At 38.5% G+C, this 60,948-nt stretch overlaps 2 protein-coding genes across 5 annotated transcripts in view; both read left to right on the top strand.

The window, feature by feature from the left end:
- The first annotated feature begins 978 nt into the window (after window positions 1-978).
- LOC137127507 (sodium-coupled neutral amino acid transporter 3-like) lies at window positions 979-36,891 on the top strand. 4 transcript variants are annotated; one of them, XM_067504567.1, is made up of 18 exons: window positions 979-1,389; window positions 13,621-13,774; window positions 15,559-15,823; window positions 17,095-17,127; window positions 17,298-17,391; window positions 17,508-17,623; window positions 23,300-23,373; window positions 23,557-23,649; window positions 23,887-23,968; window positions 26,415-26,500; window positions 29,170-29,228; window positions 29,591-29,734; window positions 30,559-30,638; window positions 31,024-31,124; window positions 32,754-32,878; window positions 32,976-33,120; window positions 33,831-33,934; window positions 34,585-36,891. In XM_067504567.1, exons 3-18 carry the CDS (start codon window positions 15,690-15,692, stop codon window positions 34,687-34,689), a joined length of 1,575 nt encoding a protein of 524 aa, XP_067360668.1. In that variant the 5' UTR covers window positions 979-1,389; window positions 13,621-13,774; window positions 15,559-15,689; the 3' UTR covers window positions 34,690-36,891. The 4 variants fall into 4 exon arrangements, with proteins under 4 accessions (XP_067360668.1, XP_067360669.1, XP_067360670.1 ...); XM_067504568.1 differs by lacking the exon at window positions 13,621-13,774 and having other exon boundaries at window positions 979-1,495; XM_067504566.1 differs by lacking the exon at window positions 13,621-13,774 and having other exon boundaries at window positions 980-1,389.
- Window positions 36,892-41,417: 4,526 nt separating this feature from the next.
- The window catches only part of LOC137127400 (guanine nucleotide-binding protein G(i) subunit alpha-2-like), a 52,494-nt gene continuing 32,963 nt past the window's right edge, over window positions 41,418-60,948 (top strand). Inside the window, exon 1 of the mRNA XM_067504321.1 lies at window positions 41,418-42,167. Within this exon, the coding sequence (XP_067360422.1) occupies window positions 42,050-42,167 (118 nt within the window). The 5' untranslated portion in view covers window positions 41,418-42,049. The remainder of the gene's footprint in view (window positions 42,168-60,948) is intronic.

Below are 60,948 nucleotides of genomic sequence, written 5' to 3'. Positions count from 1 at the left end.
TATTATATATATATATTTCTTCCTTCTCCATATTATATATATATTTTTTTCTTTTTTTTGTAGATGTACACGTGTGTGTGAGATAGAGAGAGAGAGGGAGAGAGAGATACGTATACATACTGGAGAAAACAACCAGAGGAAAGGGCTCTTATATTAAACCAAAGATTAAAGTATATAAGGCCCTCATGCACTTGGGTTTCTTTCTTTGGACAATAGCATGCATCTGTTGTGTTCCTTCACTGACCTCTGGAATGCACAAGTCACTCTCTCAGCATCTCTGGACCTTTCTTCTATGGGTAGCTTCCCCCCACTGGGACAACCTCAGAGCAGATGCTGGGCTTTATAGGTCCCTGAGGTTAAATGTCATCTGCTCAGATTTGCTTTGACAGCGTTTAAGTAAATCACAGTCACTAGAATCTCTCGGGCCATAATAACAAATATGTCTAAAACATTAATATGGTACTGCAAACAGGTATGGGCTGTAGCTGCATGTATGTTGGTGATGACCTATTAAAAGCTAGAATTGATTCAATTTTCTATGGAAACGTGGCTCAGATTATCTTACTTGAATACACAGAGAAGTCCTTAGGTTGAGGAAACTTGGTCTAATTTTACGGCAGGTGTAGTGACCATGATCTAGATGAGAGAGAAAAGAGACGATCCCTGGAGCAAAACGCGTGACATCAAAACCCGATACCGCCGATGACCTAGAAATGGAGCGTACGTAGCCTGCGTGCGTAAGCAACACTGCTTCAGCGGCACATGGTAGCTGTTTACGTTGTTGATTGCGTGTTAAAAAACGACACTGCAATTGGACCATTTCTCTTAAAGCTCTGCGTGACTTTTATTTTTGGTAGCTAAAAGAAACACCATCGAGAATTAAATATGAATTAAATGGGCAGTGAATGGTAGTCATTCAGTGTCTCGTTGTCTCATGATGCGCGCGCTCAGGCACGACCACAAATTCATAAAACGGAAGCTTCCCTCCGCCCCCATGTGAGATGACAGTTACATTTTCATCACCAAACAAGAGGCAGACACGACCTCTTAACCGGCTGATGGTATCAGTCTAGAGCTGGTCATCGGCAAACGATTAAAGAGGCGGATGTCAAATCCGGGTCTACTGTCCCTGGTTTCACAGCAAACACACAAAAGTAATTTGATTGGAGGTAGGCGGAACCCGTGATCTCCACATCCCACTTTTGAGGAGATTACGAGAGCAATTCACTGGGAAACACATGACATTAACGCCGTTTGGAGGGAAAGCTGCCGGACGTAGCGGGACAGAGACAGGACGACACGACACGGGTCGACACAGGGGCGAGCAGCGAGCGGAGACCAAGATCAGTGTGGAGATATTTGGAGTTGGAGAAGGACACTACTCCTCTGGTAAGACACTGAAGAGCAGCCCTGAGGTGTATCGTTTGCCACAGATATGGAGATGTAGAATTCATCACAGTAAAAAAATAAACGAAAATCGACGCTCGTTGTGCAGGTATGTACAGCATCTGCCTACTTAGCAAGAACGCGGGTAAGAAGTCAGGGTGTCATCACACTATTCATTCAAGCGACCTGAGGTCTGTGCAGAGATGCAGGGAGAGATGACATTACAAACGTGGTGTTGTGTATGTGGGTGACATTCAGTTCATTCACGTTCCTTCTGTAAGTACTTTACTTCTTTGGGCTTGGTCTAATAAGCTGGTACACAACGGGGTAAATCTTTACTCTGTATTACAGAGGAAAACTACTATGACCAGGTGGAGTGAGATTAAATTTAGGCTTTGGAGGGACCGGCTCACTCAACCACTTTCAAGTGGCCGTTATACTGTATTACCGCATTGACATTTCATCCAGCCATGCGTGTTTCGGGCTTTCACTGACGGTGTTTATACTTCTGAATTTTGCAGGTTTTCTTCACCGCCTCATTTTTACATTGCCTGTCATATTTTTTTTGTGCTTGCGAAGCCTCCACAGCTGGTTCAGACCACATCACAATTTGGCTACAGGTGCCATCTAGTCTTCATGTTTAACGATCTTATGAGTTTGAGGGACATGTTCAGAAAGGAGGCAAACCAGCTCTCAAATAACAATATATATCATCTATGCATCTACAGTATTATCCATCTGTAACCGCTTATCCTGTTTAGGGTCGTGGGGGGCTGGTGCCTGTCCCAGCTGTCATAGGACGAGAGGCGGGATACATTCTTGGACAGGTCGCAGGTCTATCTCAGGGCCAACTCAGAGTGGCACACAGACATACAACCATTCACACTCACATTCACAACTACTGGCAATTTAGATTGACCAATTAACTTAACATGCATGTCTTTGAAATGTGGGAGGAAACTGGAGCACCTGGAGGATATGTGATATTATTTGCACTATTATTGGCTTGTAAGCAACATGCTCAACTTTAATCCAATTGGTTTGATTTGTAGAAATATACAATAAGTAAGTGCTAAATTTCAAACATGCACATAACCACAAATAATTACATGTTATTTGTTTATCAGTCAGTGTGGGCTAGCGGTAAAAATCCTTTAGAATGAATCAAACCGTCAAGAGCAGCGTGGTTTCTGGAGTCCCCTGCAGCAGGAAGAGTCTCCAGCCATTCTCTCCTCCAGCAGGTGAAGCTGAAACTGCTTAATGTGACAGACTGAGAGCTCATGTCGGTCCTGGCTGGACTTCACACTGTCTTGTCATGGGCCCATGTGCTGTGGCCCAGACTCATCTGTCATTGCGTGTGCTGGGTTTTTCATCTGGTGTATGATTAAATGCTACATTTGTGTGTCATGCACAGTGCAAGACAGATGCTGTTTGTGTGTACAAAGCCTGCACTCATCTTACTATTACCATAGAAAAGGATAATATATTGTCAAATAAATACCTTATTTCTGCCTCCTGTGATGTATATACGTCAAAAATAAAAGTGGAAAGGAGCAGGGAGTGGCATGCAGCAAAGGTCATTGCGTTCATTCACCACCACACATATTCATATCCTGCATCAACATGGCTTCACCTTTGTAGCAATGCAAAGAAAACATAAAGGGATTGTTTAGATTATTTAGTACAATGTAGTTCACTGTGAGAATTCAATGCCGTGATTTCTTTCTGTTAAACAATGAAAGGACATGAGCCTTGGCCTTTCTTTGTGGTTTTATTTGAATTTCATTTTGTTCCTTAAAAAGCTGAACAGAACAATGCACAATGACTTCACCAATTTTTAACTTGCTTTCTGTGGCTTTAGTTTAGAGTGTAAATACACATTAAAGCATTTAAAATTCCCTCTTACTTCCCTGTATTAAATTATTTGTCTGCTTCTCGCGAAAAAGTTCTTCCAGATGACATCATATGATGTGTTTTTCATCATTAGGAGTTAAAATGACATCATATGGAGGAGCTCTGGAAAAGCAGGTTGAGAGCAAGTTAAAAAGCAGTGAAGGCGTCTTTTAAATGAAAGACCTATCTAAAGACATATCGAGATGAATGAATGAAAGATGAAAATGAACATCCCTTTAGCACTGTGCTGTCCAGTGCTAATGAGGAGCAGCAGTAGATTGAGGAGGGTCTCAAATCCATGTCTTATGGGAAGAGCTGCCTGTGTAATTTTAAATTTTAGAGTCTGAAATGTATGTATGTATTATTTGTGTACAACAGTATGGTATTGGTTGCAGTTGTACAGGGGATCCCAGTCATTTTGACTCTTACTTATACAAAGCAATGACTGTTACCTGTGACTTGTGAATAGTGTAGTAGAAAAAGTAATAGTCAAGGTATTATATATTTTTATATATTATTAGTAAAAGGACATCCAGCCCATGTTGCCAACCATTACCTGTGAACAATTTTCCCTTTCCCTCGACATAAGGAACTCCTAGTATAGGTTTAGTTGCTATGGCTATCTTGGTGCTCAGAGGATTTGAATGAATTGCCAAAGAGACTAGAAAGTCTCTTACCACCAGCCAACCTCAGAAATATGAAAGTCTGAATACATTTCTCCTGAGCTTCAATAGAAAGGTTTTTATTTTTTATTTTCTTTATGGATAATGCAAATCTTAGTAGTTATAAGGGATTTGATACTTAAGCATTACATTGATCGGCTTATACTGGATGCTTGCTGTACTTAGGAGTTCTTTGGGAGTGGATTGGGATTTGGACTTCCTTGGTGCTGTGGCATGTGACAAAGTCAGCAGTGCAACATCCAACATAGTGGTCACACACTGTGCGAGTTGTACTCTCAGCTAAATGAATGCTTTCGTCCCCATGATGCATTCTTCCTTCCTTTTTTTCTGTCTCCCCATGTGATGAGGAGGTAACAGGAGAAAGGCCAGTGACACACGCCAGGACAGGATGGTACTTTGTTCTGTGGCACATGGTTGAGAGAAGACAGAGTTCTGTTGATGGAGGACTGGCTGGATGGACAGGAAGTTATTTGACCACATAATGTCCTTGCTATTTTACAGCTGGCAAATGGTTTCCTCACGAGACAGTGTCCTTGGTTGTGTCCCCGCTGTCCTTTATGTTCAGTCCCTTGACAGTGTACTTTTGAAGCAGTGCAAAGTACCATAGATGACTTACTGGGGGACACAGAAAGTCATATTTTGTCTGTTTTACAGCAGAGTAAACCTGTTACATCTACAGGTAAAGCTGCGCCAATTAGCCATTTAGCCATTGATCGAGCAGTCAAAAGAAAAGTAAAGAAAAGTAGAGGGTCATTAAAATTGCGAACTATTTCACAGCATAATTTATTGGACAGTCAGGTTTAACAAAGTTTATAGGAAAATAGTTATCATACATCTATTTTAATGGGTTGTATTTCAATATTAGATAATATGACAGTGTGATGAAACATGGGTGTGTGGCTTTTGCTTCATCATATACCCCAGACAGAGTGTGGAGATATCGACTTATTCTATTTATGAGCTAATAAATGACATGACACTATTTAAGTTTTACAAATCAATTGACGCACTTCTTTGAAAAATTTCGTCAATTAATTTATGGCCACAAGAGGGCAGAAAAACAGATGAGAAAAATGTACAGATATACAGCAGCTATATTATATATATCAGTTTTTTTATGTCAGTCAGTCTCCAGCTTTCAAAAGGAACTCTTCTGACTGACGTATAGCCGAATGTGTTGCAAATGGGATAAGTGGATATCTTAGTGACTTCTCCTCTTTTGTGACATTTCTCCATCTGCTGGATAGTAAAATTTTAAAATATACCTAAGAGATGATGTGTTTAGTGGACTATATGCGGGACCATGTGTCTACGATTTTAGTGTGACAGCAATAACAATTCTCTCTTTTAAATGTCTGCTAAGATATTTGTGTTAACCAATGACCATTTGGTCCCAGTCTCCAATGTTCAGCTTGAAAGATACCCCACATTAAGCTGTACATTTTGTTGGGTGGTTATATTTGGTTTATATTCATATAAATATAATAATTAAACATATTGGTTAGAAGAGTGTGAAAATGTATTCTGCTGTCACTGGCAGTGAGAATACTGGCATTTGTTTCAGTTACATATTTGCCGAACACCAATTGAAGTGTCTGAGCCGGAACCTCTTATATATATTTCTTTGATTTAGACAAATGGTGACATATGTACCCTAAAACCATAAGAGAAGAAAAACTGTTTCATCCATGGCACATTGTCATTGCATCCCAGTCTCAGCACTTTAAATAATTTTCAGCTTTGCCTAATATACAGCAAAACACAGTTTTACTGTGTTGATAAAAGCAACTTAAGCCAGGGAGCCACGGCACTGACACATTGAAATCAACTTTATAATTAGATTTATATGCAGAATCTGTTGTTGAAACAGATGTGAGCTATACACCATACACATATACATACCAATCCATTCACCTGTCAAATATTTGATATATTAAATATTCATCACCTTAATTGCATCCTGTTACCCTGCTACCTTCCTGTAAACAGTATTTGTATCGAAACAAATCCAAATCCCACCATTAAACTGTTTTTTAATTGAGAAGTAATTTAGATGTACTTCGTCTTTAATGTCTAATTATAGGTTCAGTCTGCACTTAGGCAGGTCTGCTGGAGGAGCAGTTGCCTGCATCTAAGGCAAATGCAGATGTGCTTAATTATGGTTTGAGCAAATAACAGGAGGAACTGCTTGATTACAGATACATCTGGATTTACTAACCTTGAAATCAGCAACACTACTTTTTAATATTTAATATTATACACTTCAACCTAGTTACTTTGTAATTCCAAAACCATGTTTACATTATCATGGAAAAAGAGGGTTCTGACCTGCATGTTCTGTGTTGGCTCATGGTCCAAACGTAAGTGGTTGCTGTATTAAAAAATGCCACCATAGCTACAATGCTAATGTTGCTGACAGTGCCATGACTTTCAGAGACTGAAACTGTTTTTTTAAAAACCTTGATATCTGTATCTGCGTGAACATTTTTGACTAACTAAATAGAATGTCTGGTGTCAATTTAAGCCACACAACCCTTGTGCCCCTTCCCTGGCTGCATTGTTATAAAGCTTTTGGTCTGTTGGCCCCTCCTGGCTTTTGGCTGTTCTGGGTTAGAGTTGAGACCGTGTGATATAAAGTTTTGTGTGATTCTATTAATACATCACTTTTAGTTGGTCACCAGGCTGGTGCTCCCACTCCACCGTGTCACTAGACACTAAAGACAAAACACCAAGGCAGGTCATGAAAAAGTAGATTGAGTTTGGGATGTTTTTTGGGCTTTTGTTTAAAATAAAGTCTTGGGTTTGTTCGTTTACAAAAGTAATTCATATTTATCCATCCGTTATCTATAACCACTTATCCTGTGTAGTTTCACCAGGGGTCTGGAGCATATCCCAGCTGTCATTGAGCGAGAGGCCTGGTCCACCCTGGAAAGGTCTCCAGTCTAATGTAGGGCCAAGAAACACACACAGACAGACAACCATTCATACTCACATTCACACCTACTGGAAATTTACAGTCACCAGTTAACCTAACATTCATGTCTTTGGGCTGTGGGAGGAAACCGGAGTACACGGAAGAAAGCCACACAAGCACAGGGAGACCATGCAAACTCCACACAGAAAGGCCACAGCCAGCCAGAGATTAGAACTTTGCATCCTCTAGCTGTTAGGCGGCAGCACGAAACCCTCCACCGTCTTTCTGCCTAATTTATATTTCTATATTGTGGCCTTTAGGTACATCTGAAGCCTGTCATGTGTGTCTGGCCCAAATACCCAGGGTTAATAAAGGAAACAGAATGCAGTCAATGTGCTGCAGTACCCTGCTGAGTGATTGGATAAAACTCCTTTAAAATTTTAAGCCTGATTTTTCACATTCGTGTTTGTGAAGTGAAATTTATTCAGCTCAGGTGCAAATGCCAGTGAGATTGTAAACAGCACCCACAATGCCAAACATTGGACATTGGAATCAGATCTGGGACAAATCATGTGATGTTGTGTATGTGAAGCTTGGTAAAATATTTTTTTACAGTGTGCCATATAGTCCCCATTATTTATAGTACTTGCACATCTTAACATACCTCAAGAAATCTGGGTCACTGAATCATCCAAACAGTTAGGAGGCAAAATGCAATATGTTGAATTTTTTTCTGCTTTGTAAAAAGTAACTCATAATGGAGACTCTGAAATGCTTGATTTCCTGTGAGACATTTACCTGATGGTGGTTATTTAAATGTGTTATTCAAGTGACGTATCCCACAGCAGCCTATAACAACCGTAGAAACAAGGAGCATCTCGGAAGGTGACATTAAAAGCTAATCTCCTATTCTCCCTGTTGACTCAAAAGCATACAGCAAAGTGGAGAGAGTTGACAGGATAATGTTGTATTTACTACAAACCTTGTCTAAAGACAGACTTGAGCACAGTTACAAATCTTGTGAAAAATAGTAATTTTTCCTTTCTGAAAGTTCATTTTGTAGCACAAAGAAAATTCTCTCTACTTACAATATATTATATACAGTAGAAAACAGTTCCCTCATTTACTAATTTCTCCCTTTTTTCTGAAAGCCTTACGCATACCTTCAAACTGTGTCAGTGTTCAAAGCTGTACAAAAACTTTCATTAAATTAATAATTGTTAAAACAAGCGGTGTAAAGGACTATAAGCTGAAATATAATTAAAGACATTTTCATTTTAGCTCCTTGTTTAATTTATTGTCCATCCGAAAGGTGTTGATATCTGAAAGACTGGTCCATGCTGACTCGTCACAAGGACTCGAGATGTGTGGATGCAGTTAGTCTCTACAAAAAAGGCAGTAATATCACTACTGGTAAGCCTTAAAAAACTAAGCTATGCTGGTAAGCCTGTTTTTAGGAATCTTGTTTAGTTAGGATGGTGCGTGAACTGTGCCAGCATGAAACTTCTGAAACTACATGCTGATGGTCAGGAAATACGTTCCAAAAGAGGCCCAAAAGCAAAATTGAACCAGATCCCAAACTGAGGAGATTTTAGCTGCTGAATATGTAATCACATGCAGTATATTCAAAGCTTCGGGTAACTTGAGCTTCATCTTTCACGCTGACAAGATAACAGAACCTTTTAAAATCTTTAGGGACTCTTGTTCCTGTTTAATGTGTAGCTAGTTATAATGCAGAATACTCAGAAGCTAATCCTGGAATATATTCAGTATTATTTCCTGTTCCTTCATTTATTTGCTGATATTTCAATTACTATTGTAAATTGCATATTTTATATAGTATAGTAAATGTAAAGATGTGCAATCTACTGTAAATGCCTCAGTTTGATAGCAAATGCACTGGAATTGTACACTGGTGTCAGTCATACAGTTTGGTGAATATGACAGCAATTTTCTCTGCCTGTAGCTTTTTTATTCAACACATTATTCCATAACTACACTCCATGTCTTTTTGTGTGTATGTGTGAGACTTTGTGCATGTGATTGTTTTTTGGTTAAGCGCATATTCACCCTTGTGTGAAGAACCAGATGGTTGCTGGACACTTATCTGAAGCAGCTGCTGTGTTCACTGGCACATGCAGCAGTACTTAAACACAGGTTTTTGTGTGACGTGCCGTGGGGTTATAGCAAGGCTGTTTACGCCTCCGCTGTTATTTTTGTATTTGAGGGTGTGTATGCAGGGCTGTGTGGAGTGACCTCTATGATACTGATTTTCTATTTGACCGAGATGGGCCCTAATCTGATCTTTTCTATCATCCTGACTGTAAGAGGTCTCTCTCTATTTTGGGATAAAATGTTTGCTGATAGATTTATTATCTGAATCACTGGCCATGTGTAATCTTTTAATCTGCCGGAAATCTCTTCCTGTTCATGGAAGGGAGGTTTGGATCATTTACATTTGATATTGTAATTTTTCTAGTACTGAGACTATTAAAAACAAGCACGACATATTTAGAAGCTATGGTAGCAATGGTGCTATGGTGAGACAGCTTTGATGTCTTTCCAGTGACCTACATGTGATTGCACAGTATAAATCAATTTAACTATAACATTAGTCAGTCTTCATTTAAAAAAATTTAGCCCAGCTTTTATTGATCCCTGTAAATGGGAGTAAGAAATTAATTGACAATGAAAATCGTCCACATGAACTCCGGCAGATTAGGACTCTGGAGGCTCAATTAGGAAAGCTTATACGACCAGAGTCTTATGAGAATGTCATCAAGTAGTGGAAGAGGAGGCAGAATTACAGTGTGAGATCTCTCCCTGCACAAGCCACACATTTAATTATTCACTAAATGAACTTCAAACCCGAAGGCACATATGCATTGCAAGAAGTGAGGATGAATCCACATGCACAGGGATTCGGTTACGGTATCTGTTTAGGAATAACAATCCATGAAACATTCTGGCTCTGTTTGCCTTATTTTGTCTGGAATGACGTCTCTCAGCAGAGTTGCTTACGTCAGGGCTGGTGAACTGAGGCACACGCACTCGCTGTGTGTTGGCAAACTGAGGTGATGTTTTGGATGAGTGCTTGTATAAACATAGCCTTTGCTATGGCTGTGAAAAGACCCATTTACCACCAAGAGCACCACATTGTGACATTAACTTTTGCATAGAATTTAGAAGTTTGGATATCAGTGGAGAAACAATACATTCCAGAAGATATTCTTTCTGTTTTAGATCTAGTGGTTCAGTTCTGTATTATGTTTTCCAAAACATTAATGTAATCAGAGCTGCACTGATATGCAATTGATTGATCAAACTAAAATCAAAGCCCTTATAAGCACGATTCAATACTTTAATGCAATTTGTCTCCCCCTACCATTCACCTTTGCACACTGTTAATACCAGTGGGGTCTCCTCCTCAGAGACAGTGGTCCTACATATGTGCATTAGTTTACAAGTTGAAACTGTACGGTCAAAATTGACAAAAATATCAGGACATAATTGGTAAAATAATTAGTCAACTAAAAATTAAAAAAAATATTTGGATTAGGAAACAGTTCTTTTATTAAAGATCATAGTTCAACACTGAAAGGGCCAATATCACATTTGGTAAATCTATTAAAACTTCTTCTTCTTTTCCTTTCGGCTGTTCCCTTTCAGGGGTCACCACAGAGAATCATGTGCCTCCATCTAACCCTGTCCTCTGTATCCTCCTCTCTCACACCAACTAACTTCATGTCCTCCCTCACTACATTCATAAATCTCCTCTTTGGTCTTCCTCTAGACCTCCTGCCTGGCAGCTCCAACCTCAGCAACCTTCTATGGATATATTCAGTGTCTCCTCTAAACATGTCCTAACCACTTCAATCTGGCCTCTCTGTCTTTATCTCCAAAACATCTAACATGAGCTGTCTCTCTGTCTCTCTCCTCATTCCTGATCCTGTCCATCCTCGTCACTCCCAAAGAGAACCTCAAAATCTTAAGCTCTGCTACCTCCAGCTCTACCTCCTGCCTTTTCTTTAGTCTTACTATCAAAACTGGTAATGTCATGAACATTGTTTTTAAGAGTTGTGCACCTGATGAGGTAGATAATTACTGACCGTATTCAACTTCACCAGTAATCTCAAAGGTTCCTGAAAAGTTAATGGCTGAACATATGAAGAAATATCTGTAAAACAATCACTAACTGTAAAAAGCAGTTTAAATCAAGCTAATGTGGAGGGAGCAGTATTTTTTTATAATAATAATATTTACAATAATATAATGACAATATCAATCATGTACTTAAGTACTCATAAATAGGTTGAAACAACTTAACTTTTCTCAACACGTTCTAAGCTGGTTTGGATGTAGACAGCAGTGTGTTGAAATCAATTGCATAAAATCACAATTGAAACAACATACACCAGGTATATCACAAGGATTAATGTTTAGTCTTTTGGTTTTCTAATTATATAAATCATATACCTGAATGCTGGAATAAGGCTGGCTGCCAAATGTATGCACATTAGACAATTGTTTACGTAACAGCAGAAAGTCCTCATCATGCTTCTCAGGGTTTCCCAGTTGCTGCATGATAACTGTTTAAATGATCCAAAACAGACTCTGTTTGTTTTTCATTAAAGAAAAACACACTGGATAATTTTGACCAATATTGACCAAAAGGAAACTGATGAATTGAATAAATTTAAATATCTAGGTGTCATCTTGGACTACAAACTGAAGTTTGTCAATGTCAAAGACTATTGAGACAAATGTATGTTTTTTTAAAAAAAAAAAAATATATATAATAGGAACAGTTTGCATTATGGGTTAATTGGTGTCTCTAAATTGCCTGTAGGTGTGAATATGAGTGTGAATGGTTGTCTGTGTGTCTCTTTGTGTTGGTCCTGAGATAGACTGGTGACCGGTCCAGGGTGTGCCCAGCCTCTCGCTCAATGACAGCTCGGATATGCTCCAGACCCCTGGTGACCCTAAACAGGATAAGCGGTTACAAATAATGAATGGATATTAAGACCATGTATATCTATGTAGGCAGCTCAAATGATTTTAATAGCAAATGTCTTATTATTGGATCATCTGGGGCTACGCTTCACGACTGATGGTGTTGACATGGTTATGTGCAATGTAAGCATGTTGAATCTTGTTTGTACCTTTTCTGTTTTATGGAGATTTCTTGTTTTCAACTAAAAGACTAACCAGGGGCAGGGGCTGCTGCATTTGCTTTTGCTATATGCCCCTAGTGTGTGTTTACTATTTACTTGTATAAATGAGGGCAAACTTCACTGTTGATGCCGACAGTTGCACATGTGCCATATGACATAGTGTCTACAGAATACAGAGCATTGTGTTTATGCTATCTGCACTTGGCCTGAATGTTTCCTTATGGATTCACAACTCTGTTTCATACCACATGGGTGCTATGGTAACTGGGGTTTAGTCCTGCAGGGCTAAGCTCAATTATTTTTCTGGTGATTCTTCTTTATCTTAATTTCTCTTGCTTAGACCTATTGGTTGTGGTTTTCACTGAACAAATGTTATTATAATCAACCTGATAGTTGAACTGTGATTTAAGGCAAAATACATAGTTAGAATTTATTTCCTTGCATCTATGCAGAAGTTGTAAGGTCTAGTAATAAATTATCTGACTCCGGAAACCCGTTTAAAATCATTTATTTTGCCAAGTCAACCTCAGTGACATAAAAACAAAAATTTGCCAAGAGTGTGCTGGATAATAAAGGCAGCAACACAAAGTCTCAAATAAACAATATAAAACATAGTACTATGGACAGAACTATCATAAACTCTCTTTATTTAGCATTAAATAATAAAATCCTGCGTCGAATTGTAAAAAAATTAAAAAGGCAACCACAAAACCACTCTGTTGTTTTAAGCTCTGTTGTGCAAGGCCACTGTAGAGGCACCCCTGCAGCCTGACAGTCCATTGTGTACTGTCTTTAAATGGCCTCAACCTCAACCTCCTCGTGATTTGTGAACTATGTGATTGGCAGCGTGGTCCTGTGCAGTGATTTGTCCCACGAGAAGGGCCCTGCCTCTGCCATCCCCACTGTCAGCAACTCTGCTACAACTGTGCATGAATACAGGATACTGGCATTTGCTGAATTCAAGGTGGCGTCTTTTCACTTACAGTCCAGTGAAATACCTTTTCAGCCTCTCGAGTGGCCTGGCGAACTACAGCCAAGGGGGCCCCGTCAGTATAATGATGCCTGGCACAATAGTACCACTGTTCTCCAACTCGTTCCCAGGAAACCGCACAACATGTGCCATTGTGCAGTGTGCTTTGCTGCCCAACCACGTTGCCTGGCTTTAGCCAGAGACACCGTGAGTCCTGGCTGTACAGGGAAGTTCACAGCAATGTGGTCAGTAAGACAGGTTCTATGTGCTGCTAGATTAGATCAGGATTTATTCACCTCGCACTTTCTTTGAGGTGTTGAAATAATATTACAAAAAGCTACATTTATAAGAGCAGGCTGTAGAGTGGGAGAAGTCTGAAGAAACAAGGTCAGTTCAGTGGTTGCTAGGAATGGTGATACAGAAAACCCTGATCATTGTTGAACCCTCTTCAATAAAAGAGGAAACCAAAAGAAAAGTGACAAGCCGAAAAATGGATGCACAAAGGCAGCTAGAGCTGGTTCGTAGCTGGTCCTAGCTGGTTCTGCTCTTTTTATCTCAGTAATGGGGGTTCAACCATTTGTGTGTGCTCCTCTTCTACAGCTTCCAACGTGTTGTCCATTGTATCCTCCGCTGCTGTTTATGAAGCAGAGCAAAGGAGACCATTCAGGGCCAGCTGGATGGGGGGCTTTGGTCAATAACAACCAGGAGATACACGTCACAGGGGTCTTTCCAGGCCCCACAGCCAGCTGGTCAAGTAAGAATCTACAGCAGTATACCAAGGAAACTGAAGGCTGATGCAAAGCCCAGTGTGTCACGGTTAACTGAAAGCTCAGTTTCCCTCGTACATAGACCTGTCACTGGATGTGTCAATTATTCATAGGAATGGCTAAAACATCCATTCATGTTCAACTCAATGTTGTTAGTGTTAGTGTTGGGCAGTGGTTAAAAGCCTTTGCCCTGGGGAGGGATTAAACATCACTAATGCTTTTAAAGGTGGAACTGATTTACTAATTTTTTACTCAATCATTCATACTAAGTATAAACTTGCATCTGGTAAATAAATGACCCTTGCTTAACACTTTATGTGATTAAATTGCTACATTTTCATTCATATAAATGGCTTTGCACAGCAGACCTCACTAGTCATTAATGATTAATGATTTTAAACCCATCGGTTGGTTGAGAAGTGTTTGATTAACGTAGTTTCACATTTTAGGCATCTTTTTTTTTCTCTGTGCATTTGCTGGAAATGATGAGATTCTTGGATGTTATTATCAATATTTACAAATCCACCTCATCTGTCTTCTGGTTATTAGCTCCTGCATTCACGAATAATAATCCTGCTTCAGCCTCTTTATAAAATGTGTCAGAGAAACAAACGTCATTTTACGTCATGTGTCACAAACATACTAAACATAAACATACTAAACATACTAAAGTACGTGCGACGTGCTCCACGTGCTTCTATGGCACGTATATTCCTCCCAAGGGTGTGTTCGATTTGTCCAGAGACACACCGATAAGCTGGATGGTTTATTATGTGTGAACTAAACTCAGACCATTACACTTACAAACTGAGATGTGATTAAGAAGATTTACGAGCTATACTCTTTGACAAGATGATCCGCTGTGGTGACCCTGAACTCACAGGATAAGCCAAAAAGGACCAAAAAAAACAACAAAAAACATGCTGGAGAGTGAGAAAAGCATAATGTCAGTTCAAAAGATTTAAAGGACATGGAAGTGGCCACTGCGCATCAGTCCTGTCTTACTCGGTTTGAGAGATTTAAGTCGTAGAAACTTCATTCTACATTTGTTTGTTGGGCGTGAGACAGAGTCTGAAAGCCGTAAAGTTTAAAATGAAAGTGCCAGCGTTGAAATGCTGAAAGAAGGATGTTGATTCTAGCATTGTATGTTTTATTGTAATGTATAAAAATCATTTATGTCATTGATTTATTGTACAATACTGTATTCTTAGACTGGACTGTAAATGTTGTATTTTGTCATTGTATACCCAGTAAGTACAAACAAAGATTTGTCCTTTTGGCTATCTCTGGCATTTAAAGAAGAAATGTTAGTATTATACACTGTCTGTCAAATGAATTAATCAACAAGCCAACAGGAAATCCCGGGTCTTGTCATTAAATCAGCAGGTGTACAGGGAATTTAATCTTTCGTCTAGTTGTATCTGTATCATCCTTTTTTAACTTTTACAGAAAGTGATTTGGAGTTGTCACTTCCCATTGTTTAAAAAGGATAATTAAAATTCTTTCTTTCTTGCATTGTTATGACAGCTGAACAGTGTTAAATCCCACGTCACACCCTTATCTCTCCCCTTGTTTCCTGTGTGATTCTGTATTACATGCTTTACAATAAAAAAACACACAGTTCTTTGTCTTAAAAAATATTTTATCACTACATGAGTATTGAGATGGACTGTGAGTTCTAACACATCAATTATTTTACCTGGTAATTGGATGATGGGCTGCTTCTTTCATTGCGAAATAATATGCTAATTGCCCTTTTTTTCTTCCACAGGTCCCAACCGGAAAATAGAAACTTCATTTTCATAGAACTTTTAAAATATCCTCACAACCTCACAGTATCCACATCTTACACACATTTCAACAGACAGATTATTATATATAGAGTGAGGCACCTGAGCAGATATGAGTGAAGATAAACCAGCCGAGAGTGTGGAAACAGCTTCTGCTGAGGTCAATGCTATTCCTAATGGGAAAGGTCATGATCCCGGGGAGGAGACTGCAGCATTAGCTAAGACACCTCCAGAGGCTGCAGAAAAGTGAGTATACAAATACTCCTACTTAATCCCATGTACAGTGATCTGTTAACAATTCATAAAATAGAGTAATTGCAGTGTTTTTGTTGCCTTTGTGACCCATTCAAATAATAATCAGTGACGAACAGCCTGTGAGTTTACATTTACATTCACATTTAATCATATGGTAGTTAAACCATCTCTTTCATTTAAACATCCTGTTCCCTGTTACCTTTGTTTAAACAAGGTGATTTGACTCCCTGCTTTCCTTTCTTGATTAACTAGCCATTTACCGAAGGTCTCACATGTCTGCTTTCATGTGCTACATCACATTAGTGGCTGTGTGCTGTGTGCTAACAAGACATCAAATCAAATAAGTGTAAGGTGTAGCTTGATAGTGCCTGTTCAGTGCCTTCTCCAGTAATCAAGCACAAGTGTGTCTATCAGCACAAGAGGCACCTGTCCCTCATTGACATGTTGTACTACTGTATATTTGGAATAGAGGAATTCTTATATTCTTAATATCAACTGAATGAAAGGCATCAATGCTCACAGTACAACAGGGAGACAGAGCAGCTACGTCATTGCGTGTGCTGTGGTGGTGAGACTGATTATGTCACCCTGCTGCCTGGAGTGCCAGTTCAGCAGCATCACCAGAGTGACTGTCCCTCAACTTTGAGGTTGCAGACACAATGCCTTTGACACAAAACACTGTTATTAAATAATGTTCATTATCTTCCACGTGGAGTGCATTTAAGGAAAAAAATGTTTGATCTATCCATTCACCTCATATTTTACTGTAACTTGTTCTGGTTAATAATAAAGGGCAGTATTGTTTGTACCCTTGTACTTCATTCAAACAGCTCTTTCCAGGATGTACACTGATCAGCCACAACATTAACTGTGGGACAAGGGTCAGCTAGCCACTCTGAGCACTCTGAGGCTACACAGCCCTATACACAACAAAATATGATACACTGTGTGCAGAGGTGCTAGAAGTAGACAAACTCAATACTCAACTCAGTAGTATATACCAGTGTATATAGTGACAAATGGTTAAGCCACAATGGTACATCAGCCTTTATTAGTTAATTATCTTTTTATAAAACCCATATAGTATTTTTATATAAAATACATCGAGTGGTGTTAATGTTGTTGCTGATCGTTGTAGATGATCGTTTCTACACAGTCTGTTTACTGCATTATTTGCCTAATTATATTATGACCAAGGGTGTTGTTTTTCTAATTTGTGCTCTCATTGGGTGATGGATGGCCACTCTCTACACTGCTTGTAGGGAAACTGTAACTAGTAGTGCCCAGAATGCTAGGTATGTATGTGATAAAAAATATATTTGTATTCATTGTGTTTTGTGTGGAAATTGTAACAGAAAATGTACATTGTTATAAACCACAGCCTGTTCTCAAACAAAATAACTGCAGTGTTTTTGTTGTTTGCTTTCTTCCTTTATATTTGTATGACAGTGTTACTTTTCATTAGTTCTCAGAGAACAGAAAACACAGAGGCCAACCTCCCCGAGAGCCAGGAGTTCTTATCAGGCACTGAGGATAAGAAGATGACACACTTTACAGATGTAAGAGAAATCACAGACAACAGACTTTTCTCAGTTGTATCACAATATTATGCATTACCTGCGATCACCATCAAAGGATTTAATGGCTTTATTCCTCTCCTTTGTCTTGGTTGTAGTTTGAAGGAAAAACCTCTTTTGGCATGTCAGTCTTCAACTTGGGCAATGCAATCATGGGAAGTGGAATCCTAGGGCTGGCATATGCCATGGCTAACACAGGGGTCATCCTGTTTTTGTGAGTTATATTTATATATTTACATATTTTTTTATATAAGTAAATACTTCACTGTAAATTGGATTTTTTAATAACTTTAATAACTTCATGATCAGAGATTCACAGATGTAGTTTAACTCCTGACTGACTTTCTTCCTGTTAGGGTCTTTCCACATGCCGCAGAGCACATTTGTTTGATAAATTACATCTCAGATTAATATCAAATTGGAAATCCTTTAGTTGTGCTATAAATTGCAGAGAGCAATTGCAATCACAGATGCGTGGTCCTGTGTCTTGAGCCAATGGGTTCACCGCGGCATCGTCTAACAGTTGACCGGAGCTTCCAGGTTCATTGTTTATATTGTCATCCATATTTTTCAGATTTATATCCATTGGGAAGCCGTGGAGTTTATCTGTGGAGTTTTCAACTTTAATTCTTTGTAAGAAAAGCAAGATGGCAGCCGATAGTACCAGAAAAAACAAAACTCCTAATACTGTGTAACCGCTTGCGTAGCCTTATGTCTGGCATTGTTCTGCCCTGACATTTACCTGGCTCCAGAGGATTGGTTAGACTGTAAAGGCACACCTCGCTATAACCAGGTGTGACTGGCTGGCCTTAATTCTTCACGGCATAGGTGCAGGCAACATTCCTTAAAGATTTTAGTGAGGATAGCATCACATATTTATTGCAGACAATGATGATCAGTGATGCAAAATTCCCATTCCACTACATACCAAAGGTTCTAAAATTAAAAATGAATGGACATGATCAACAACCCCCACATAATAACATAAAATTTTTCCAATTTTTCCAGTTGTTTGAAATAAATGCAATAAGCAAATATTTAGTAAAATAGGGCCTGTGTTTTTGAAGGCTACTCTCAATAGATAGCACTGGAAACATCAACACCTTAACTTTTTCATCTTCCTTTTTATGTTTTGATACCACTTCCAGGTGGTGCCGGACTGTAAAGTGGCTGGTGCTGAAGCTTTCTGTGAAAGAATACAGGGCACTGCTGTATCTCCTGTTAAAATGTGTTAAAATTCCCGGGAAATTCAAGCAGAATAGTTTTTTGATCAGGAACACCAGAATAAAATTACAGTGCAGCAAATTTCAGCAACTTTTTGGGTGTATTCTTTTCTGCTCTTTGTTCCAAGTGGATTTAAACAACTGTGAAAATCTAGACCTTCTATTTCTGTTGTAAACCAGAGACAATCTCATAGAAATGGGAAGCAAGTTTTGTATTGGTAACTGCTATTGCTGGGCTAAAGTATTATTCAAGGACATTATCTGAGCTTTTTTCTAAAGCCATCATGTCTGGAGCGCGCGCGCCCCCCCCCCCCCCCCCCCCCCCATTACAGAAAACTCCTTATTTTGAACTGACTTGTGTGACTGTGGTTTTTCAAGCTGCCGGGCTGAACTCAGTGTCACCAAACACCTGCGTCTTTGACACTCGGCTAGACCGATGCCGAAATTACTCTGTAGCCGATTGGTCTACATTTCCCGCTGATGAATGCATACAATTGCGTGCAAATTAATAGTACGTGACCAAATACTACAGTGTGTATTTATCCCTCCTATTATAGATGAAAGGCTGTCTCTTGCGTGTTTATCTGCCTGCTCAAACAATAGAGTAGCCACTGAAAAATACAGGCAGGGCCAGTGACATATTTGGCAAAGGAATACTGACAATTCCTCTGTGATCCACATTGGTGATCACCTCAAAAACTTTTAAACTTTATTTTCTACCAATACACTGTGTTATTCTGAACCTTGGGTCCTGATCCTACGGGGGACAGAAGACCTAAAAATGAGGCGACAATGTTTGCTCAAAGACCAGGAAGTAAACAACAGCAAAAAAATAAAAAATCAATATCGGCAGCAACAAATGGGCCTGTTACACAGTATTTCTTATGTGTTTGACTGTCCACTGGCCTGAGTCACATGCTGCAAACATCTACTGTAAATTGATTCTTCATCCACTTTTTACAAGTACATCGGTGTGAGGCAGGATGCATAAATCCACATGTATACCTTTTTTACTGTATTTTTGACTATAAATCCAAAACTATAAATATATTTACAAATAAAGGATGTCAAGCTTTTTCAATTTGATCTGTTGTTGATAAACTGAACATTATGCATGTTTAGTGGACTGAGAAGCACAGTGTGATTCATGGACCTAAAAGTGAGGAATGTTTTATCTAAAACATTCCTCACTTTTAGGAATGTGTTCTGTTTCTGTTTTGCTTGTGGTATGGTGTTTCATACTGTATCACACAGATTTTCGTTGGCAGGTATAGAGGTTTTAGAGGGTCAATGGCCCAAGCTTGGGCATGATTCTATCGGGGTGGAAAGCTGTGTGCAGTGCTACAGTGACCCGAGTGTGTCAGTTTGTCTGATTGTCAGCAGATCTGGCCTCCCACTGCCACTTGACTCAATCCTCCACTGCAAGTCAGCCCAGCTAACAAAAAATCCCTGTTAACTGGCCAAGCGTTGCAGCCGAGGTGAAAGACGTGCTGCCTGGCCTTTCCAACAGGACAGAGGAATGAGGAGAGTGTGTTGGAGAGAAAGTAAATGTCACCAACAGTAACCACTAAAGAGAGAGAAAATACAGAATAGTTGGAAAGAGGTGGACTGGATCAGGGAAAGTCAGTAGATCAGGGGTTCATTCATAAAAGTTGCTCATGGTGAGAGTTCGTCACAGGGTTCCTAGAATTGTGGTGCTTTTCATACATCTCCTTTTAAAGTAAAAAAGAAATCCTAGTTTGATAATTGAAACATGCACCTTATGAGCCAAACAAAAAGCATTAATAGATAGACTGCCTAGATCAGGAGTGTGCTTATGTTTAACAAATGTATTTACAGGTGCACAGATTGCACAGTTGTGAAACCAAACTAATTACTCAATGTTTTAAATAGGGTTGAGTCATTTTCAAATACTAATGTTGATATCTTTTCGTACACTACTTCACATTTTGAAATATTCATTTTTCCCATAACTAAAGAAGCCATGATTATATTCAATTCAATTCAATTCAACTTTATTTATATAGCGCCAATTCACAACAAAGTCATCTCAGGGCACTTTACAGAATAAAGTCAAGATTATAAAGATATATAAAGAGAACCCAACAATTCCCCCTGGAGCAAGTCATAGGCAACAGTGGAGAGGGAAAAACTCCCTTTAACGGAAGAAACCTCCAGCAGAACCAGGCTCAGGGTGGACGGCCATCTGCCTCGACCGGTTGGGGTGAGTGGAAAGGGGAGAGAGAAAAGAACAGAGCAACAAAAGCAACAACAAAACATCTGGCAGATTGGTAGGATCAGTAGCTTCACGCTGGAAGACACACAGCTTCAAAGCCGGGGGACACCTGCAGAAAGGGACAAAGAGAAGGGGACAGAGGAGGACAAAGACAACTACGGGAGAGAACACACAGAGTTAATGACATACAGTGGTGACAATTGCTGGATGAGAGGAGAGGAGAGATGGTCAAGAGGAGGAAAGGAGCTCAGTGCATTGGGGGGTGGGTCCCCCAGCAGTCTAAGCCTATGGCAGCATAACTATAACTAACTATATGCTTTATTAAAAAGGAAGGTTTTAAGCCTAGACTTAAAAGTAGAGAGAGTGTCTGCTTCCCGAATCTGAACTGGGAGCTGGTTCCACAGGAGAGGAGCTTGATAGCTAAAGGCTCTACCTCCCATTCTACTTTTGGAAATTCTGGGAACCACAAGTAGGCCTGCATTCTGAGAGCGAAGTGGTCTACTGGGATGATATGGTGCTATGAGGTCTAAATATGATGGAGCCTGACCATTCAGAGCTTTATATGTAAGAAGCAGGGTTTTAAATTCTATTCTACATTTAATGGGAAGCCAATGGAGAGAAGCTAGTGAAGGTGAAATATGATCTCTCTTGCTAGTTCCAGTCAGCACTCTTGCTGCAGCATTTTGGATTAATTGCAGGCTCTTTAGGGAGTTACTGGGGCATCCTGAAAGTAGGGAATTACAGTAGTCCAACCTAGAGGTAACAAATGCATGGACCAGTTTTTCGGCATCACTTTGAGACAGGATGCTCCTAATTTTGGCAATGTTCCGTAGGTGGAAGAAGGCTGTTCTAGAGATTTGTTTTATATGTGAGTTAAAGGATAGATCCTGATCAAAAATAACTCCAAGGTTCCTTGCAGTAGTACTGGAGGCCAGACTTATGCCATCTACTGTGACAATATGGTTGGACATCATATCTCTGAGATTTTTGGGCCCAAATACTATGACTTCAGTTTTGTCTGAGTTTAAAAGTAAAAAATTGTGGGACATCCAGGCCTTGATGTCTTGTAGGCATGCTTGAAGCTTTATTAACTGATTATTTTCATCTGGTTCCATAGATAAATATAGCTGGGTATCATCAGCATAACATTGGAAATTTATGGAGTGTTTTCTAATAATGTTGCCTAAAGGAGACATATATAAAGTAAAAAGTATTGGTCCTAACACAGAGCCTTGTGGAACTCCATAGCTAACCTTTGTGTGCATGGAGGATTCATCATTAACATGAACAAATTGAAATCTATCAGATAGATAAGATTTAAACCAACCTAGTGCAGTTCCTGTAATTCCATTTTCATGTTCCAGTCTCTGTAATAAAATGTTATGATCAATGGTATCAAATGCAGCACTAAGATCTAACAGAGATTGTAAAAGTTCTTAGTCCTATGTCTAAACATAAACAACTGCACAAACTATTAGTGTAATAAATAACATAATAAAGACATTTGATGCCAGCTTTTAGTGCTTGACTGGTTTCAACATACACCTTAATGTATTTACTGACCTCCTTACATAAATAAAGCCATAATATGTATGGCTCTGACATTGAGGTTAAATTGTCTGTGGTTATAATTTTGATGGTGTTAAACAAAAAACAGTTGTGTATTTCTCTGATGATGGTGTGTGGTGTGTGATCAGGAAGATTTAGGGGAGAATTTTTTTTGGCCAGGAGCATTTTTTAAGTGTATTTTTCAAAAAGCGTCAGGCGTCGCAGGACAGACCAATCTTGATGTTTGGAAAATGAGACATAGCTAATACCCTCATGTACAAATAGGAACAACAGTAGAATTTGAGAGAAGAAGATGAGGTGGAGCCAGGAGAGGGTTACACTTGCTCTAGGAACCAAACAGAAGAATCCAATGGTTAAAAAGAAAAGCTACAAGCAGGAGAACGATTGCAGGCACAGTCCTTGAGCCTCAGTTACTGAAAATGGAGAGAATAACAGGTGTGATTGAAGTGAGTTACTCCACCAGTGAGGAAAAAGATTAATGTTTACAAAGGATTTTCCTCATTTTGTCAGTTCCCAGAACTGTGTAGGAACCATTTCTTTTGAAACAGCCCATCTGGTGTATGTTTACTGAATGTAGCACAGGGCAGAGGGGCTGATAGAGCAGCCTCCTTGGCTCAGCTGGAGTAACAATCCCGGCTAAATAGAAGCCATTGAGGCTCTGCTCCACCAATGCAGTACCAATATCTAAAAGATGAAGGTCTGTGCTGCAGCTGTGTAAATAGCCTACAGGTTAACATGCAGTGTCAAAATGTAATATATAAGATTTTCTGTTACTAAAAATGAAGAGACTTGGTACATTGATGCTAAATGAATACAGTTTTGTCAGTAAAAGCAGTCATGATCTGATGTTTGTTTGTTTCAGAGTACTTCTGACAGTGGTGGCAGTTCTGTCATCCTATTCCATCCATTTATTGTTAAAGTCATCCGGTATTGTAGGTACGTATGTTTCACATCTTTTGATCAGACAGTAAGACTGCAATGTAGAAAACACCTACTTTGCAGTGATCTGCTTTTTTACAACATAACTTACCATGCATAAGCCTATTTACATTTTCAGTCTAAAGTTTGGTTGGTGTTGACATGATAGTATCCTTTATCGTTTTTTTTTTTGTGGCTCAGGTATTCGTGCATATGAGCAGCTGGGCTACAGGGCTTTTGGGACTCCGGGGAAGATGGCGGCAGGTATTGCCATCATACTGCAAAACATTGGAGGTGAGGTCGCACACCACCATCTGTCCTCACACTTACACATATTTTTTTCATCTGCTGTGATGTTTCTGGTATAATACTTATAGTATTAAATGATTTGTTGCTTGGGATTAGTGTGTACTTGCTGTGTGTTAGTGTGTATGTGTATTAAAATGCCTTCGTGTTTATTCTATATGTTAACTTCAGTGTATATTAATAATAATTTGTGTGTGTGTGCGTATGTGTGTGTCCTCTTCACAGCCATGTCCAGTTACCTGTACATAGTCAAGTATGAGTTCCCTTTGGTCATCCAGGCCTTTATGGAGGTGGATAAACCTAATGGGTGAGTTGTTTGTCACTTTGTGGTAACATGTTTGATTTCAGTCCAGAGAACACGGGATGCTCATGCCTAAAGGGAAGGAATACACCTGACCTCTAGTCAAAGGGTTTTGTTAAAAATAGTGAAAAACTGCTGCACATATAAAATGCAATTAATTAATACCCTAAATCAGGGGTAGAAAACTCTGAGCAGGGATAATCTGGAGGACCAGGTTTAGCTACACCTACTATAAACACATGTAATACTGGTTCAGTTTAATATTTGAAGACACTGCCGAGTCTTTTAAAGACTAATCCACTGTTGTTGTTTTTTTTAAAGTCCTGTCAGGATGTGGCTGTTTGTGAGCCTGGTGCTGCTGGTGTGCTGCTGGTGTGAGAACAGCTGTGATAGTGACCCCAGAGTACAAGAGCAGCACAGCAATGTGAGAAATGCTCACATCAAAATACAGCTAGTGTCCACAGCTGAAAATGTAAACCACACTCACTTCCTTAGACTGGATTACAAGTGAGGTGTTAACCCCCTTAACCCTCACTCCATGTAGAATCTCCCCTCCTCTACCTTTCTGTCTTGAGACAGGTTGGCCAAGAAGAGGAGGAGAGAATGGGGTATTTATATATTTGTATCTCTAATTAAACAGCCCTGTATATAAATGGGGAATGTTCGCAACAGAAGGGTTTGTTGAGTTTTTAAAAAACATATTACAACAGAGCTAATAAAAAGGCACAAGTGCATGCATTGCTCCAATGAAGACAGTAAAGACAGCGACTGCTACATGTCCACATTGTTTTCTGGTGTCACCACTGTTTTCTCTCTGTAGAAGTTCTTGATGCTGTAGGCTGTGGTCAGCAATCACTGTTAATTTGAGATGGCAGAATTCCCAGTGACATTGGCCAGTGTGAGTTCCTCCTAAACTGTGCAGGAGATGAGCAAAATAACAATAACACCTCACAATCTGATGAGGTCGAATACAATAGTGCTGCAAAAAATACTGTAGTTATAGAAAGTAAAAAAATTGCAATGATAGCAAATATAACTGTGTTAAGTGTGTGTGTGTGTGTGTGTGTGTGTGTGTGTGTTTGTGTCAACTTTTCAGAGAATTTTTTGTATGTTAGTTCATGTTTGTTTGTTAACATCAATGATTATTGCAGCTGTGTGTTTAGATGTCATTAGCAAGAGGCTGTAACATTGTATGTGTGTATCATTGAGAGACACTGTCCGTTGTCTTGAAGGCCAGAGAGCACGATGACAACAAACAGATAAGCCTCACTTTACTGAAACTTGTGCGTAAATGTGTTGCAGTAGATGTTGCATATCTGCAGTGTCTCCCACCTGATAGATGTCAACAAATGCAAAATATGTCTGTGCATGAGACAGAAGCATGTGTCAGTGGAGTCTGTTTGTCACATGTTGTTTTTTAGCAGTGGAAGTATTCACGCAACCTTTTCACAATGCTTAGTCAAACACTGTAGCATGTGCTTCTAAGGGCTAGGAGTCAACAAAAGCTTAAATACTTTATATTAACAGTTAACACATTTATTATTGTGTATCCTAACTAAAGAAAACTGAAAACCGTGGCATATGGTATATTATGTGTAAACTGTGAGGTGACATAATTTGGCATGCTACGAATATTACTAATGGTATAACTTAACTATAATGATATAACTTTATGGTAATATTTGATGTGATTGGGTTTCTCTTTCTGGAATTTAATTTATGGATTGGTCATAAACAAACCTAAGCATTTGGCTATTTTAACCACAAACTGTTTCTGTATGAGCTATTAATTAGTTTTCTCACAATAAGAGAAAAAAGTGCTGAGCAAGTCTGCTGCCAGATATGTATAAATACTGAGAGCACAAGCCCAGTTTCCAATTACCACGTAAGATGTTTTAGCCTTCAAAAAAGTATATGCAAAAAAATAGTAGGGAAAATGTATCATTAATTTTACCTGCATTTTTCCATTAAAGTGATACAATTCTTCATCGTGGAAAAACATAAAAATCTCGTATAATAATTTATGTGTAAAACTGACAAATTTACATACATTTGGAATTGGGAACTTCATAAAAAAATAATGTTAACCCACACTTAGCATTAAACAGTACTCATGCCAGCAATAATCCTCTGTTTGCTGCAGTACAGGGAGCAAAGAAGCTTATTTTTTCCACTGTTCAGTACATATTTGATTTCTTGGCAACCACTGATTATGATTAGTGCTTATTTCTGTTGAGCTGTGAATTAAAATATATGAGCTTGGCATAGTTATAAAATGATACTTCTTCCATGTAAAACTTAGTTTCTTCACTACTTCTAGCTATTCACAAACTTTGCAATATCTGACCCAGTGCAAATGCTTAACACAAGTGAGAATAAAGAGAAGTGTTTATGCTGTGTAATCCAAAACTATACATGTAATTGTCTCTCACTTTGTCTTTCTGCCTCTCAGAACTGAATGGTACCTGAATGGAAACTACCTTGTGATCATTGTCTCTGTTGCAATAATTTTACCATTGGCTCTCATGAAACAGCTTGGTGAGTGTCTAATTTTATGTCGTTTTAATAAGACACCTTATATTTCAGATAACAATACAGTTTGGGTTAACTTTTAAGTTCTATGTTTTTTTTTAATAGTAGCCACCATAAAGAATGGTCATATCAGACCAAGTAAGGCTGTAGCAGTTAAATGTCTAGGTGCACTGAATGGAGAAAGTCTTTTAATTAATCTCTCTAGAGCTATTTGGTTTTGTAAGGTTAATGGAACTATGTTATAAATTGAAATATTAAATACACCTTAATTTTCCCAACATCCTGTGGGAGAAATAAAATCACAGGATTTGTGGCGCTCTAAGGGTTTAACATAGTGACCAGTTCAAGGATGCTTCAGGGAATGTAATCGTCAGAGCTTGATTTTTGTTCCTCTGCTATTATAACAGATAATCTATCTGCAATGCCATACTGCACAAATGTTTTATGTTTTTGTATTTATTTTCATTTTGTTACTTTTCATGAGAGGTGAGTGCTCTTCTTGTTGTTGATATTATATCCCGCAGAGAGAAGAGTTTTCAGAGCTAACTAAGCCTGCAGTGTCTTCATCTTCCACTGTTTTCATCTTCTTCAATTCCACTGTTATGCTTTTGAGATGTCTCCTTGTACATTATTTATATACCTGCTTCTTTATCTGATTTAATGTCAAATTTTTAGGCATGTCTTATAATTGCAAACATTGCTTTTTTCACAGGTCCATTTTAAAACTCTGCTGCTCTTTTGACACACACCTTCAATGCTTCAGAGGAACAAACATATGAAAATAATCAGAAGGAATAAAGAAAAAGCAACATGACAACACTGCAAAAATGCACAGGCCTCTTTCCATTTAGTATACTCTCCAAACTTCAGTGAAAACTAATGAAACTTCAATGGTCTCACTAAGTTTAATCAAGTCACCTCCTTTCAAAGTTACTGTCTGTTAACACAAATTTCCATCTTTTTCATTTCTCTAACAGAAGTTTCTTGCCAAACTACACCATAGGTTCCACTGGCTTTTTACACACATGCTACAGAGAGATCCAGAAAGGCAGTACAAAGGTCCAACAGTTGTGGGCGACCTTGAATTTCAGGAGGATATTTACATAGTATGATGAAGCAAACATGAACCATAAAACACCAGATGGAAAAGGCAAAATAGGGCCAAATTAATGCAAACACAAATGCATAAATAGCATCCCAGTACTTCTGTTTACTATGAAATACCCCTTGGTGTACAGCGACATTTGGCTCCACAATGCTGAGGCAAATATTTTACTTACCCTACAACCTATATGAGCTGGTAATTTAATCATAGTTGTGCTTCTCCGACTTTGAGTAGTAAAAATTTGCTTTGAGAAAATTTACTATTAAAAATCCTAAATCTTTATAATCTAATAATAATATTATAATAAATAATATTTTTTATTCTACAACATGCACAGATATATAATGGACTATAATGTTTCTCCAGATGCTTCTCCTGCGGTTTACCATAAAATCCCACAATTAAAAAAAGTAAGTTGGTTAAAGTTAAATAAAACTACATGGGATACAAAAAAGACAAATAAAAAACAGTGTATAATAAAAAATAAAATGTGGCATAAATAATAGAACTCTTAGCTCCATATACATGTAACTCTTTGCAAAATGTACTTGTCAATTTTTAGTGCTTATGGCAACAACTTGATCCTTTCAGGATTTCTCTGAGGAAATCTGTGGAAAAATCCAAGATTTCTGTACCACAAGAGGTGAAATGCTGTGAGTGCAGCATTCTGCCACTATTGAGTTTGCAAAGTACAAATTTGCTTCCAACTTAACAATGTTTACAACTTTAAAGTAAAACCAGGGTTAAAAGAACATACTGTACCTACAGCTAGTAGGGGATTTTGCAATGCCACTGCTCACAGAAAACTAGTATCTAGTCCCCCTCATCTATTACAGTAAATCATTTGTAATTTTTGTATCTTCTCAGGTAATGATCTTCCAGGCCCTCACTGCAGCCACGATCAGCTTTCTCTACTTACATACCTCCCAGTTGCTTCTGTCAGTAGTGAAATTATTAATAAATGCGAATTTGCCAGTTCTTTTACAAAACTGCCACCACATTTGACATGGGCATAGGTCCTAAGCTGCTCCGTTAATTTTTTTTAAACATACTTTCTGTTTTCCATCTTTTAGTAGTATGTCTCTGTTGAGAGATGACCAGCCAGAGAAAATACAGGACCCAAATGCAGACAATTCAAACAGACTGGAAGTTTATTTATCATACAAAAATAAGGTTCCTGTGTATCAGACAAAGACAGGCAGGACAGTACAGAAGTAAAAAAAAACAGTTAATTAGTCTAGAAATAAAGTCCAAAACAGTCAAGCGGTTGAAATTGTGTTGACACAGGAAGAATGGACAAGGAAATTGCTGTTGATGTAAATGGTCTAGTCAACAACTCCATGTGCCGTTATCCTCAAAGCAAAATCTGAAACATATTCAGGAGAAGGTTTGTTTTCATGGTGTTGGACCAGGAATTCCATCCAATTATGGCTGCGTGGTCTTTATGTCAGCAAAACATTGAGATCTGGATCATGATTTTAAAAAAAAAGCTGTGTGTAACATATTTCAGATTAAGAAGGACCATGATATACCAGAGAGCAGAAATGCTAATGAAGTGTTTGTGTTTTAGGATACCTGGGATACACTAGTGGGTTCTCCTTGAGCTGCATGGTTTTCTTTCTCATTTCGGTAAGTTCTCTGACTTGATATGCACACGTGAGGTAGAAACATCAAGGCACCACATTCAGGTCACATTCTGGGATCAGGCTTTAACGTGGGGTTTCATTTTTTTCACCTTCCCACCACCTCTCTCTATTCACTGCCTCTGTCTATTCATTGACATGGACTTATGTTTGCATGCTACATTTCCAGACTGTGCTGGTTCTCTGTCTTCCCTGACCTAGTTTTTGCTGTGTGAGCTGTAATCCATGCATTGCTCCCTCTGTCTTTCCCTTGCTCCCACAGTGCCATGTTTTTCGCTTGTCTTTATGCAAACTACATTCAACGGTATTTGTTTCTGCTTGACGCCTCTTTCTTCTTCCCCCGTGCAGGTCATCTACAAGAAGTTCAATATCCATTGCCCAATGAAGTACTTCGACAATGGCACCGTCAGTGTAATGAATGTCAGTGTTATGGGTCCTGGTGGGGAGACAGACCCTGCCTGTATTCCCAAAATGGCCAATCTCAACTCACAAGTAGGTTTTAGCATGTCACTCAGTCTGAAACTGCAAATCCACCTCCGCTGCTATGAACACTGACAGCAACCCACTTGTGTGATAGTCATCCTCAGCATGTTGCTAGTAACAGTTCACAACCTAAGCATGGAAATTACTCTCGGTTTAAAGCACTTAGTTGTACTTATGAGGACACCAGGGCTTTTATCAAGCTGTTAATGATAGACAAGAGTCTAGTATTAACGCAAGGCTCAAAGTTGTCCAGTGCTGTCTAATGTTCTCACCAGAAGAATAAAAATGCTTTGGCATTATCTTGGTTACATTGAGATTTTCAGGGTTGGCCTTTATGGGCCAAAGAGAGGGTAATGAGTGAAATGGGAAAGACATGACATTTCACTAAGTAGCTTATTTTTTCCTCTCAGTACACACCTACACAACAGGACAGGACTTTTTAAAAACTCTTAGCTACGGCTGCTGGCCTAAACCATTTTCATTGTAACATTCCAGTACTTCATTTTATTGAAACTATTTTATTTTCCAGAGAATTAGCAAATACCAAACAGTTGTTCCTGAGTTCTAGGAAATCCTATTAAGTCTCTGTGACCATCCCTTAAAGATTTATGAGACTTTCCTAACCCAGGCTAGTAAGGCCAGTCCCTGCTGCTTAAGGCATTGTTAAATAGGCTAAAGCTGGTCTGCAGCCAGGTCCAAGTTAATCACAGGGAAACAATTAGCTCTCTGTAATGTGTCTGAGGGAGTAATGGGCAGTTAAGCATGAGGTTGGTGGTAAGACGCCTGGGATTGCGCTGCTGTATCTATGGTGACTTGTTGGGGTTCATTTTCAGACGGCCTACACCATCCCCATCCTGGCGTTTGCCTTTGTGTGCCACCCTGAGGTCCTGCCCATCTACACAGAGCTGCGCAAGTATGTTTTTATAATGAAAACCTCCTGCTGCGTTTTGGACAAGAAACCAGTTGCATAGAAAAGAGGAAAGCTACTGTGTCTGCATTGTACTTGGCTGATCATAACCTAGTCACATGCACTGCTTTCACATTTTGAAGTTGGCACTGCTTGTATGATGTAGCATGTTGTTAGTTTAAAGTTATCATCCTGCTTTGAACCCCTGTTGCTTGTTTTCCTAAGATTAATGTGGATGTGGGATTGAATCTTGGAGGCATTTACCTACAATATATTGTATTTTTAGTAACTGGACTAGATAGAATTGTGACAATGTGGCTGCCCTGAAGAAGAAGTGTGTATGTGTGTTTGTTTGTGTGTGACATCACATGGAAATATATTCTGATTTCAGCCCCACAAAGAAAAAGATGCAGCATGTGGCCAACATCTCCATTGCAGTCATGTACGGCATGTACTTCCTGGCTGCTCTTTTTGGATACCTAACTTTCTATGGTGAGGCCGGGTCCTTCTCTGATTGCAGAATATTCTGTCTCTTGCTCCTTGTCTCTTGATCTGTCTGTCTCTCCCTAAGTATGTTTGTAACAGATAGATTCACTTTGTCGATCTAGCTGTCGCTCCAGGATTTCACATTGTTGCGATTGCAACTTGTTCCGGGGCGACTGTGGCGCAGGAGGTCGAGCTGTCGTCCACCAATCTCACAGTTGTTGGTTCGATCCCCGGCTCCTCCGGTCACATGTCGAAGTGTCCTTGACACTGAACCCCAGCTTAGTTGCTCTCGGTGAGTGTAGGCCCGGCTACATAGCAGCTCACCCATCGGTATGTCATTGTGAATGCAAATGGAACAATGAGAAGCAGCGTCAAGTGCTTTGAGTATCAATAGGTAGATAAGTGTGAGCCGTAACTATTAATTTTACAAATCCCTAATTAAAACATCATAAAGACATTGCAACATGCATCACAGTAATTTAGAAAAGCTTTTGTGAAATCAGGCATTTCAGGCCTAATAATGACAAAAATGACTGCAAAATCCTGGAGGGACTCTATGAATCTATCTATCTATCTATTTTTTTTTTTTTGCAGCACCCCTTTTTAATTTTCCATATTGGCTTCCATTGAGTTTCCATTGTTTATATTAGCATATTATCATTTGTGAATTATTGTATTATAGCAGAGCACTAATCCCACATGCAGAAAAGCACTGTGTTACATCTGCTCCCTCTAGTGATCAGGCTGTAGATCTTACAATAACCATTTACACTGCTACTGTAATCTTGATAAACGTTTTACTAGATGCAGTCGAGTAACAAGTCATTTTTTCCAGCATGCATGAACTATGATTTCTGCATTATTATATTAATGCAGTTTTTCTCTGTTCCTTTACTACATTTCTTGAATAAAAATGATCAAATTATCAAAAGTGCTTGTTCAACCTCCACATCACATTAGCCTCATATTTTAAGCAACAACTCATTCTTTTGTACAAATTGTCTGTGGTTCCCTACTATTTATTACCTATTTTGATCGAAATGCAGTGTTTTCTATTGAACACACTTACCTCCTAAAACTTCTAGGAGTTAGTTGACTGCAGAAGTCAATTCATGCAAAATGTTTCAATCATAATGTGTCGAGCATATTTCTATACATTTTTATTAGATTTCCTTGCAAATATGAATTGATAAATTGCCCACAGGTGAATCTTGACTGTCTCTAATGAAGGAAAATGTGTGAAGGGAGGATCAACCAATGCATTATATATAACTCAGAGGTGCATCTCAGGAACCTTCAGATGAAAAAGAAAACAGTTTCACAATGTCTGACAAATATATTTTTTATTTTGTATTTTTCCTTTGTGCTATTTAATCAGGAAATTCTTCCTGATCACACTGTTATTGAAACCAAACATAGAAATTTATGGGGTAGGTCGTACAAACTGTCTCAAGAAATGCACCCACTGTTAAGAATAATTTACCAAATCTTGGAAATCTCTAGGAAAAACTGTATTAATACTACACTTACTTGATATTACTACTGTAGCTACTTTTTAATACAGTACAAGTCATGTTTTGCTAAGTGGTTTAAGGACAGGTTCATCAACTATTCCTCCATTTTTATTTCTTTCAGGTGAAGTGGAAGCAGAGTTGCTTCACACCTACAGCCGTATTGACCCATACGACACTTTGATTTTGTGTGTCCGTGTGGCTGTGCTCACTGCTGTCACACTCACTGTGCCTATTGTGCTTTTTCCTGTGAGTAAATGTTAAGCACCAACAGTTTACATTCTATTTTCTTCATTCTGTACCTCTGCATCATTTTAAAACAGTTGCTTTTTTTTGATACAATAAGGTAAGAAGAGCAATTCAGCAGATGATTTTTCCCAACAAGACTTTCTACTGGCCGCGGCACATTGCCATTGCTTTGATTCTGCTCACTTTTATCAACCTGTTGGTCATCTTTGCCCCCAACATCCTGGGCATCTTTGGGATCATTGGTAAGTTAGAGCATCATGATAATGATGGCCTTGATGTAAAAGCACTTCATTTAGACTGACTCATTTAAAAGGAGAAATGGCCTTCAAATAACCTGAATTACTTTTATGACAGTGAATGTATCATTGAGTTATGCCCGTGCACATGTTTTACATTCACTTATTGAATTTACACATGCAAAGTAACTTTTTCTGGAAACAACTCAGTCTGTATTCAAGGACTTTGCATACATTTTATGACATATGAAGTTAAATGTTAGAGTGCTCCTACATGAGTGCTGACGGTCGGAAATTTGATCAGAAAACAACAGTTTAAGTTACAAATTGAACGTAACACTAAAATTGATCTGTAGCCACAATGTGTATGGCAGACTAAAGCCAACATCAGAGTTGTAGTCATAAAGGAAAGTTATTCAAAAAACATACAATGTTTGTGTGCAGCATGTAATTTTTTTTTCACCGACACTGGCCTTGATGTAATGGAAAGCACTACTTTTACAGATAGAGTTCAACGGGTATTTACAGTCTAAATTAAAAAAATTCATATGATCAACATTCATTTCTAGTAGTGGAACAAAATCAATATTAACAATTTTTTTCTGTTTTAAAAGTCCCCATTAAAGTAATCCCCATTACAGTACGGTCAGAATGATAGCAGCAGCTCATGTAGAACTGCTTTCATGATTAATTGTTTGTTTTTGTCTGCTTCCCAGGTGCCACATCTGCCCCTTGTCTCATCTTTATCTTCCCTGCTGTCTTCTACATTCGTATTGTACCCAAAGAAGAGGAGCCACTGCGCTCTGTGCCCAAAATCCTGGTAAGTCTAAATTGGAGAACCAAAAAAAATATATAAATAATTTTTGTTAATTTATTTTAGATTAAATGATGTTTATTCTAGAAGAGGGTCTGTCTAAACACAGAGGCATAAAATGGCAAGACATAACTGGGAATATAATCTTACACAACAAATGGACTGACTGATGCCTATTACTTTGTTTCTATAAATGCCTTGTTTGGTAACAGTTACAGATGTCAGGTGCTGATTGGGGTTATGTAAGGACGGCTTTAAAAAATATATTATTATGCCATTATTATGTACAAACAGTGAAACTGTGACTTAATTTGTCCATGAGAGGCCACTGACTACAGTGTATTTTTCAGCAAGGGAATGTCTTGTGTCCTTTGACATTTAAATACTAATTTAAAGAAACTATGATAAACATGTATACTCTATGGTGTTAACAGCTTTTATAAAGCTCACAAATATTGATTTCAACCAAAGTATTTTGTACACCCATAGTTAAAGTAACACTAAAACACTGTGTGTGGGGGGTTATGTTCACTCAAAGACTCAAAGATTTACAGTTGAAGTTACCGTAAATATGACTCTAAAAGTGATGTCTCCAGTTAAACGTCCTATAATGCTCTCTGTTCTTTGTCACTCTCGTTAATCACTCTCTCTTCCAGGCTGCCTGTTTTGCTGGGATTGGCTTCCTATTTATGATAATGAGCCTCAGCTTTATCATCATTGATTGGACATCAGGCACCAGTAAAACCAGCAGTGGTCACTAGGCACAATGTTGCTTTTTTTAAAAATTGCTTTCAGGTTTTGTATTGTTGATTTAGATATGTTATAATGTTTTTACATTGGTTTATTTTTGATGTTAAAATGCCCAGTGTTTTCCATTAGAGATTATCCGCCACATATGAGGACTACAGAGTTCATGACAGCTCTGTATCCCTTTGCAAATGCTCTCACTTGAAAGAGGTTAAACTGTATGTACTGCACATCCTGCCAAATAGTGACTGCTGATCCAGGCCAGAGGACTCTCTTGGAAAGCTGACAGTGATTTCAATGAGAAGGCAAGTGCAACAACTGATGGCTGTGATATTGCATGGATGTGAAAAATAGAAAAGTTAAAATGCACAATGCCACTGACTTATACACTTATACACCTGTCCCAGTTTTTCTTCTGAGCATCTGCAACCCTTTGCTATCCCTGCCTTTCCTACGATCTGTGATCTGTATCCTTTGACTGAGATTATAACAAAAACTGAGGCACCTCTCTGATAACTGTTTTGTATTGAATTTATTGAATGATAGAAAATGATTTTAGGATTTTTATGTCTACTATTATTATTATTATTATTATTATTATTATTATTATTAACAGTATCTATTTGTTATTTGAATAGCTACATCTTTAGAATTCTCTTCACACACAGAGTGATAGTAAAAGCTATTGCACAGATAGAAAAGTTAAAAGAATAATTTAGCATCTTGTTGAACTATAGAACCCTTATTTTCTTCCTTGCTGAGTATTAGATGAGGAGAACATCACCAATCTCGTGTCTGCACAGTAAACATAAAGTTAGAGCCAGCAGCCTGTTAGCTGAACATAAAAACTAGAAAATGTCAAACTGTTCCTTTAAGACACAGAGACATTTCCAACTCATTCTCAGCTTGCGTTGAAAGTGCTGATTATTTTAGGGTTTGGAGGTGTTGAAATTGTCACCTCTGACAAAGCCGGGTGCAAAAACCACAAGAAGCATGTGGTGCAGTGTTGTCAGCACATTTATCATAATATTCCTAGATAATAAGAACTATATGTATATTTTTAGTAGTCTACCTGATGAAAACCTCAGTGGATGCAGTATGGACTGATGATCCTCAGCTTCTGAAGCTTACTGAGGTGATCAATGTTAGAGGCAGGTTACAGATCAGGAGCATTTTTAAATGCTTTTGGACGGTGTAGATCACTACATGAAAGAATGCCTTTATTATGCAAAGAGTTTTTCTTTATTATTAATTCTGAGTAGATAACAGTGATTAATGGTACTGAAGACCTCATTAGTACTATGTATAGATTAAAGTGATACGGAAAGTTACCACTCAGTGTTGCTCATCATTGGGCAGGGATGGCCTTTAACTGGAACAATTGATGAGTTTGTTCTGAACATTTACTGGAAGTAATCAGAGGTAACCAAACACGTCTAAAACAACAACAGGGTGAAACAGTAATAACAGTTTGGTGTCTGTAAATATTTCTACATCCGGCACAAGCTTGATCCCTGAAAGCAATGACACACGTGGGATTACAGTCTCTTTAACAATTGTGGTAGTTAGCAATAGCACCTTTTTCCTTTGATAAGCACAACTTCTTGCGACCATTAATATGTTAAAACAAGCAAATTATATCTAAGTCATTCTCCCTTTTAAAAGACTGCTTTGTATGACAATATTAATGACTCTAATGTAGATTATGAGAACATTTGCCATGTATTGATGATGTAATATGGATGTTTTCTGAAACACTACTTGAAGTAATGTTAAACTTAGCCTTCCTGTGAGCCCCTGTGATCATTAACTCCCTACTCTGGTCCGTTCTGTAGGTGAAAACAACAAATTATTTGGATGTACTGTTGGAGGTTTTAAAGTGTCTGTTTTTTTATCTGTAGTAGCTATATTAATTTGTGTTGTTAAACCTGGACCTATACTTTGATCAGAAGTATGATTCAAGTGTGTGTCTCCTGCCACAGCTATTGCTTTAGAATTCATGTTCAGTGTTTATTTGGATGTATCACTTGTATCTGAATTAGTGTGATAAAGTGCAAGATGCAACACCTGTCAATGATTGTTTTTTGTTTTTTTATAGTCAGTAGTATATATAATCAGTGGTGTCGTTTCTGACTTCATTGCTGCTTGTTGGTAGAGAGTAACCTACTAACTTTCAGTAGTAAGTGAGCTGGTGTGCTTGCCTACATTTAATTATTTTTTTAATGATTAAATCTCTTACACCAGACTTTGTTACACACCAGCCCTCTTTTAATCCAGTTGTGTTTGTTTAAATTTGGACACTTGGTTGTTTCTACTATCTGTATGCAAAGGGAATCATCTAAATCAGCCACTGTGTTTGTTGTTGTTTCACCAGTGCAAAGGTTACATTTATAACCAGCCTCCTAGTTTTACCATAATTTATGGCTGTCTGTATGATAAAGCCATCAGTAAATTAGGTTGGTATTAAAGCCTGTATTCAAATGGTGCACACACAAACCTGGCAGAACATCACTATGTGCAATAAAAAACAACAAAGGCAACAAACTGTGTGGATTCACTTTGTTAGTGGCTGATAAAAGATGATTCTGCTAAGATGTCAGTGTTGTTATTTTCCTTCTTTGTGTGAAACATGTATGACTGAATAGTAATATTAAACATTGACACTGGTCATCAGCATTTATAACTAATGTATATAAAAATATAATATATCCTTTATATTCTATATGCATATCTAGTTTGTATAATGTATATAACAATTAAAGTTTTAGCCCAATTAAAAATATAAATGTAATCATTTTCAAAGTGCTTTTAAACCCTTTTGTCCTTCAATTCATGTCTATTTTCTTGTATCTCTATATATTTTAATATGTTGTTGCCAATTATTGTACTGTAAACAATGTTGCAATAAAGATAATAAGATAACATAACTTCTATCTGTTGTTTGACAGTCATGTCACATCTTTGTCTGATGTTTATATGATTCTCCCACTAACAAGTGACTGGTATGAAAGAATGTTTCAATAAATGATTTAAATTTTAATGCCTTTGTGAAAGCTAGAAAAATTGAAGTTTTTTAATGCTAAAAATCATTGGCCTTGAACCTATAATCCAATCTTATTTTGAATAATCTGAGTTTTAAATGTCCTGGAGGACTTTATAAAATGGAAGCATCTGGAACTTTAGGCAAATATTTGTCAGCAATTAAAAAAAGCAAACTTTGTTATTATTTTCTATTTATATGTTTAATACGCATAGATTTAACTCTAAATTAATTTAATTCTAATTTAACTTTAAGTCTAGATTTTACTAGATGTTTTACTAGGTTTGCTGTCGACACAACTGTCCACAAGGTGACGGTATAGAGCTACAGAAATAAGTTACGTTATAAACCACTATCTAATAGAACGTAATGTCAGAGTTTTATTAAGTATTTTCTTGAAGACTTATCCATCTATACTGTAATGAGTCTATTTTGAGTCTCAGTTTCAAATTCAGTTTACTACAGCATTTAAATTCCTATGGTGAAAGTCTGCCACGACTGTTATTATTCAAATTAGATTAATAATAATTCAATTACACTGGCCACCAGTGCCATAGTCGTAGCATTTCTGCTGCTTTTGTGCATTCCTCATGAGCTCCTGAGATTGAAATTTCTGCATTCAAAATGTGCAATTACAATTGATACAATACAGAAACAATTTTTACTGTGCACATTCCAACACACTTTCAGGTGTGTTGAAAAAGGCAACACAATGAGTATGTGATTAGGAGTATGACACTTTTCATCTAATGTTGCCTAACCATTGGCCTACATCCACAAAACACCTCTCTATGTACTTCATAGTAAGCTAAGGCAGGCGCTTTAAGAATTTCTAACAAAGTGAACCTTTTTTAGAAAACCCATATCAGACCAAAATTTGTATTCAAAATGTGACAGTTTAATTGCTGAGCAGGCCATTTTTCAAACCATTTAACTTTTCTTTAAACAATTTTTGACCACCAGGGTTGTCGATGAAAATTATTAGTCCTCCAGGTTTGGTTATCCGAAGATTGAATCATTTCAACTGGACTTCTTTCTTCTTGGTTAGAAACGTTTCACTATTTATCCAAGCAGATTCTTCAGTCTGAATAAAGTGGCTAGGGAACCCAGTTATATCCTCCAGAGTAGGCCTTTGTTCCACCCTGGTCTGAACAGGATCTTCAAGGTGGGAGGAGGTGGAGGGTACAGGGTGGAACAGGGTGAAGTCATCAAGATGTAACGATTACGACCTTAATCTAAGATGGAGGTCCTTAGGTGTGGCCCTATTGTGGATGTATGAAGTGGTCTTCTCTTCTGTTGAGAGAAGGATTCTCGGTTTAAACAAAAATGGCTTCACATACTCCCTTCTCATATCATCTGTCTTCTCTGTCCAAAATGTGAACATTGTCATCCTCAAACAAGTTGCTCTGGTCCTGAGGTGTTGCTTCTCCTGTGCTGGGCCATCCTCTTGTGTGGAGGCTGTTTGGTCTCTCCAATGTAGAGCTCTGAACGCATTTCTGCTGCTTTTGTGCATTCCTCATGAGCTCCTGAGATTGAAATTTCTGCATTCAAAATGTGCAATTACAATTGATACAATACAGAAACAATTTTTACTGTGCACATTCCAACACACTTTCAGGTGTGTTGAAAAAGGCAACACAATGAGTATGTGATTAGGAGTATGACACTTTTCATCTAATGTTGCCTAACCATTGGCCTACATCCACAAAACACCTCTCTATGTACTTCATAGTAAGCTAAGGCAGGCGCTTTAAGAATTTCTAACAAAGTGAACCTTTTTTAGAAAACCCATATCAGACCAAAATTTGTATTCAAAATGTGACAGTTTAATTGCTGAGCAGGCCATTTTTCAAACCATTTAACTTTTCTTTAAACAATTTTTGACCACCAGGGTTGTCGATGAAAATTATTAGTCCTCCAGGTTTGGTTATCCGAAGATTGAATCATTTCAACTGGACTTCTTTCTTCTTGGTTAGAAACGTTTCACTATTTATCCAAGCAGATTCTTCAGTCTGAATAAAGTGGCTAGGGAACCCAGTTATATCCTCCAGAGTAGGCCTTTGTTCCACCCTGGTCTGAACAGGATCTTCAAGGTGGGAGGAGGTGGAGGGTACAGGGTGGAACAGGGTGAAGTCATCAAGATGTAACGATTACGACCTTAATCTAAGATGGAGGTCCTTAGGTGTGGCCCTATTGTGGATGTATGAAGTGGTCTTCTCTTCTGTTGAGAGAAGGATTCTCGGTTTAAACAAAAATGGCTTCACATACTCCCTTCTCATATCATCTGTCTTCTCTGTCCAAAATGTGAACATTGTCATCCTCAAACAAGTTGCTCTGGTCCTGAGGTGTTGCTTCTCCTGTGCTGGGCCATCCTCTTGTGTGGAGGCTGTTTGGTCTCTCCAATGTAGAGCTCTGAACGCATTTCTGCTGCTTTTGTGCATTCCTCATGAGCTCCTGAGATTGAAATTTCTGCATTCAAAATGTGCAATTACAATTGATACAATACAGAAACAATTTTTACTGTGCACATTCCAACACACTTTCAGGTGTGTTGAAAAAGGCAACACAATGAGTATGTGATTAGGAGTATGACACTTTTCATCTAATGTTGCCTAACCATTGGCCTACATCCACAAAACACCTCTCTATGTACTTCATAGTAAGCTAAGGCAGGCGCTTTAAGAATTTCTAACAAAGTGAACCTTTTTTAGAAAACCCATATCAGACCAAAATTTGTATTCAAAATGTGACAGTTTAATTGCTGAGCAGGCCATTTTTCAAACCATTTAACTTTTCTTTAAACAATTTTTGACCACCAGGGTTGTCGATGAAAATTATTAGTCCTCCAGGTTTGGTTATCCGAAGATTGAATCATTTCAACTGGACTTCTTTCTTCTTGGTTAGAAACGTTTCACTATTTATCCAAGCAGATTCTTCAGTCTGAATAAAGTGGCTAGGGAACCCAGTTATATCCTCCAGAGTAGGCCTTTGTTCCACCCTGGTCTGAACAGGATCTTCAAGGTGGGAGGAGGTGGAGGGTACAGGGTGGAACAGGGTGAAGTCATCAAGATGTAACGATTACGACCTTAATCTAAGATGGAGGTCCTTAGGTGTGGCCCTATTGTGGATGTATGAAGTGGTCTTCTCTTCTGTTGAGAGAAGGATTCTCGGTTTAAACAAAAATGGCTTCACATACTCCCTTCTCATATCATCTGTCTTCTCTGTCCAAAATGTGAACATTGTCATCCTCAAACAAGTTGCTCTGGTCCTGAGGTGTTGCTTCTCCTGTGCTGGGCCATCCTCTTGTGTGGAGGCTGTTTGGTCTCTCCAATGTAGAGCTCTGAACACTCTTCACTGCACTGGACTGCATACACTACACTGCTTGTCTTGTGTGTGGGTATTTGCTCTTATTTGGACGAGTCTTTGTCTCAGTGTGTTGGTGGGTTTGAACTGAGGTATACGGTGCTTTCTGAAGATCCTTTGTGAGCTTCTCTCAATCACCAGGTTTGTCCTTTGACTCTGTTAATTCCTTACATGGTTGGAGTGACAGAAAAGCTCAAACGGATACATACCTGTATCACCTAAAACCCTGATTTCCCCCAGAGATGAAGAAACGTGTCGACTACATTTCCCATGATGCACTCGGAGTGGGCGGTTCTTTGTCTCTTATGCTGGCGGAGGTTGGCCCCTGCTACTGTAGCTTTGGGAGCTGTCTCGCTGAGTGTCGGGCAGAGGGGAACTTCACGGCAGCTACGGGTGTGGCTTCAAACGTGATAAATCTCAACGCGGGGCGAAGAATGCGCAGCACCGATAGGGGTTAAAATAGAAAAAAACAACATATAAAACAGCAGCGATAAAACGCTCTGAAGGTGGTGAACGTGCGTCTCCAGCCTCTGTGGGCAAGCTTGTCAACAGCTGGATTACATTTTTTGCTGAACTTCGTGGCCCGTTTTTCGCCTGTTTAACCTGCGCTGATGGTCTGCTGTAGGAACTACCGAGTAAGCTAAACGTCCACCGGCCCCAAAAAGTTGCTCAAGCTTCTTTTTCCTCCCCCCTCCCTGTATCTTTCTCAACTTCTCTCCGCTGAGAAGAAACCATCAATGCGGGCGGACTGACTGAAAAACCCGCGACTATTCAGGAATTTCGGAAAATTGTCTGTTTTCATGAACGGAATCTGTCAGGTTTGTCGCCACTCTTCAAAACGGGAAGTCGACTTACTCCACTTCAATCCTTGCTTTTTTTCTTTTCAACGGCGGGCTCGCACTCAGCTGGTAATTTTTTCTCAGGTGATACTTTCCCTCTAAGCAGCAGACCTGAAGCGAGCACTAGGAACCATGGGTTGTACGGTGAGTCAGGAAGATAAAGCCGCGGCCGAGAGGTCCAAAATGATTGATAAAAACCTGAGAGAAGATGGAGAGAAGGCGGCGAGGGAAGTGAAACTGCTGCTTCTGGGTGAGTTGTCTGTCACAACACGGCTATTGACTTCCTAAAGTGTCACCTTTATGGTCTCCGACGACATATTTAAACAGATTTGCAAATACAGAACAGACAAAGGTTTATTTAATACTATTAATAGTACCCTCTTCTTTCTGTCCAAAATATGGCCTTCATTTCTGTCCTTCACACTCACACACACACACACACACACACACACACACACACACCCTCTCCACCACTGCTACTCCTGTGAACTTGACCTGCCATTGTCCAGTTAATATGTTAAAAAAGCAGCATGTCCTTGTGTACTTTGCGTTCCTTCTAGACTGTGTTTTGACATAAACATACAGGCTCTACCGAGGATGTCTGGCCAAGTTTGGAGTTCAAACAGCACCCTGGAGCACATGCAAAGTGATGTGGAAAGTTGTGAAATGCTAAACACAGGGCAGTCCAAATTAAAGGCAGCCTTTAAGGTTGGGTTGGTTTCCTCCCAGCAGGACTGGACTGAGAGGTCAGACATGGCGAGGTCGGGTTGATAATGAGTGGGCTGCTGTTTGGATAGTGAGTGAACAGCCCTGACTGTTCCCAGCATTAACTACAACACACTGAGGTACACACAAAAATAACTGGTTGAAAGCATCAGTTGCCACTGTCCCAGGGTTTGAAGTCTTCTCCCTGGTTCTTCAAACTTGTTAAATAATTAGGAAGACTACATACAGTAGGTCTACAGGATACTACTATTGTTGCTACTGTTGAACTCTTTTAACCCTTTCAAGCTGTCGTGATGTCAGAGTCATATAAACAACCTACCTTAGTGGTAAGATATGCAGCTCTGAGATGCAAAAAGAAAGAAGGAAGTGATTCTTAGTGATTAGATGCTTAATAAATAATGTGAATAAAGCAAGAGCTGAAACAACTGCATTCCTGCTTTAATTATATTTTCCCACTCGCACATAGATTTACTATCCAGATACTCCAGTTATTGCCTCGAGGAAGTCAACAGATTTATAAACTAACAATGAATCATTTTGTTTGAATAGACCGTGATTGTTTTGTTTTTTTTTTTTATTTGAAGACACCTTGCTGAAAATGCTGTATGCATCAAGTTCAAACTGACATTGATCTTGTTAACAAAGGGATCTAGAAAGGCTTTTTTAGATATAAGGTACTCTCTTCAATAAAATGATTAGTCTCCAAATTATGAAAATTAACATCCACATTAGTTTTCAGAAAATGTTTTATCCTAAATGGCATGTTTACCTAAACACAGATATTTATACTTGTCAATGTAATTTGAGATATTCTCATTTCTTTAGATGTAGCTGATTTAAATGAGAAGTAATTAATTTTGTTTGGTTATCCCAGAATCAGTAAACTGATTTGTTGTCCTCTTTCCTGACCGATACCAGAAAATTCCACTTAAATTGATGGGGAACACGTATAGTGTCTTTCTCTCTTGGGTCTTTGAAGAGATGGCTGGTTGTTGAGTTGTGCCCCTGGTTAGAAGGCTAATTACATACTCTGCTCTGTACAGCAGGCTTCATATCAGTAATTACCATCCGGTATAGTGTGTGAGGGTTGAGAGGAATTATAGGAGAGGTCTGAATCTGAACCTGGAGTTCATGAATTTGTGCATAAAGAACCACATGATTCAAGTAAAGTTTTCTCTATACTTGTGCAGTTTTAAAAAACATTCCACAGCATGCAAAGTCTGCACACATATACAAAACTGGAATGTTTTGTGAGGCATTTCTGGTCTCTCAGAAGGGAAATTTACATTTTACACTGAGTGGTAAATAGCAGTTGGTTATTCTTAATACCTTTTTACAGTATCTGCTTAGTTTTCCTGTCTTACAGTCTTGTAAGTAGCCAGTTATGTATATAAAGCTTTTCTGTTTAATTGCATTATGCTTTTTTTTATGGGTTGAATGAAGGATGCATTTTTGTAATTTGCAGTTATAGCTGAAATTCAGACTTATTTATTGAGTAGTAGTATGTGTGATGGAGGTGCGACATCCACCTGAGGTGCTACATCACGCCTCCACTCACATCTGTCACTATGCAATTTGTTAGAACAGCTGAGAAAAGCCTCACTGTTTTCTTCATGGCATATCTGTTAGCAGTCTGTCCAATAGATTGTAATTTGTGAAATGTGATCCCATGTCCCTCCTAAAGAAAATCTAAAGCGAGATTCATGCTCACTGTGAAAGGTGTTGACAACATTAAAAAATCCTGGACACCCATTATAGTCCAAATGTGCATTTACTGAATCTCTTTTGAGCCAGCACTCACATCCACTTTGGTGATTGGCTCACTGCTCAGAGGTAAACCTGACTCCACCCCTTCCTTTTCCACTGCCTTCCAACATGCACAAATAAGATAAAATTTTTTCTAAAGACCATCATTAGTGCAAGTAAAACTTATCACACGTTCTGAAAGGGTTTACATAATGAAACTGTACAAATTTTAAAGAGAACTGCAACATTTGCTTTCATCTTTAACAGCAGCCTATTCTCACTCAGTGCCAGGTACAGTTTCTGAGAGCAATAATGCTAGTGAGAGCGAGGCTTGTGGACAGTATGAACATATAAATTGTTGTGAAACAAATTGGCTGTTGTGGATGCAATGCAGGGGAGCTTCTGCGCAAAATGTTTGGGCCATAGGATGAGGCAGGACGTTTAGGTTCAAGAGTGAACCTCATTTCTACTCACAGGCAGAGACAGAAATAATCAGTTTTAGAGGTCATTCAACTCAGAATATCTGCCTTCTGTCCAATAGTCTAACCACAGAAAGCTTAATCAACTTTTGGCACTTTATTTTTTAACTAGTGTAAACAAACCAATGCAATTAGGAATTTCCATGGTAACTGCTTTTCTCTAAATATACTTTACCAAAAGCAATCTTTATTAGATTGTTTATCTTGTTGGTTGTTCCTAGAGAAGCCCATTAGTTAATGTAGCAGAGAGGACTCTTTAGTGTTGAGGCTTTAGTCTCCATTAACAGGAAACCCTCATACACAGGCTTCCATCCTGATTCTGGTCTTTGACTGACATTTAATCTCCTCCCTGTTCCCAACAAAAAAATTGGCTGTTGACGTCTTCTCTATTCTCTGGCTTACTAACCTTTTTTTTTTTTCCCAGCTCAGCAAATGAAAAGTTCCTTTTGGCAGCGTACTCAGCTTAAACTGTGAGAACGTTAGGCTTGTAGTTGAAAATGTCTGTAAAATTGACTGTTGGAATGTACACACAAACACACACAAGTGTTCATTGTACATAAATGCATTTGCTCAGAGGGGTGATAGGCAGTGCTTTTGTGTAAATACCTTGGCACACTAAAATGCATGCATGCAGCCTGATGACACAGAAGAAGGGGACATGTTCATTTAATGTATCTTTGATATATCTACAGAGAGTGATACATGTAAAGTGTGCAGCATGTGTGCAGTGCAGTACAAAGTTGTGAGCTTGACAAGGTCAACAGTGAGGTTGACAGTTTTTAGGTTGCCCCTGGTTTAATTCATAATCTAAGCATTAAATGGTTAACCCAAAATGAAAGCAGCAGCCACATTGCTCGTTTAATGAGACAGCTAATTTGCTATTGGTATTTTTAGGCTAAGAATATATTATGTGTAGTGAAAGAAGGTAAAGACTAAAATTGATCAACAATGCCACCTTGGCTTTTTTTTTTTTTTCAAAAATGCTGGTCATTATTATGAACCAAAAATGACTGTGTTTTTAACCACAGACAAAAAACACATGATATGAAACCAGTCATTTTCTCTTCCTCTTTTATATCTGGCCATGACAGTCTGCAGTGAGGATCCTTGCTCATTAATCTGCATACTTCACTAAGACTCGTTCAGGAAGTGGGAATGGACTTCCAGTGAACAGTGGTGCAGTTTCTGGATAAAGTGGGCTCTAAATAAATCAGAATATATTCACAGTAATAGACCCGGTTGCTCGCTCTCTCTCTCTCTCTCTCTGTCTCTCTCTCTTTCTCTCTCTCTCTCCAGACATATGTGTGTGAGTGTTTGTAAATGCGTGTATATAATATAATACAAAATCTTGAAATCTTTCCCTCCCTAAACCCATAATTGGGCTTGAGGGAGAAATAAGGTATATTCAAATGATAAAAGAGGCAGGTAGAACTAAATTTAATTTGCTCGTTTAGTTTGCCAGTGCTGCATTAGCCACAATTAATTGACAGCCACAATGGTGTTTTAAAATTAGAGCCTCTCCATTCGTGTCAGAAAGTGATTTTTCTGGAAGAGTTTATCTTGTCTTGCAGTTATTGTCACATCCAAACTGATGATTGACTGCAGTGCTCATCAGATAAATTTCTGGTGTGAAAATAATTTGAGGTTATCTGTTCAATAATGGTCTTTTAAAGGCTCAGACAGTAAAGTAACTTAAAAAAACTTTCTGTAAACCATGTTTGATAGTCATGCTCACACAGTTCTGTGCGAATAATCATATTGTATTTTTCTGTTGCAATAAAAGAGCACTCAAACACTGCAGTGAGATTTTAGTTCAACTAATTTTATTAGATTGTGTCTGTCAATTTCCTCCTGTGGGTTCCTGGAGAACAAACGGTTGGCTTCATTTGTCAGTAATGCTTTGATTAGGTAACTTTCTTAAAGCTAGGCACTGCAGACAGTATTGATAAGTAGAAATTGGTCTTTATTGACTAACCCAACCACTGCTGCCATGACTAAGTAGACTTGAGCTGGGAAACCTAAGATTTAGCTGCTGTAATAGTATGGTAAGAGAAGCAGAGAACTGGAACCTCTGTGATCTCATCCTGTTATTATCTGTTTGCCAGTTGGTAGTTAGAGGTGTTTGACTGGTCTTCAGAGCACTTCAAAGTTTCTCCCTTCAGGCCCAGTTCTTTTCCCATATCCTTTCATGGACGGCCAGGTTATTGGATTGTGATTCAAAATGCATCACACAAGTCAAACCAAGATTTCAATTTTTCACTTTGTACAATTTTAGATGATTGTTTTTGCAGTTGTTTTCAAATACTAAAATGCTCCAGGTTTCCCATACAAAATAGTGTATCTTTTTTGGAAGTAATTTGTAGTCCAAGCTTGAGTCTCCAGTACAGTCAGCTATTTACTGTGGATCGTCATGTTCGATGAATAGCCAGGGTGACACACACCAATGCTGGGCAGCCCTTGTGGTCAGCATTGCATAGTTCCTCCCTCTTATTAAAGTCAGAAGAGTTTTGGGGTTGTCAGGTGTAATTACAGCAGGCTGATTATAGAGACCTAGGTATCTCTGGAGAGTCAGACCAACCTGTTCCATAGGTACAAACAGCTCTATGTCTTAGTGTCTGTTCGGGGAGGAGAGGACATATTCAAAGCTCTTCAAAAAATATCGTATGAGCATCCGCTGCTTAGCAGCTGTGTTGTAGCCCATACTGATACAATTACAATCTCACAAATGTGCAGTTCTGTGAGATGTATCAAATGAGCTACCACCCTATGTTTTAGGTGACTTGACCTTGTTTACTCAACAGTGCTGCCCAATACACTGTGTGACACACTGGATAGCATGTTTGTGAGTGTGTATGTGGAGGGTCTGAATATCATGCAATTAAAGGGAGAGCTGTGAAGATAAAGCCTGCTCCTGCAGACTGTGTGTCTCACTGTGAGTCCACAGGGACCAGGCTGCACTATCGTCTTTGCTCTGGAAATACAGATAGTTCTGAAAATCCACTTCCTGAGTCCCTACTGCCACACAAAGCTCATATCTTAGCTTTTTTATCACAATATTTCTGCTGCTTCCAAAACACTATGACAGCATAGAGTACAGAGCATTTCAAAATGGAAAGACAGTAAATTTGGCCATTTTCTGTTTGGGGTAGTGCTGTTATGAGTCCGGGCTCAGCATTCACCTTGTATTAGGTCACCACAATGTGTGAAGACACAGGAAATGGTCATTAGCTCCTCCTAATTCACCAAAACACCCTTTGCCTCTAATGTGTGTAAGACGAGGAAGTAGATACTGCACCTTGTCTGCACAATGCAGACAGCCCTGCACAGGCACAGGAACTCTTGCAAAATGCAAATTGGTCTGAGTAAGAGCTATCTTAGCTTATATCCTTCTTTGTCGAAGATTGTTTTTCTCCCCAAACCAGAGAAATCCTACTTCATCAAGAGGGTGGTCTTAGATTTTTTTTTTCAGTTTTTCAGATCTACTCCTCTGAATTTCTTTTTCTATGTTGTAACACGCATACATTAAGTCATTATCCCATCTTTCCCCTCCCACAACCCATTTCCTTCTTCTTGCTGCAAAAGGAAATGTGCTCACTTCCCTTCCTCTCAATCGTCATTGGCTTATCCTGTCTTTTTTCAACACTGGAACGTCTGGTGCTCCGTGGCACCCCAGGGGGGCGGGTCTGCACTCTCAGCATTGAGCCCTATATGTGGAAGGTAGCTAAAGTACAATTAAACAAGCAAAAGTCAAAATGTTAGCTACATAAAAAAATTGTAGTTCCAGTTTTCAATTGCAACTGTGACTCTTTGATCCTACTCTATAAATCTTGTAAAGGAAGTAGGCCATGCTAGTGAAGAGTTGGGGGTAAAAAAAAGGATGTAGTTAATGTAGGACAAAATTACAGTAGAGCGTTTATGAAATCATAAGTAAGGGTGTGTGAGTCTATATTTAACCAAGATGAGGATTCCACATGTTCTTATGATCAGCAATGAGGCTTCACTCAACCACAGCTATCACTGCTGGTCTTGTTCACAGCCAAGCCATCCTCTTTCAATATAGCTGCTGCTCAGATTTTTAGTTTGATAACATTTGGAGAAAGACGAGCAAAAATAATGCACAACGGGTAGGGGGGAAAGTGGTTTCTTTTGATTATAAGGTGAGAAGCATCAGAGATTTAATTGTGCAAATGCCATCAGTGGCATGATAAAAACTGTCTTCTGTACAGTTTGCCGCTGCAATTTAAAATGGTGAAACTGACAGAAAGCAGACTTTAAAGGAAAGGGATGCTGGTACTGGCTCAGATGTAAATGGGTTTTATCTAAAGTTTTCTGTTATCAGACTACATATTCATTAAGCTATTTTTTTTTCTTCATTATTTCAGTGCACTGTCTAGACCAGGGGTGCTTACGCTTTTTTTGGCTTGTGAGCTACTTATAAAATGATCTACCTACTATAAAAATACAAACATATATTTATTCATGAATATATTGAGAATTGTTTATATGTACAATATATGTTGTTGTAGCTGTTAACTACATTAACCCATATTGCACAATACAACTCAGTAAATTTCTTTGTCATTACCTTAGTCTAATGATTGCACTGGATAGAATTAGCCAGGGATGCATAGTCCGGAGGCTGTCTCGTTAGCTTGCTAGAGTTTTGCAGGACTTGGCAACATTGTATGCATGCGCATGTGCGGTGATCCATGTGTGAGAAAAAGTCAGATGTCAGACTGGCTGCCCTGTACATCAATCAAGTGACAAATTTCATAGTGAGGACGGATGGGATTCCATGCGATCTACCCACACTACCTTTGCATTCGACCGGTAGATCGCGATCGACGTACTGGCCACCCCTGGTCTAGACCCAAACAGTGCACATGTGCCAGACAAATCTTTTTTTTTTAATGTGTTTGGACAAATACCTTTAACAACTTCTTTCAAATTGGGACTGCTCAGAATTGTCATCATGGTTTGTAGTGTACATGTGTGGAATTTGTACAGACATCCCCCTAGTTGTAGTTTGAACACAAGTGTGTGCACAGTGTTGTACAAATTCATTAGCAAACAGAGGGTGAATTAGTCTTTAAAAACAGACAAATTCCAGTTTTGGTTTTCCTCAGTACTTGTCTTTGGCCCCAGTTGTGTATTGTCAGACTTGGCACTACAAATGGTGCCCAGAGTAGAAAGGAAAATAATATTCAGGTTATTCTTTGCTTGATTTCTCTGGCTGGTGTGCTCACCAGTCTTCTACACAAGAGAATTACACGATTCTGTATTTTCAGTGTGGGCAAAGATACGTTGCAGCAACATGCTGAATGTCCCAGTGTAGACTCATGCTGTTTTGCCATAAAGATGGTCTAATGTAGACAGTGTTTGAGATGATGGTTTCATCCCCCATCTCTCAACATGTGCGGTGCGAAAAGTGCATCAAATGGGGTGCCTAACATAACTTAAGCTGCAGGGAACCAGGTTAAGATTACAAGTGGTGGGAAAACTTGAGACTGTGTTTTCTCTCTTCTCCACCCTCCCTGTCAGAGTAATAATGTTATGACAGCTGCACTGTAACTGAATAGTTAATTGGCAGTAATAATGCCTGTTGTGGGTGCTATGTGATAACTTGGCAAATATTATCCATATATTTGAATCGCTAGACCTTTCAAAAAGTCTGACTTTGAGCTTTTGACTGTAAGTCTGTGTATTTTTCAGTTACTCAATTTCATCAAAGCTACGTTTAACATTTGACATAGTTTAACAGGTTGGTATTCATAATGCATGGTACATTCTTGGAATGTATTTACTTATTAATTCAGCCAAACTAGCTAAATAACCACTGGGATTTTTTGCATCAGAGGACTTAAGTTTACTTGCTTTGAAATTTAATTATACCAATATCTATACATAATATGACCTAAAACATGAGCAGATTTTTAGTTTGTGCAAAAAAATAAAATAATCACCCAACCAACATCCCAGTTAAGGTAGTTCTGTAAAGATGAATGGGCTACAATCTTTCAAAGTTGCCAGTTAAACCAATTATGTTTGTTAAAGATATTGCAAAAAAAGGAGGGGACAATTTTTTGGACACAAATAATAAAGATGGGATTATTTTATATTATTCTATTTCCTGTTTAACTTGGTTCGCTTGGTTTAAGGACTTTACATGAAAATCTGATCATGCAGAAATAGAGAAATTTTAATAAAAAACATGTACAAGCACTTGAGTTGCGAAACATGCACAGAAATTCTGAGATTATTCTGACTTTGTCGGGGTGGAGTGCATGTATAAACGCAAATGTCTGAGTGAATCGTGGCTGGCATTATCCAGACCTTATCCTTCGAGCCCCCAAGTGCAATGTCCTTATGTGCATGAGCTTGTGCTTGTAGTGTTCTGCTCTGTCCCCAATAGCTGGGAGATTTAAAAGCAAGCGAATGGGCGTGTTGATGATGTTTCTATCACTTAACTGCTGTTGTAGTCTATTGATAGAATCCTTTTTTACATGTTTTCATTTTTTGTTAGATATACGGCTCAGATGGGCTGTAAACCAAACACTCTTTCCCACAGCTTAAGTTTTCTATCACGTTGTGTGCTGATCGCAAGTTTTACAAGTGAAGAATGTTCGTACTCGGGAAATCTACTGCTGTGTGTTACGTGTTTGAAGCGCCATTTTGGACAATGTCCGAAGCAACGTTGTCCCAATTTCATATGTGAAACGGTTTATTTTATTTATTTATTTATTCCAGTGCTGACATAATAACCTGTGTCAGTCCCCTTTCTCTTATCTTATCTTTTCTCTCTTATCTTTTTTGATCATGGTTGCAAACTTGGTTGCAGATGGAATTGATGTCATTTCCTGTTTTGGGCTGTCATCCCCAAACCACCATCTGTCACGTCCTCTTTCTGCTGGCTGCATGTAAAAGAGAAGTAGATTTCTGTCCTTTGTTTGGGTGGTGGAGGAAACCAGCACACCCATCCTGTGTCATTTGTCTGGTTCTGATACTCCAGATGTAGGCAAGACTCCACTATCTGACATGCAACAATGAAGCCTTTAAACAATGATAACTTAAGATTTTTTCTTCTGTTAGCACAAACACCCAATACCTGGGGAAGGGGAAGGGGGAGCCAGTCTCTTGCATCTTATTCTTGTTTTATTACCTTCTGTTATTTCTCATGAGGCAGAGTGTGAAGTTCACAATAAAAGTGCCAGACTTCACAGTAAAAAAAAAAAGCCCAAAAAAGCATTACATACACATTGCTTAATTAGCCAATAGTATGATGTGTTTGCTGTGATACTTTGTAATACTGTGATACTCTATAATTGATCTAGTACATATAATATTCACCATTGGTTATTGGCTGAATACACCCCTAAAACTAAAGATTTTAAAAGAATGTGGCAGGACAATAAGATGTGTGTTGTTTTGTTTTCCACAACATAAAAAAGTTTATAATATAAACGTTATAAACAGCAGGGCAGTGTGTGGGTGTGCGTGCATGCACATGCATATAAGCCACATCCCAAAATCTGTGTACACACTCTAAGGAATACTTTTGTAGGCAACAAGTGTTGTCCCCCATCTTGTAAATTATTGCATTTTAGAGCTGCAACTAATTTAGGATTAGGACAGTAGTAGATAAGGTTAAGGTACAGGTCACCTGTAAATGAATCAAAGTGAGTGTAAAGTCTCGACCCTATTTTTTTTGTTTTCCACAATGCCAACTCTTCAGTGGTATAGCCTTTTGGATTAAGCACACTGTAGTAGCAAAATGAATGTCTGTGTCGAACAGTAAGTATGTCCTACTACCGCTTACCCTCAGAGTACAAGTACTTATATTTGAGTAATTACCGAATACAGAGTACTAATATGAGTACTAAACTGTTGTTGTGTTAGAGTTCATCTGATAAGAGAGATGTCGTGCAGACACTGCTGATTATAATAACGGTTGTGAAGCTGAAAGCTCGGGATGCATCTGAAGACTACCCAAGATTATCGAAGACTGGACAGTCCACACTGAGTTTAAGTCTCTCTTCAGTTCCATTGTGAGGTTAATACAGTAATGGCAGTATTGGACCCTATACTGGTATTGTAGTGGGACATGATCCCTGTAGAAGAGGTAATTCCTTAGTTTTGCATGTCAAAGCATGCTGCTCACTCCTCCCCACAAAGACTCATTATGTGGAGACATTATACAAATGGAACAGTTGCTGGTGTAACTATTAAAAACAGGTGGTCCAAATGCTTGTTTAACAACAGCAACCAAAAGTAAAATAAGCCAGGGACATTCTAATATGTTATCCAGACTATAATAACATAACAAATAATATACATTGACCATTGAGGTGATTTGAGTAATTTTCAAAATACATATGACCTGAATAGAATCTGTGTATTAACCTTCTATGCTTACTGGTGTTACTGAGTTCTTTATTTATGCTGTCACAAAAACTAGGGTGTAAATAACAATTCAAACCACTTATTCCAACCTCCAGTATTAGCTGAAGTGAGGTAGACAGGGAGAGAAAGAAAGAAAGATGGAAAGAGAAAGAAAGAAGAAACTGAGTAGAATTGCTTTATCACCCAAGCTATTGCGTTTTGATGTTCAAGGGAATTAGGAGAAAGCACTGATTCAGGTCCTGCCTTTTAGCATCTCATCATTGATAGGGATTATGTCCTCCAGGAAGGTTTGTATCACAGCTGCTAGCAACCTTGGAACTGCTTTTTTTTTCGTTCTTTATGTGTATGTGCCTGGGTGTGTCTCTGTGTGTAGTGAGTATCTGGATGCCAGAATCACATTTTTTCTTGTTATTCTTTTTTTTTTATGATGCCCGCTGTGCGCTCAGGTCTTTGATGTCTATAATATAATAAGCGTTTGTGTGAAAAAAACGGCAGTGCTCATAGTGAAAATGTCTCTATACCAGGCACCACAAATTACTTTTCTCTTTTCTTAAATTTTTAACCTGGTTAGTGTTCACCTGCTATAAACTATGGCCGAGGTAAAGAGCTTATAACTATGGGAAGTTCCCAGTTGAATTGGTTTATTGGTTCTCTTTAAACAGTCTTTCCATGAAGTGATCTCACCAGAAATGTTGACTGTAACACAACAATTAATACCATTTTTACTGCCCAGTACTTATATACCAGCATCCAGAAAGTCACTTAAGCTGTTTTTATAAAACCTTTAAAAAATATTTTAAAATGAGCTTATTTACTTTTCTGTAAATTTACATAAATTAACAATAAAATGTTGTTGAACTGTATGTTTACTTTTACATCATTCATTTTTTTTTATTGTCAAACTTATTTTTCTCTTTCCCCTTAAATAACTTAAATTTCAACAACTGTGCCAGTGCCTTGAGGAGTTGCGTGCTTTCCATTGGCACCCCAGTTGTCAAATGTTAGTGAGCCAGAGGTTAGGAAAATTAATAAGTAGATACTATATGATTGTCTCATCAACATTAATACAAATCTTTTCCAACAGTGTTCACCTTCGTTTAAATGATGGTTGTGTCAGTGTAATTACAGTCTGACAAAAAGAAAAATAAAATAACAGCTACTGCTAAGGAAGATATAATTGAGCATTTGCTAAACAATTGTTTTTGACACTCAGTTGGTAAAGCCAGTCGTTCATGGACCACAGGGTCAGTGGTTTGATCCCCAGCCCTGGCTATATGTCAGAGTGTCTCTGGGCAAGACACTGAACCCCTAACAGTCTCTGATTAATACACTTCAGAAATGAGAAAGAAAAAGGAGGAAATAGAATCAGTATTCACACCTGGATGCAGTTTAGTGCACTATTTATTACGGCCTCATTTTATCCACTTCATTTGCTGTGCGTCCATGAGACTGCAAGTTTTAATAATCATTCTGACACTGGATAATTTGTGTTATTTCATAGGTGCTCATGATAGCTGTCGATAACTTGTAGCTGCAAATACAATTGTTGAGCCACCTACTCTTGGTGAAGGGGAAGGGGCAGCTGCAGCTCAGTTGGTAAGGCAGTCATCCACAGACCACAGGTTCAGTGGTTCGATCCCTGGTCCCGGCTATATGTTGAAGCGTCCCTGGGCAAGACACTGTACTTCTAACAGCCCATTCCCATGTCCAGTGCAGTGCCGGACCAAGCCCCGTAGAAATTGGGGAGGGTTGTGTCAGGAAGGGCATCCAGGATAAAAACTGTGCCAAAACAACATGCGGACAATGATCCGAACTCACGGGATAAGCCGAAAGGACAAAAAATAAATAAATAAATTGCAGAGAAAGAAGCAAGACACACTTTTCCTTATGGCCTACTTCTCCCACACAACAACCACAATGGCTGACTACTCAGGGATATGTAAAAATCATTATGACACATAGCACAACTATTTTTTTTAAATGACCATTTACTTTAGTTATTAGCCTTTTGAACATTTTGGGGATTAGATTTTTTTTACTTCAGTGGAAAGATAATTGTAAGTACAATACTGAAGGAAGTTCATCATGACTACTTCTGAAAGTTTATTCTCTAGGCTTGTGTTTTGTCTTCACTTCAGTGTTTGGATCTTTAGTTGCAGTTAAAGTTTGATAACGATCACCAATTTTTATCAGTTTGTGGTTTCTAGCATTTTATTTTAACATTTGTGTTGAAACTATTGTTCTTGTTACACCTAATTTTAAATATTTTCAGATTTAAAAAGCTTTATTGATGCATTACAAGAGTCAAACTACCCTTCCATAAACCAACATGATGTGACATCGCCTTTTATGAGTCCCCATTTGCAACAATCACAGTTCCTCCATATCATTACATAAAGGCTTTTAAATGTTTGAATTTTAGATGTTGACCTGTTTATGTCAAGTGAAATTTTAAACTATTACATAACCGTAGCTCTAGACAATGAACTCACATGCTGACAGAATCATATTTCGTTGCGCTGTTTCTGTGCGTGCATCCCTGCAGCTTTTCTTATTGGTGTTTCTGCCAGCCAGAAGTCAGTTACACTTTATCCTCTGCAATAATGATTGCCTTCATATTACATTAACACGCATGACAGTTTTAAATAGTGACTCCTTCTAAAAGGTGACCTTAATGCCAGACCACCACTCATGCCCTGTAGGAATAATTGAACCATAATTACCTTATAACTCACTGGAGTGATTTGCCCCTTTTAACCTGAATATGGCTTAATGATTGTCTTAGTTTTGTTTGCTCAAAGCTGAAGCTTTAGCTCTAAATTAGTATGTTGGTTCTTTATTGCTCTGGCAGAACTACTTGGCTAATGAAAGCATACTTTCATGTTTCTCTTCTGTGCATTGCCTATTTAGTGTTATTTATACTGTAGCTGGGTATTAAATTATTTTCTTGTCTTGTCTTGGGTCATTAGCTTGTCTGTGCAACTGTGGTGGAGTTAAAGCAATTAGAAGCTCAATAAAGCAATTTGTACTTTTACAGTTTTTACTTTATGCTGTGGATAACTACAATGTTCTCAGCAAAACAGTACGGGTTTGCACTGATGCTCTGTGTGTTTTTTAAATTAGTTTTTTGTTTTGTTTTTAGTCCGTCATTGTGGCATTTTCCCAAACTGCATTTCTTAAAGGTTAGGTTAATGGTCAGTTACAGAACCAGAACAGCTAGAGTGTAAAGGTGAGCTATGTCAGACTTGGACTGCGAAGAAGAGAGAGTTGGATGAAGGGAATGGGGCGAAAGAAGATTTACAGCAAAGACGGGGGGGGGGGGGGGGGGGAGGAGAGGGCATAGGTTAGCAGACTAAAAGAAAGAGGTGAAAGAAGGGGGGTATGTGTAGCTCTAAGCAAAGCCCTCAAGTTGGAGCAGTGCAGGGTGCAGCTGAGCCTCTGGCAGGGACACAGCACTGAGGGCTGTATTGTGATTTGTAATTATGTGGTTTTCTGTGGGGCCTCAGTTTGGTGCGCTCCCACACTGAGGCTCTTTTTAGCCAGGGAATACTGAGTAGAACAGAGAAAGGGTGGGGCTGGGGTCACTGTTAACTATTTCTGTACCCAGAACTAGCAGACATGGCAGGAGCTCCCTTGGAGTGTTGAAACATAGCCGTGGAAAAAGCTATGACTCTGATTATATTTTAATGCAAACTTGGAAATTTGGAGGGGGGGGCAACCTTCTATCTCTCACAGATGACCATGCGCATCTTTGGGATGGTTAAACTAGAAAGCTACACTTAAAGAATCGTAGATAAAACAGCCAGAGGTAAAGAACAGAAACATTTGTGTGTGACAAGACTAAGTGAATATAAATGAATGACGCTTTGTTCAGTAACTAAATGGTTAGAGGGCATATAACAGAAGTCAGCAGGTGGGTAAAAATAAGCACAGAGATAATCGGCATCACAAACAGTTAACATGTTATTATGCAGAAAAAGTACAGTAGGGCTGGACATTATGGCTGATAAGTATCGCACTATTTTTAGGCTATATCATGATGCACAATATATATGTGCTGAATTGATATTTTGGAATGTGTGTAAGGCATTTAATAAATGCTTAATCTGAGAGTTGAGATGGTTTATTTGACATGTTCTTTTTGATTAAGATATTGTATCTTTCCCCTCAATAACTTCTATTCCAATTAGCATTGTGATGTTTTTCATCATCATAGTAGCATTTTTATCAATGGGTAAAATAAACACAAGTCACAATAAATTGTGGTGGTTGCGCATTATTCAGATTCTTCATTCATGTGGTGTCTTTTTTTTTTTTTTTTTAAATGGAAATTACTGCAAGCTTGTGTAGTTTGAATAGCAGTTTGCATGAGTAATGGTGGTCTGCTGTGTAGAGGAGCAAACATTAAAAAAGAGCAATGAAGTGGAGAAGGGAAGTAACAAATTTAGGTATTCTGAAGGAAGGAGCTAGAGGAGAGAACAGAGGTGATAAACCTCTGTGTTGGAGTGTTGTTGTCCTGTCAGTCAAGTTGAAGACAGCAGACAGCTGCATTGAATTATGTCTGAAAACTACATCAGAACCCTCTTTCTCTCAACTGTGTTATGACTGCACACCGCTTTAATTGTAGTGCTTCCTAAGAGATATGTTTATTACAACAAGCTGTTTTTCTGAATTAACTTGTGATTTTCCGCATATTGATCTTACTTTAGAAGACTGAAGGTTTTAACAATTAATCCTTTTTTTAAAAATGCTGTTCAGTTAGTTTTAAGTCAAGCATGCAGTATATAGACAGTGATTCAGAGGCTTTCTGTGTATCTGCTTATTGATCACTCTTCTTGGAGTCTGGCCTTAAAAGCACATTGAGCCAAAGGCAGAAGGGCATGCATTGACTCAAACCTGCCCACAAAGGCAGCCAGTTTCAGCAGGTTGATTTCCTGTTTTTCAGCTTTTTCTTTTCTGTCTGTGTCACCGTGCATGCGTTTCAGCCTGCAACTTTGCATCCACACACAAGGAATTACAATATCAGATTCAAGTGATTAAGTGTGAAGTCTTATAGCTGCCAATACATATTTTAATTCCTTTTGGCTCTGTGTTTGAAAATTAACACACTGTCACACATTTGTTAAAGTAGATCTCAATTCTTAAGCAGTTCCAATAGCATACCCAGACCTTTGTTGAAAAATGGCCAGTCCTTTCCATTCCCTACTGATTAAAGACCTTGGGGACATGAAGCATTGGGACAATGGAGAGTTTTGCACTACTGCAGTGTGTGGGAGGGCCACATTCTATCTAAATACAGCTTTTCCTGTCTTTACAGTAGAACTGTTTTGTTAACATTGACACTTCTCAGTTACAGCTCAGTTCATGCACATGTGTAATCCTGATGTTTTCCAAGCTCTGTGTATCAGCATTTTTATTGGCTCTCACTTATGTTCTGTTTCGTGAGCTAAGACAAGTTAGTTTGGGTTTGCAGTCTGGGAAGGACAAGGCACAGTTTCACCTGTTATGAGCTGTAAGTCATAACAAGTTTTACTTTTAATGCTTTTGTAAGAATTTAAGGGCTTAGTTTGCAGATGGTTTACACTAAAAATAAATGATCTGTTGCAGTGTGGTGTTCATTTGATGGGCATATTAGTTACTTGGATGGGTTGGTGGTCTTGAATTACCTTAAGGAAAAGAAGACCTTAGCATCAACTAGGGTAAACTATGTCTGTGTGTGATTATAGGCACGAGGAACAGGAAGGGCAGGGCTGTAGCTGTGCAGTGTATTTCCTGTGAGGCAGGAAGCGAGCAGTGTCAGACCACAGAAGCCCTATGAGTTATTGCTCAGAGCAGCTGCTACCAAACCCAACAAACTATCTAGTACTCTTCCCTCAGATTCCTTGCTTTATTCTGATAAAACTACTACTTGTGATGTATCAGATGTCTCGAATGTTGGTTTAATTTAAGAGTAGGTTCAAAGGTCTTTTGAGGTTTTCTTTCCATTTAAGTCATAAATGGAAAGCAATTTATATTTGTCATTTTGTTTAGCTTGTCCAACATCAGTGTCTCCTTCTTTCTTCTTTCTCCTCAGACTTTGATACGTTCTTAAATTACAAAGATAACACACACTTGGTCCCTATACTTTATTCAGGTCACTGAAGGTTACTGTGCAATATAAAATAATTAATATCAGTAATGCATTATGATAGACTCCCATCATTTCCCCCCCCCCATTTTGTAGCTTCTAATCATGTTATTCATGACCATCAGTTAAAACAATATGACAACTGTTTCTTCACAAAGCCACGAAACAAACAGGCTAAAACTTTGCCACCTAAACATCTGATCTAGTGAATATTTACGACTGGCCCCAAAATTTGGATATTTGTTTGTCAGGTGGTTTGGTTTTAAATTTTGCACTAAAGTTGGTTTAGCTGCTCCATGGCATGATTGCTCTTTTAATTCTGTCCTCATGTTACTGAGGGATCTCAATGTCTAACTTTCTTCTGTCCTTTTTTAAAGCATTCACTGTGCTTTTGTGATTGCTTTGATATATAAATGATAGCCTGACTGATAAAACTGCTTTTGCTAAATAATGGGATTTGCAAAGACTGTTTAGACAATCAACCTAATGACAAAGGGCTGTGATTGCTTGGGCATTTCTAAGAAATGAAAAATAGATTTTCTTTCTTTTTTTAAAAAAACTTGAAACAAAAGAGTAAACTGCAGCAGTTTAAGAGAGTGTTAACCCCAGAAAAACCACTGTATCATCAGAAAATGTCCATAAATGGTTAAAAAACTGTAGCTGAGCAGAGGTAAAAAATCGAGTTCTTTGAATAAGTGGAGGAAATAGCATCACTTTGTTCTTTTCGGCAGAGAGAAAGAAACAAACAAATCTTTATTTATTTGAAACTATTCAGTACATAAATATTTTGTTTTATCTCAGTTGAGTTAAAAATACCCCCTGTGAAAACAGAAGTAATTAATCATCCTTCCACTACTTTAGAATAAACAAAATCTTGTGTTCATATCAGGACATGAAGCTGAATGAAAGGAGGGTTCATTTAAATATTACAAGATTACATTTTGGCCCAAAAACCCATGGCCCTCTTTAGCTCTGTGCTCATTGCCCGCTTCTGTCAAATTTTATAATAATGTAATTTTAGCACCTTAATTCCTATGTGACAACAAATCTGCATAGAGAGCCGTTCAAACCCAAAATGTTAGCAAATAACAACAATGCATTACACAAAAATTTGACGTAGAGTGAGTGGGAGCTAAAAACAAAAACGCATTCAACATGAATGATTGAGACAAAAGACTACCCTAAAAACAGAACATTTTAAAATAAACAAAAATTAGAAGAGAATGAGTAATTAAGAAATATGATTTATTTTATTTTTTAAATTTATTTTTTTGCTCTTGATTAACAAAACTTGTAGGTTTATTGCTCATTTTAACCTATGTGGCTCTGTGGCTATGATTGAGCTTTACAAGAGTGACCCGCAGTTTACGCTGACATCCTGTCAACAAAGAGGAAGTTTAACGGTTTTTGGGTCAATGCAAGAATGACTTTTCTATTTCTTGTTTTTCCTTTGATCGCAACTTGGTTAGTGTTTTTGTCTTCCTCAAGAGTGCAGTAGAAGTAAATGTAACATATGGAGTTTTTAACTTTTTCATAGATAAAGCATCAACGTC

This window comes from Channa argus, chromosome 5 (genome assembly GCF_033026475.1).
Source record: "Channa argus isolate prfri chromosome 5, Channa argus male v1.0, whole genome shotgun sequence".
Lineage (NCBI taxonomy): Eukaryota > Metazoa > Chordata > Actinopteri > Anabantiformes > Channidae > Channa > Channa argus.
Note: the sequence above shows the minus strand (reverse complement) of the source record. Positions and strands in the feature narration are given on the sequence as shown.

Bases quoted from the DNA above. Each gene is read 5' to 3' on its own strand.
- LOC137127507 (XM_067504567.1), top strand. From the start codon at position 15,690: ATGAGTGAAGATAAACCAGCCGAGAGTGTGGAAACAGCTTCTGCTGAG. The intron at 17,392-17,507 runs GTAAGAGAAATC...TCTTGGTTGTAG, and splicing joins AGATGACACACTTTACAGAT to TTTGAAGGAAAAACCTCTTT. The intron at 31,125-32,753 runs GTGAGGCCGGGT...TATTTCTTTCAG, and splicing joins TGGATACCTAACTTTCTATG to GTGAAGTGGAAGCAGAGTTG.